This window comes from Oncorhynchus mykiss, chromosome 3 (genome assembly GCF_057628025.1).
Source record: "Oncorhynchus mykiss isolate SJ-2025 chromosome 3, ASM5762802v1, whole genome shotgun sequence".
Lineage (NCBI taxonomy): Eukaryota > Metazoa > Chordata > Actinopteri > Salmoniformes > Salmonidae > Oncorhynchus > Oncorhynchus mykiss.
The window spans coordinates 33,713,834-33,785,922 of record NC_143024.1 but is presented as its reverse complement, the minus strand read 5'-3'; the positions used below and the strand labels follow the sequence as shown (position 1 = coordinate 33,785,922).

Genomic DNA, 72,089 nt, shown 5'->3' with positions numbered 1-72,089 from the left:
CAACTACAAGATGTTTAATTGTTGGCTAACACCCTCGACAACTAATTTTAACCTCCCAACGACACTCAAAAAAGGTTGAATAAACAAACAAACTCAAATTCACATGCAATTTAAAAGAGGTTTACCCAAATTACAATTATCTCCTTATATTGATAAAGAGGAGCATGTAAAATGAATCGGAGCCAAATAACCCTGTTTTAGGATTCATGCGAACACAACAATACATCTACCTGAAAAGCCTTATATGCCAGAACATTTTTGAGAAAAGCTGTAGCCACTGGCAATACTAAAACGATATTATTACAGTCTAAATTAAACATTGATCGAAGCTAATACATTTTCATCAGTGTTTTACATGGGCTGGAGAACAATTTTAGCACTGTTTGTGTGATTGTGAACAAAGACCAACTCCAGTACCATTCAGCTGGTAAATTATAGGCCCAGAGTAGGGGAAGACATGGAACGTCTGCCTGTCTGCCTCGACAGTCTGAGCAAATAAGAGTTGAGTAGAAGCTGTCCCCATACACGGTAATGGAATCTATTTAAGGCTATCTTATGGTAGCACTTCACAAACATCCTGAACTTCAGTACGCAAAGGCCACCATTATTACCAATAAAGACTACCTCTAACAAGTAAACGTTTCCTTGTATGTGAGGCAGCTGAACTTCACTTGAAAGGACTAAGCCTTGGCTGTACCATAGCCTTGAATATAATTGATTACCCATATACCAAAAGTCATCAAGATCATTTCATTTGAAATAAAAAGCATTTCTCCCGGCCTTGAAGGCACCTCACAAACCTGAGGGCCAGGCAGGAAGTTATCGTGGAACCTTCCTCATCCACACAGACCGGGCCTATTCCAGTGAATCTAATTAGCACTATTGAAGCTGCCAGTACAGGCCTGGCTCTATGGTTGGAGCCTGGAGGCAGGTTTAGGGACGTCAATACACACTGCCTTTGGCCACTACAGCAGAGCTCCCAAGAGTCAGCCTAGTCAACCTCCCTATCTATTTAACTCTTTAGAGAAAGTGAATCATGCTTCACACACCTTGACCCTGTTTCACCCTGACACCCTTTATAATTGGGTTTCTATCCAGTTGGCTTCTCATTTCATTTGATTCATCATATAGTGCCAGAAGACCTTGGGTTTCTATCCAGTTGGCTTCTCATTTCATTTGATTCATCATATAGTGCCAGAAGACCTTGGGTTTCTATCCAGTTGGCTTCTCATTTCATTTGATTCATCATATAGTGCCAGAAGACCTTGGGTTTCTATCCAGTTGGCTTCTCATTTCATTTGATTCATCATATAGTGCCAGAAGACCTTGGGTTTCTATCCAGTTGGCTTCTCATTTCATTTGATTCATCATATAGTGCCAGAAGACCTTGGGTTTCTATCCAGTTGGCTTCTCATTTCATTTGATTCATCATATAGTGCCAGAAGACCTTGGGTTTCTATCCAGTTGGCTTCTCATTTCATTTGATTCATCATATAGTGCCAGAAGACCTTGGGTTTCTATCCAGTTGGCTTCTCATTTAATTTGATTCATCATATAGTGCCAGAAGACCTTGGGTTTCTATCCAGTTGGCTTCTCATTTCATTTGATTCATCATATAGTGCCAGAAGACCTTGGGTTTCTATCCAGTTGGCTTCTCATTTCATTTGATTCATCATATAGTGCCAGAAGACCTTGGGTTTCAATCCAGTTGGCTTCTCATTTCATTTGATTCATCATATAGTGCCAGAAGACCTTGGGTTTCTATCCAGTTGGCTTCTCATTTCATTTGATTCATCATATAGTGCCAGAAGACCTTGGGTTTCTATCCAGTTGGCTTCTCATTTCATTTGATTCATCATATAGTGCCAGAAGACCTTGGGTTTCTATCCAGTTGGCTTCTCATTTCATTTGATTCATCATATAGTGCCAGAAGACCTTGGGTTTCTATCCAGTTGGCTTCTCATTTCATTTGATTCATCATATAGTGCCAGAAGACCTTGGGTTTCTATCCAGTTGGCTTCTCATTTCATTTGATTCATCATATAGTGCCAGAAGACCTTGGGTTTCTATCCAGTTGGCTTCTCATTTCATTTGATTCATCATATAGTGCCAGAAGACCTTGGGGATCTATCCAGTTGGCTTCTCATTTCATTTGATTCATCATATAGTGCCAGAAGACCTTGGGTTTCTATCCAGTTGGCTTCTCATTTCATTTGATTCATCATATAGTGCCAGAAGACCTTGGGTTTCTATCCAGTTGGCTTCTCATTTCATTTGATTCATCATATAGTGCCAGAAGACCTTGGGTTTCTATCCAGTTGGCTTCTCATTTCATTTGATTCATCATATAGTGCCAGAAGACCTTGGGTTTCTATCCAGTTGGCTTCTCATTTCATTTGATTCATCATATAGTGCCAGAAGACCTTGGGTTTCTATCCAGTTGGCTTCTCATTTCATTTGATTCATCATATAGTGCCAGAAGACCTTGGGTTTCTATCCAGTTGGCTTCTCATTTCATTTGATTCATCATATAGTGCCAGAAGACCTTGGGTTTCTATCCAGTTGGCTTCTCATTTCATTTGATTCATCATATAGTGCCAGAAGACCTTGGGTTTCTTAATGCTCTCCATTGAGTCTGAAAGTTTGTTGGAAAACATACACTACTCAATGAGAGGTGACTTCACTTTCATTTCCTGGAGATTGACTTAATACAATAATGTCATACTGTATCAACCATAACATATACAGTCAACATACAGATGTAGGATCTTCATTTGATCACCCTGTTGCAGGAGAAATGTAAAACTAGTAATGTATTTGAGGTTTAAAAAGGCGGTGGTGAAGTTTTTAATTTCCACTTTGAAATTTGAGACTTGATTTTCCCCTAGGAAAAATGTATCAACCCCTATACATTTTTAAATTAATTATAATTCTAATTTCTTGTTGCTGCAGGACTATTTTCAATGATGACATTCACTTCTGTCATCTTCTTCCATCTCCTCTCTCACCCCCACATCTCGTTACTTTGTATCTTTTGGGGCAGTTTTTATTCAGCTTAATACATGACTGACAACATCTAAACCGCCGATGGCAAGGTAAATAAAGGATTGTCAGGATGTGACAGATGGATGACTTGCCCAGAGTTGCTCTGGGAGCGGAGTAGACTTTTTAAGTCATATGTCAATCACGTCTCTCCTAAATGACAGCTCTGCAGACATGCCTGTGACATGATAGGAAAATATATAATCAACTGAGTATCCTAGTGACTGATACAACAACCATATAGCCTTTTTTTTTTTCAGTTAGGTAAGCTGAGGACAATGAAAAACCTTAGTGTTTCATAATGTTAATTATTACTTGAGTTAAACCTATATCTTCAATTTGTATTACAGTACCTTTTATTGTTATCCCTGCAGAGTATCTCCAAATGATGCCATGAAGGTTAGTTCGTATGACTAAATGTCTCTTCCTTTTTATATGATAATACGATTCCTACCTACCTTTCCAGTCTGGCGACTTTATCGCCTCCCACTGCCCTCAGGGTCTTGCATAAATCAACGCAGACTCCGTCATTAGCATAATGTGGTCACAATCAGACAATTGGCAATGGAGATTACCTGTCACAGAGTGGGGCTTGAGCTGTTCTCATCTTATTAGAATGATCACTGTTCCTCCCAATGACATTGGTATTATGGTCTCTTGGTCTCTTTCATTACAATTATTATTACTGTTCCTGTCATTCCTATTGATTAATGAAGGAAACAGTGTTTCAGCTTCAGAGTGATAATTTAGACTTGAATTCATATTAATCCAAATGAACAAAACCCCAAAACAGGTTGAATATTGCATTCTGCATTCAAAATAGTACAGCATTCTGAAATCAAATGTTTTGACAAGTTAATAATTTACGTTACAATTAGCCTCTTTCACCCCCATTTAATCTTACTTTTGGTGTCCCTTTGTAAACTTAGGAACCCTATTCAATCACATATTGTATTAATAAAAACAACTTGCACTGACATAATTGTTTTGTTCCCAAAACTAAACAATGTTCTCAAGAAACTCAAATGCATAACGGTTAGAACTCTTTAGTTGTCTACACTGTTGTGCTACAGGACAGCTACCTGCTAGGAAATACATTCATAGTGTGTAGCTTTGATATCTACCTTCTCCAGTTTTTGATGGGAAAACAATTTCTGGGGCAATTTCTGGGAAATGTATGCTTCACAAGTTCAGTAGCCCAGCAGGCAGATACACATAGATTCTATTTATATAAATCATCGATTTAATCGATTTAAATTAAATTGATAATTTTGGACACTGACTGAATACCAAGCATGTTGGTTTGATAGTGCAGCTAATATGTTGCCAAGGAATACGAGAATGTGAACAAAGTAATTATCAACGAGATTCAGCTAAATTGAATACATGGAATAGAATCGAAAAAGAAATGAAAGGACTTGGTTACTGAGTTTCTCTGAAAGGAGAGTAAACATCTCTCTTCCATTCATTCATGTTTTGATTTGTTTTGTAAGAATATTTCAAAGAGAACTTGTGATTTTTTCCCAACTTGTCTTTGTCTCAATCTTTATTTTTTGAAGTTTTACATAGATCATGTGCTTTATTTAAATGTCTTTCACAACTCAATCATGAATTGTACAGATATATCTCACTTTTTGAACTAGCCCCAGCATTTGCAGTGGGGCTGTACTCATCAGAAAACAGAAGAGATTGGAGGCAATGTTATGCTTGAATAACCCCCAAACAGTTTGAGGCATTTCCAAGCTCTGTCTATGCTCTGAATAAGTCTAGATAATTTACCAGACTTTCAGACTGAGGTCAAAATGTATTTTCAGTTTTATCTTAGTTCTTCCCTTTTTCGGACATATGCATAAGTCTGTTTTGTGAGGACAGTTTTTTGCAAACTAGAAATCTGGGTTAAAGGATAGGAAGAAAGAGAACAAGGTAGATGGTCAAGATATTCTGGAGATGGTGTACAGCAGTTTGGAGAGCATCCTAATCATCAACATGACAGTCTGATACAGCAACTTCAATGTGAGGAATAAAAACAAGCTGGCCACAATTGTCAGCCAGCAAAATCATCGGTCAGCCAGAGGAACAGCTGGGCAATCTCTTCCATAAGGCAACTAAAAGGAAAGCGCTGACTGTTGTTAGCGACCAGTCCCACCCTCTACACACCCTCAGTTCAAGAGGCTTCCCTCTCACATTCTGATGGTATATTGTGCTATAGAGAGCAGATATAGTTGAAGCTGGAAGCATACATACACTTAGGTTGTAGTCATTAAAACTTGTTTTTCTTTATTTTTTCAATTTAAAGTTTTATTAAGTTCTTGTTTTTCAATCAACCAACAAAACACATTCCACATTCACAGATGTGACAGACTTTAAAAAAAAAAAGATTTTTTAAAATATTTTTTATAAAAATAAAAATAATAATGATTAAAAAAAAAATATATATATATATAAAACTTGCAGCAGCACTATCAAGGTTCTTATTAGCTTATTTCCAGCCTTAGCTGAGACGACGAGCAAATAATTAGTTTTTAGATTTTACATCACCTTACACAACATGTATCTTGCTCACTTCCCTAATCACCCCATTTACTCTGTCCAATTTGAAATATAGTTGAGTAGTGGAGACCAGAGTCTATCAAACCTGGGCTGTCTCTTGCGGAGGTCATAAGTGAGATTTTCAAGAGGGAGAAAGTCAACAATCTGGTCAATCCACATGTTAAATGTAGGGGGGGTATTAGAGGCCCACAATAGAATAATACATTTCTTAGCAAAGTATGTAATAGTCATTAGCAAATTTTCTCTGTCAGGATCAATAACAAGGTCCTGCTGGGCATGAAGAAGATAGATACAGGGGTCATATAAAACTGATTTGGGCAGACCAGTAGTACAATTGAAGGGTGGGAAGTGCAAGACCACCCTTAGATTCAGGTTTCGATAGAGTGGAGAACTTGATCCTAGGTTTTTTATTGCCCCATATAAATTTGGTGATGCTTTGGTTAGTTGTTTTGAAAAAGGAAACTGGGAGATAGCATGGGAGCATCTGAAATAAATAGTTCAGTCTAGGGAGGATGTTCATACGGATGACATTAATTTTGGGTTTGGCTGCTTTAAGTTGACTCCAGGAGGTGCTGTCTGGGGATTGTTTATGTACTCTTTCACAGCATTCTAGCTCCCTCTCAAGATCTAGCCTGTGTGCTTCCATTGCTTTTTTCTTAGAGGAAGCATATGCAATTAGATGACCTCTTAGTGTGGCTTTGGCAGCGTCCCACATTGTGGCCGGAGAAACAGGAGAATCTTTGTTGTCTTGTGTGTAGTTGTCTATCCATGTAGTTACCAATGTATGTAACGCTTCGTTTGATAACATGGAGGTGTTGAATTTCCAGGTCTTTGACCTCGGGATTTTTTTGCAGAGGTCAAAGCGGAGGTGGACAAAGGCGTGATCTGAAAGTGCTATGGGTCCGATTGTACACGTGGCTGAATTTATGAAACTCTTTGGGATAAAAATGTAATCTATACGGGAGTAGGTGTTATGGACATTAGAGTAGTATGTATAGTCCATAGATGAGCTATTAGTCTCTCTCCAGATATCTATCAGTCCCATCTCTTTGGTAAGATAGTTCAACATCTTTGCAGATCTAGGATTTGTGGTGGGGACATGAGATGATTTGTCTAGGGTTGGGTGAAGGGTACAATTAAAATCTCCGGCCACCACGCCAAAGGAAACAATGCTCATTGAACAGGGTTATACTTTTTTTTACATGAAAGCAGGAGTATCTGTGTTAGGGGCATATATGTTTAAGATAGTAATTGGTTGTCCATACAGTGACCAAGTGACCCCCCCCCCTCTCAATTCTGTGTTCCTGAAAAAAACAAAACAGGGAACAGTTAGCAACGCACAACGTCTCCCCCTCCCCACCAAAGAAATGCCTCATCCTCTCCTCTCCCCCCCGCATTGAGTAAGTGACAAAGTAGCCCCCGTCCAGACCACATTAAAAGAAAAAAAAGAAATCAATAGCCCAGCCTACATATACCTCCCCCAAGGGACATAGGGAGTAATAATAGCAACAAAAAGATGGAAATAAAAGTAGGCTGAAACGTTAGTAGGCCTAGGTTAGGCTATAGAATAGGCCTAGGTTAGGCTATAGAATAGGCCTAGGTTAGGCTATAGAATAGAGCCTATCCCTCTCAGCTAAAGGAAAATAAATATAGATTAGATGGCTATAATGACATTTAGAGGGGCGGGTGGGTCTTTGGATATCGGTTATATGTTGTCTTACCTCCTTTAGTAATACCATTAATCGCATTTAGTCATTGGTCCGTTTCTCATTGACCAGGATTGTCTTTCAAAAAACGTTTTGCCTCTTCGGGAGTTTTGAAGTGTCGCAGGGCTCCTTGGTGAAGAATCCTGAGCTCGTTTGGGTATTTGAATCCCCTAAAGATGCCTCGGTCAATGGAGTATTTCTTCACTTCATCAAACTCTCGCCGCATTCCAGCTGACAGGTCCTGGTGTAAAGTGAGTTTGGCGTTTCCCACTGTAATGGTGTTGATTTTCACCGCCTGTAGGACTCGTTCCTTGTCGGTGAATCTCAGGAAACGTATGGTGATTGGGTGCGGTGGTTGTCTGGCTGCTGGTGGAGCCACTCGGGAAGTTTGTCTTGTAGGTAGCGGATCAGTGGCATGTTTCCCTCTTCTTTTTCGCCCAGATTTAATAGAACACAATTATTCCTTCACCCCCTGTTTTCCAGGTCCTCTGTTTTCTCTTCCAGATGCTCTATTTTCTTTTTAGCATATGCTATTGTTTCCATGGCGTCTGTCAATACGTTTTCCATGGATAGGATTTGCCCCTCTGCCTCGTCCAGGTGCCCCGCGTTTATGGTTATCTTGTTGTTGATGTCAGGCAAAGCATTTTCCAGGATTGTCACCTTGCCCCCTATCGCACTGAGCTGAGAGTTAATGGCATCTAATTTAATGTTGAGTTCTGTAAGTTGGGATCTCAACTCAGAAGGGATGTCTTCGACAGAGTGTGGGGTCCAACCTCGGTCCTCTTGCTCCTGGCGCTAGCTTTTTCTGAAGCTAGCTGTTTCTTGGAGGCTTTTTCTGTCGCTAATGCTCAAGTCCGGGTAAAAATGTCACCTGTAATGTCGCCTTTTGTAGCCGCCATGACTTTTTGACTAAAGTTTAAGTTTAAACCTTGAAGTGGAGATAAGATTAGGAATTGGAAACTACTTGTGCAGAGCTCTTAGTTCATGTGGCCATCTCGTTCAAGGGTCACGTGATCCCCTTAAACTTGTTTTTCAACCACTCCACACATTTCTTGTTAACAAACTATAGTTTTGGCAAGTCGGTTAGGACATCTACTTTGTCCATGACACAAGTCATTTCCAACAATTGTTTACAGATAGATTATTTCACTGTATCACAATTCCAGTGGGTCAGAAGTTTACATACACTAAGTTGACTGTGCCTTTAAACAGCTTGGAAAATTCCAGAAAATGGTGTCATGGCTTTAGAAGCTTCTGATAGGCTAATTGACATTATTTGAGTCAATTGGAGGTGTACCTGTGGATGTGTTTCATGACCGACCTTCATAGTCAGTGCCTCTTTGCTTGACATCATGGGAAAACCACAGGTACACCTCCAATTGACTCAAATGATGTCAATGAGCCTATCAGAAGCTTCTAAAGCCATGACACCATTTTCTGGAATTTTCCAAGCTGTTTAAAGGCACAGTCAACTTAGTGTATGTAAACTTCTGACCCACTGGAATTGTGATACAGTGAAATAATCTGTGAACAATTGTTGGAAAAATGACTTGTGTCATGCACAAAGTAGATATCATAACCGACTTGCTAAAACTATAATTTGTTAACAAGAAATTTGTGGAGTGGTTGAAAAGAGTTTTAATGATTCCAACCTAAGTGTATGTAAACTTCCAACTTCAACTGTATATGGTCAATATACCACGGCTAAGGGCTGTATCCAGGCACTCCGTGATGTGTCGTGCCTAAGAACCGCCCTTTTATTTATTTTAATTCAACCTTTATTTAACTAGGCAAGTCAGTTAAGAACAAATTCTTATTTACAATGACGGCCTAGGAGCAGCGGGTTAACTGCCTTGTTCAGGGGCAGAATGGGACCATGATTTTTACCTTGACAGCTTGGGGATTCGATCTAGCAACCTTTCGGTTACTGGCCCAACGCTCTAACCACTAAGCTATCTGCCACCCCAGTCAGCCCTTAGTCATGGTATATTGGCAAACATCCCTTAGCTGTGGTATATTGGCCATATACAGTTGAAGTTGGAAGTTTACATTCACTTAAGTTGGAATCATTAAAGCTCATTTTAATATATATTATATATTGGCCATATATTGGCCATATACCACACCCCCTCGTGCCTTACTGCTTAATTTTACGTCAAATACACTGAATAAAAATATAAACACAACATGTAAAGTGTTGGTCCCATGTTCCATGAGCTGAAATAAAAGATCCCATACATTTTGATTACACACAAAAACCTTATTTCTCTCAAATGTTGTGCACCAATGTGTTTACATCCATGTTAGTGAGCAATTCTCCTTTTGCCAAGATAATCCATCCACCTGACAGGTGTGGCATATCAAGAATCTGATTAAACAGCATGATCATTACACAGGTGGTTCTTGTACTGGGGACAATAAAATGGCACTCTTAAATGCGCAGTTCTGACACAATGCCACAGATGTCAAAATTTGGAGGGAGTGCTCAATTGGATGCTGAGTGCAGGAATGTCCACCAGAGCTGTTGCCAGATAATTTAATGTTAATTTCTCTACGATAAGCCTTCAACGTCGTTTTAGAGAATTTGGCAGTATTTCCAAATGGCCACACAACCGCAGATCATGCCAGCCCAGGACCTCCACATCTGGCTTCTTCACCTGCGGTATCATGAGACCAGCCACCTGGACAACTGATGAGTATTTCTGTCTGTAATGAAGTCCTTATGGTGGGAAAAATCTAATTCTGATTGGCTGCGCCTGGCTCCCCAATGGGTGGGCCCATGCCCTCCCAGGCCCACTCATGGCTGCGCCCCTGCCCAGTCATGTGAAATACATAGATTAGGGCCTAACGAATGTACTTCAATTGACTGATTTCTTCATATGAACTGTAACTCATTGAAATTGTTGCATGTTGCATTTATATATTTGTTCAGTATAATTACAAGCTCGTTTAATGACTGGGTCATTCTTCCTGATTTGCAAGGGAGCAGATCAAGATCTTACTAAATGAAAAGAAAGTTGAGATTTTCTATTGGAAATAAAAGTTAGGTGAGGTTGTGTAACTACCTTAGGAAAGGAAAGGAAAGGAAAGGAAAGGGGCTAAATTTGCAGGATAGATGGAGCAATTATATTGACTGACAGCCCACAGAGAAATAAAAATGTACTGTAACAGGATGACCTAGGTGAGAATATTAGCTCAAATGTATTGTGGAGCTCCTGCACCTAAATGTAGTCAGTACCGGACTCAAAATGACTACCGGCACCTATTTCAATCCAAGTCAAGCAGTGCTTTTGAATGAAGCAACTGTAGCTCATTTAAGAAGCCAATGGTATTTAAAACAAAGAGGCTGCCCTCGATTCCATCTTACACCTAAACTCCCATAACTCTTGTCCAGTGTCATGGATCAAGCACACACTCACCTTCCCTGGTCCACCAGGGGGCAAGATTCAACTGAAGCAGTTGCAATGGTGAGAGAATGGAGACCAAATATTCCTCTGGAGTAGTGGATCACACTCTTTTGTACTGTGACATGGCCATCCAAAGTCAATGTGACCTGACACAGGAACGAACACAGGGCCCAGTGTTGAGCTATAACCCAAATGGGACTGAGCTGTGACTCAGCATTTGAGACTGCTCTGCGGTAATAAATGCCTTGGGCCATTGTATTGACAGGCCTATTCTATAAAAGGAACAGGAGTTTAAGCAGTAGAAAATGAGAGGAGCCGGTACTCAGCTCCGGTGAGCTCCTACCCAAGTCGAGCACTGTGCAAAACTAACACAAATCAATAGTCAACTGCCATAGAGAGCCGACAATCAAAAGTTATAGCATCGATGAGACAGAATGTCTCAAACTCTAAAAATATACGAATCTGTAAGGCTGTCTATGATGATTAGATCCCTTGTGTGTGTGAGTAGGGTGAGTCTGCGAGTGTGTAAGATTGAGGATGTAAGAGTATAAACATGTATAAGACTACCAGTCTGTTGCTGCTTTCAACAATATATCAGTTATTTGTTGCTCTGCTAAACAAGCAGGACAACAACAAGTTGGCTGAGGCAGAAACAGACTGGCTTAAGATTTTGTATGACACTAAAACAATATTAAGTGTCACACAGACAACATGTGTTTTCACAGGAAAGGGAAGAGTTGTAGGTTGTCTCACCGGCATGTGTCAAATTTGCGGGTCCCTGCATAGACGGAGCCTTAGCCCCCTTTCCCCAGCAACGGCCCCTTTACATACAGCTTTTCCAGCCAGGCTGAAATGAAACAAAGCTGTGAAAATGAATTCCCTCCTGATGGAACCAGAAATGATTTCTGAATCTGTTTGGTGGTCACTTTTACCTTTGCGGTGGCGTTTAGTGGCTTTAGGGCGGGAAGTTGAGGGGCAGTCACCCTTTGCCCCACCAAGCACAGTGGCCAGGGGCCTTGAGTCTGGTTCAGGGCTGGACCATGGCCTACAGGCTCCATCCAACCTCCCCTGCCTGGGCCCCAGGCCCTGGAGGTCACAGCGTTGCATCTCTGGCTAACGTTCCCTGGACGCCGCCACAGGACCATGGGTGCAGGGGGAGCCGGCACAGGACCATGGGTGCAGGGGGAGCTGCCACAGGACCATGGGTGCAGGGGGAGCCGGCACAGGACCATGGGTGCAGGGGGAGCCGGCACAGGACCATGGGTGCAGGGGGAGCTGCCACAGGACCATGGGTGCAGGGGGAGCCGGCACAGGACCATGGGTGCAGGGGGAGCCGGCACAGGACCATGGGTGCAGGGGGAGCTGCCACAGGACCATGGGTGCAGGGGGAGCCGGCACAGGACCATGGGTGCAGGGGGAGCTGCCACAGGACCATGGGTGCAGGGGGAGCCGGCACAGGACCATGGGTGCAGGGGGAGCCGGCACAGGACCATGGGTGCAGGGGGAGCCGCCACAGGACCATGGGTGCAGGGGGAGCCGGCACAGGACCATGGGTGCAGGGGGAGCTGCCACAGGACCATGGGTGCAGCGGGAGCCGACACAGGACCATGGGTGCAGGGGGAGCTGCCACAGGACCATGGGTGCAGGGGGAGCCGGCACAGGACCATGGGTGCAGGGGGAGCCGCCACAGCAAATAGCTCCTTGAAAGCCTTTGGCTCCTTGGACCTGCTACATTCTAAGTTGGGGGAAGCAGTTTTGGCGATGTGGAACCCAGACCTTTTCCTCTTCCGCCTCCATTCAGACCCCAACCCTGGTCAGAGCTGTTGGAGAACAGAGGGGGGCAATCAGTTAATGATAACCTCATTTTAAACAGATATTTAAATATTAGGTTCAGTTTTTTGATAATAACAAGGTCAATGTAGTTTGATTCTAAAATGTATTCTGTCATTTCCATCCCTTCTCCTTCCATATACCCATTTATAATGTAGCCTAAATGTATTTATCTAGCCTACTTTACAAGACTAGGTAGGCACCTAGGCTACTTTTATTTTTGCTACCTGGAGAGAGAATTTCCTGGGAGCTACGGGTAATCATGGTTGAATTCTATCCTCTTATATCAGTCATGATTTTAGGTAGGTTGAAACGGATATCAAACCAGATATTTGCATCTGACAGATTGTCACATGGCCTTAAAAAACACTCTTGCTCTGACGTAATGTACAGTGACAATTATAAGGTGCCATGATGTAAAACAAAGAGTTGCGTACGCCAGGTGTCCCACACCTGTTGCAAGCAATGACCGCCTGCTTTATGAGTTCAATTGTGCCTGTACTTGGAAAACCCAAAAGAGGGCGCTATTAGTTCTTTCAAAATCGCCTTAAATTGTTGCTTTTACCTGAGATTCCTGATATGACCCATTCCTCCATTTCATGGGTTAGACATTAAGAGAAAGGTTCAAAGCCAAGAGAAAAGCAGCCCTACTTTGCATTTTGTGACGTCATATGCTAACAATATGCTAACAACAAAATCTTCACACCCCTACAACTGTTTTTGAAATCTTGGTCCGTGGAGAGAGGAGACCCACAGAGAGTGCAGGCTTCTGTTTGAACCCGTACCAACTGATCAAACTATAGCTGATCAACAACAAACCCTTGACTCATTTAATCAGCTACAACAAGCCCAATATGACCTTACACTATTACAGTCAAACTTTTTATCATCACTAGGCCTACTTAGTTTGGTAAAAAATATATTTGTCAATTCAGCTATTGACCCCTGAGCTCTCTGAATCCACAACAAATAGGTTAGGTATGCATTTTCTGGTCAATAGCCATACCTTTAAAGCTCTGCATAAACACCCAATGAGAAAACATTTTAGAAAATTGCCCAAATATCAATTTGTGCTTTGTTGCCAATGACACTCAGACAAGGATGAAAGAAAGCAGTGGAGCGAGATTAAAAACAGCTGTGTGTGTTTGTGTGTGTGTTTGTGTGTGTTTGTTTGTGTGTGTGTTTATGGACAAAGGCACCTGTGATTTGCTCCCTCCAAACACAGTTCAAACAGTTTCCACCCTCCAAACGATCTAAATATAAAGTGAGGAGGAGGTAAAACAGCTATGTTGTTCTTAGTAATAAGTGGTTATCATACACTATATATACAAAGTATGTGGAAACCCTTCAAATGAGTAGATTTGTCTATTTCAGCCACACCCGCTGCTGACAGGTGTATAAAATCCAGCACACGGCCACGCAATCACCATAGACAAACATTGGCAGTAGAATGGCCTTTCTGAAGATCTCAGTGACATTCAACAGATGCCACCTTTTCAACAAGTCAGTTCATCAAATTTCTGCCCTGCTAGAGCTGCCCCGGTCAACTGTAAGTGCTGTTCTGAAGTGGAAACGTCTAGGAGCAACAACGGTTCAGCCGTGAAGTGGTAAGCCACACAAGCTCACAGAACGGGACTGCCAAGTGCTGAAGTGGGTAAAAAATCATCTGTCCTCGGTTGTAACACTCACTACAGAGTCCCAAACTGCCTCTGGAAGCAACGTTAGCACAAGAGCTGTTCTTTGGGAGCTTCATGAAATGGGTTTCCATGGCCAAGCAGCCACACCCAATGCATAGTGGAGGAATAATGTCTGGGGCTGTATTTCATGGTTTGGGCTAGGCCTCTTAGTTTCAGTGAAGGGAAATGTTAACGCTACAGCATACAATGACATTCTACACAATTCTGTGCTTCCAACTTTGTGGCAACAGTTTGGGGAAGACCCTTTCCTGTTTCAGCATGACAATGCCCCCGTGCACAAAGCGAGGTCCATACAGAAATGGTTTGGAGAGATCGGTGTGGAAGAACTCCGTAGTAATGCTTATGATTTTGGAATGAGATGTTCAACGAGCCATTGTCCACATACTTTTGGTCATGTAGTGTACCTTCACTAGAGTGGAAGTAATTTCTCTCTAACTTTGTGTTCTCTCTAACACACACACGCGCACGTCTGAAAAGTGTGATCGTTTAGCAACTTATAAGGAATGGATGGAAAATTGATTACCACAAAATCTGTAATGGGGGTGAGTACTGTAAAGAGATGCTCAATGTCCTACTCCTACACATTAAAACAGTCATTATCTATTGTACATAATGGTGTCTGTTCTGCCCAATAAATGTATATAAAGGCTCTTTAACAGGGTTCGTGTTAAACTGTACAATTTTTTTATTCATTTTAGGGAGCGTCAGGGTGCGTGAGAGTTATTTAAGGCAGGGCTCTCCAACCCTGTTCCTGGAGAGCTACCGTCCTGTAGGTTTTCACTCCAACCCTAATCTAGCACACCTAATAATTAGCTGGTTGATAAACTAAACCAGGTTAGTTACAACTGGGGTTGGAGTGAAAGCCTACAGGAGGGTAGGAACATGGTTGGAGAGCCCTGATTTAAGGTACTCTTCAAAGAGGTAGGGTTTCAGAAGTTTTCTAAAGATAGGCAGGGACTCCACTATCCTGACTTTAGGGGGTAGCTGGTTCCACCATTGGGGTGCCAGGACAGAGAAGAGCTTTGACTGGGCTGAGTGGGAGCTGGCCTCCCGCAGGGGTGGGAGGACCAAGAGACCAGAGGTGGCAGAACGGAGTGCTAGGGTTGGGATGTAGGGTTGACATAGCCAGAAGGTAAGGAGGGGCAGTTCCCCTTGCTGCTCCGTAGGCAAGCACCAGGGTCTTGAAGATGATGAGCTTCGAATGGAAGCCAGTTGTGTGTGCGGAAGAGCGGGGTGACATGGGAGAACTTAGGACTGTTGAACACCATGTGGGCGTCGGCTTTCTGGATAAGTTGCAGGGGCTTGATGGCACAAGCGGGGAGCCCAGCCAACAAGAGAGTTGCAGTAGTCTAGATGACAAGTGCCTGGATTAGAACCTGCGGAACTTCCTGCGTAAGGAAAGGTTATTGCTTTGATGTTTGCAGAGAACGACTAGCTGTTGTCCAGTGTCACGCCAAGGTTCTTTGCATTCTTGGAGGGGGACACCGTGGAGGTGTCAACCGTGATGGAAAGGTCTTGTAGCGAGCAGGCCTTTCCCAAGAGGAAGAGCAGCTTCGTTTTGTTGAGGTTGAGCTTGAGGTGGTGGGTGCTCAAACCCTGCTCATCTCTGCCAGGCACACAGAGATGAGTGTCGCAAGGATTATTATAGATGAAAGAGAGTCAGCTTTGGCAGAGCGGAGAGCCTTGGTGGCACAGAGGGGAGCAGTCTTAGTTGAGTGAGCCGACTGGTTAGGGTCAAGAAAATCGATCTGAGAGCGATAACGAGAGAGTTGGTCAGAAACGGCATGCTCGAGTGTTTTGGAAAGAAAAGAAGGGATACCTATCTGTCGTTTTTTGACATCAGAGGGGTCAAGTGTTTGTTGTTGAGAAGGGGAGTGACTCTGGCCATCTTTAAGTCCGAGGGCACGCAGCCAGTAATCAGGGATGAGTTGATGAGGGAAGTGAGAAGGTATGAAGAAAGGAGGAGGGGATGTGGTCAAGTGGGCAGGCCGGGAGGAAAGGGGACAGGTAGAGTCATAGGATGCAGAAAGGGAGGATAATAGAGTCGAAGAGGCAGTCAGAAAACAGGAGGGAGAAGGATTTAGAAGGAAGAAAGGATAGGATAGAAGAGGAGAGAGTAGCGGGAGAAAGAGTGAAGATTGCGGCTGTGTATGACATCTGACCACCAAGGGAAACAAAGTAGTGATCAGAAGCATTGATTGGGGTTAGTAGGCTAACAGCCTCTAGTGAAGATGAGGTCAAGTGTATTGCCTGACTTGTGAGTGGGAGGTGAATGGGAAAGGGTGAAGTCAAAAGAGGAAAAAAAGAGGAAAGGAGTGAAAAGAAAGAGGTGGAAAGAAATGAATTGAAGTCAGGCGTGAGGAGGTTAGTCACCCTGTACGATGAGTGGTGAGCCAGCGTCGGTATGTTAGCTTATCAAGGTGTCAAGCTTATTGAGGAATTCTCCAAGGGTGACTGGTGGGCGATTAGATAACAACAATGTTAAGTTGAGTGGACAAGTGACACTGACAACATGGAATTCAAATGAGGAGATACAGGAGAGAGGTAGAAAGAGAGAATCTCCACTTAGGAGAAATTAGTAGCCCTGTGCCACCACTGCGACGACCTGATGCTCTCGGACTATGTGAGAACACAGATGACGAGAGAGCAGCTGAAGTAGCAGTGTTTTCTGGGGAAATCCATGTCTCCGTCAGGGACAAAATTTGAAGGGACCGCAGATTGGCAGTTCCAAACTTTGCCAGAGGCTAGGAATTCAACATGGGTTGTGCACGCAGGGTACACTAAATTAGAAAGGTTGCAGCCACGGGGTTGGGAGCATCTGTAAAACCTCTGAACTGGGAAACACAAAGCTACAAAAAAGCTAAATGAGATGAGAAAATAACTAGTTAAGATACTCAAATGAGAGTGGCAGGAGCCTTCCTCACTTTCCTTCCTCAAATAACTCTGCAGAACGACTCAGCAAAATGTCTTTGCTTCGCCAACATCTCCGCTTACAGCTACAGCTGAAATAGTCCCCTAACACTGTACTGTGACTCACCTCTACCCATAGAGGCAGACCAGTCACTCGCTCTGAATCTCACTTCATCCACAATTGTTTCCGAATGGACGCCAAATATCTTCCTTCGTTCAAGTCCACCTCATTCTGTCAACCAAAATAAGGATTGGATGACAGACTAGTTCTGTCATCCAATTTCATGACACTCAGTCATTTTCAGAAGACCTTTCTAAACCATGCTTTCAGTCAGTAATTACAGTATGCAATTGAAAATAAACAACTGTATTTGAAAAATGTGTGAACTATGGTGAAGTCATGTCAACATGTGTAGTGTGTATATATATATACATTGGGGCAAAAAAGTATTTAGTCAGCCACCAATTGTGCAAGTTCTGCCACTTAAAAATATGAGAGAGGCCTGTAATTTTCATCATAGGTACACTTCAACTATGACAGACAAAATGAGAAGAAAAAATCCAGAAAATCACATTGTAGGATTTATAATGAATTTATTTGCAAATTATGGTGGAAAATAAGTATTTGGTCACCTACAAACAAGCAAGATTTCTGGCTCTCACAGACCTGTAACTTCTTCTTTAAGAGGCTCCTCTGTCCTCCACTCGTTACCTGTATTAATGGCACCTGTCTGAACTTGTTATCAGTATAAAAGACACCTGTCCACAACCTCAAACAGTCACACTCCAAACTCCACTATGGCCAAGACCAAAGAGCTGTCAAAGGACACCAGAAACAAAATTGTAGACCTGCACCAGGCTGGGAAGACTGAATCTGCAATAGGTAAGCAGCTTGGTTTGAAGAAATCAACTGTGGGAGCAATTATTAGGAAATGGAAGACATACAAGACCACTGATAATCTCCCTCGATCTGGGGCTCCACGCAAGATCTCACCCCGTGGGGTCAAAATGATCACAAGAACGGTGAGCAAAAATCCCAGAACCACATGGGGGGACCTAGTGAATGACCTGCAGAGAGCTGGGACCAAAGTAACAAAGCCTACCATCAGTAACACACTACGCCGCCAGGGACTCAAATCCTGCAGTGCCAGACGTGTCCCCCTGCTTAAGCCAGTACATGTCCAGGCCCGTCTGAAGTTTTCTAGAGAGCATTTGGATGATCCAGAAGAAGATTGGGAGAATGTCATATGGTCAGATGAAACCAAAATATAACTTTTTGGTAAAAACTCAACTCGTCGTGTTTGGAGGACAAAGAATGCTGAGTTGCATCCAAAGAACACCATACCTACTGTGAAGCATGGGGGTGGAAACATCATGCTTTGGGGCTGTTTTTCTGCAAAGGGACCAGGACGACTGATCCGTGTAAAGGAAAGAATGAATGGGGCCATGTATCGTGAGATTTTGAGTGAAAACCTCCTTCCATCAGCAAGGGCATTGAAGATGAAACGTGGCTGGGTCTTTCAGCATGACAATGATCCCAAACACACCGCCCGGGCAATGAAGGAGTGGCTTCGTAAGAAGCATTTCAAGGTCCTGGAGTAGCCTAGCCAGTCTCCAGATCTAAACCCCATAGAAAATCTTTGGAGGGAGTTGAAAGTCCTTGTTGCCCCAGCAACAGCCCCAAAACATCACTGCTCTAGAGGAGATATGCATGGAGGAATGGGCCAAAATACCAGCAACAGTGTGTGAAAACCTTGTGAAGACTTAGAGAAAACGTTTGATCTGTCATGGCCAACAAAGGGTATATAACAAAGTATTGAGATAAACTTTTGTTATTGACCAAATACTTATTTTCCACCATAATTTGCAAATAAATTCATAAAAAATCCTACAATGTGATTTTCTGGATTTTTTTATTCTCATTTTGTCTGTCATAGTTGAAGTGTACCTATGATAAATTACAGGCCTCTCATCTTTTTAAGTGGGAGAACTTGCATAATTGGTGGCTGACTAAATACTTTTTTGCCCCACTGTGTGTGTGTGTGTGTGTATGTGCATATATATATATATATATATACTGTATGTATATATATATATATATATATATATATATATATATATATATATGGCAAAAGAATACCCCACTTCTAAAGGAAGAATATTGAACAATTCTTTATTCCAACATTCAACAGGGTATTAAATACTGTAATTTGCATCCTCTCATGTTCAATCAAATAAGAAGACTATTTCCGCCCCTCCAACCATCACAGTCAGTCCTATCTGCATGTTTATCACTGGGCTGGTTTTCCAGATTGATCCAGACTAGGTGTCTGATTCACTCTCCCACAGAGAAATGACAAATGTAACATGTACCGAAACTACCATAGAATGGTTAATAGCAACGTAGCCAGGAAGGTAGGGTAACAAATATGCTGTGGTGCGGTATTATTGTGTTTCTCATGCTGAGTTATTGGACATAGCTGATGGTCAGTGTGTCATCTCTTCACACCAAAGACTTTCAAACCATGTCGATAGCTATGGGGGTGGTAAGTATGTGTGTACATGATGTACTGCTCATACATTGGCGTTTTCTTGCCGAGTGCAGTGCATCATAAATGTTTCCAGCAACATGGAATGAGTCATCCCCTGGACAAAGATTACTGAAGATGCACGATAAATCAAATATATATATTTTTAAACCTTTGTCAAAAACGACCTAATTGCATTTGGTAACTACTGCCAAGTTTGACACTAGAAGAGAAACTAACCAAATAGCTTTCATTTACCCAAGCCAACCTTGTACTATTTTCACCTGTTTGCTACAGGAACCTTTGCTGAGGTGTTGTGTGGCTCTAGTCTTGGACTGCATTCCATTCCAAAAACCTTACATCTTTCCTCTGCCCTTGACGACTAAACCTTGCAGAATGGAAGGTACTGGATAGGCGAAAGCAGCAGCTCTACCTTCCAATGTGAAAGAGGTTGGTTAAGGCCAGATGGACAAGGTCACAGTTTTTGGAATGGTACTCAGCCCTGGCTTGATATCAGACTCAGGGTTTCCCCCTAACTAAAGGTATTTTCTACTGGTTTGAACAGGAAAGCCACTTGAACCACTCGAGGGCTGGGTGGATGTCAACAGACTGATTTGCATGAGGCACAAGGTCGTAACTTGCTATAATTGGAGGAAGTTATAGAAGGCATGCCTATATAATCTAATGAGACATTTCATTAATGAGTCAATTATTGGTTTGAATAGTTTTGCATATTTACAGATAGCCTTTTCAATGGTAACACTACCTACTTATACTACCTACTACATTAACAAGCAATTTACAAAAGCACTTTTACCACAACAAATCATTATCTCCCTCTAAAACAGCTGGACTGTGGACAGGAATGGACATGACTGCTAAGTCTGGCTGTTTACTTAAGTAAAATTATTCTGTGACGCATTTCTCACCACAACCAAAACCACTTTGAGACCTCAGGTATAGTGTTCAATATTGCCTCAGACAGAATGCCCAAGGGAGGAGTAGGTGTGATTTCATAACCAACTAATATCCTGTCCTATGGGTGTCATTGAGTACACATGATTAAACCTCCAGTACGCCCACAACTGGGGCATATTCATTACACCAATTCTGTTGCAAAACCTTTCTTAAACAGAATGAAACTGGGAGGGAGCTACCTGAATTTGTCCAATAGAAACTCTTGTTTTCATTGCAAAACAACTGTTTGGACTAATTATTACACCCCTGATGTTCTCCTCCATTGATCATGAATCGTTTGACAATGAGATGTGTGGTTACACCATACACAAACACAGACTCCTTCAGTCTGAAGAGCCTGCAGAAGGCCTGGGCCCAGAACTTGGCCCAAACTCATTTGAAATGTTGTAGCAGATCCAGGAAGACAATAATGTATGTCCATTTCTCTTGTGCTTTTGTAAAAAACGTGTCCTTTATACACACTGTACAAGGCCAATATACTGTATAGTCATTATACATGAGGCCAAAGCTTTGTTACGTTGGTGGCAGAAGTGGAATCGTGACCATGACAACCATCACTCCTGAAGTCCTATGAAGGACTAGTTAGTCAGTGTTGACATGCTTTTCAATAGGGGAGGGTTGTGTAACAACTCTTCAACCCACCACCCAATGGATCCTGCTCCAGAACAGGTTCACAACCCTTTTGAGTCCTTACAGTACTATACAGTAGGTCAGGTCTCCATTATACTGATTGGTGTATCAAAGCACACACCACTACCTCACAACTCTCCATATACCATTATCCCTGTACTACAGATCATATACCTCAGTAAGCACCCACAATGACTCACATGGATTACGTGGCAAGTTGGCGATTAACACTCCGATGACGTAGGGTTTCTACGGAACTTCTGAAGGGACTTTGGCTCAACAACAATTCTCACTTTCACCAACTGTTGATGTGATGTTATTCTGACCACTCGACACAGAACAAGACCAGAATAAACGATCACTTAGCCAAAGAGAACATTCTACTGTCTCTCTTCTGCGCAATAGCTAAGTCAAGACTCTCTCTCTTTAGTTGTCTTGTTACTGTTGCTCACTAGAGCTAATTGACAAGGACGGGCGAAGGGTGATTGTTGGTGGTGTGCTTCACACATCTTTGCCCTCGTCAACAAGACATCCATTTAATCAAATGTAATCTGTTTGACGGAGACAGAGCAACTCCTTGAAAGAGGAAGTTTAACTTTGAATTTGATTTACTGTATTTCTATAGAAATGATGGTACCCCAATTATCTGCAACAGCTTCACTCTTGCTGATCCTGGCATTATTTGACAGTCACCTGCTATGCAAGATGTTTGAAAACAGCAGAGGCATCATTTAAAACGTGTGGGGATGGTTGTACTGTAAAGTACAACATACTCTTGCCGTTGTACCTCCTGTGTTCAGTTAGCTATGATTCATCATTGGGAAGCACTGCTGATTACACAATCATAATCACGGTTACTATTATTATTCGGTTTATTAATGGTCAATGCATTATTTTACAAGTTCGTTCCATTGTATTTCTGTCAGTGAAGAACATCATTAAGGTCATAATTGCATAGCTGAAGCTTTTCTGGCAGCTATGTGCCGTCTTTTTGCGTTGTTTTGCAGTTTCTAAGGGGGTGCCACAGGGTTCAATTCTCGGGCTGACTCTCTTTTCTGTATACATCAATGATGTCACTCTTGCTGCTGGTGATTCTCCTTTCCACCTCCTACATAGACGACACCATTCTGTATACATCTGGCCCTTCTTTGGAGACTGCGTTAACTAACCTCCAGACGATCTTAAAGGCCATACAACTCTCCAACTGCTTTTAAATGCTAGTAAAACTAAGTGCATGCTCTTCAACCGATTGCTGCCCGTACCTGCCCGCCCATCTAGCATCACTACTCTGGACTTAGAATATGTGGACAACTACAAATACCTAGGTATCTGGCTAGACTGTAAACTCTCCTTCCAGACTCACATTAAGCATCTCCAATCCAAAATGACATCTAGAAATCGGCTTCCTATTTCACAACAAAGCATCCTTCACTCATGCTGCCAAACATACCCTCAAAACTGACCATCCTACCGATCCTAGACTTCGGAGAAGTCATTTACAAAATAGCCTCCAACACTCTACTCAACAAATTGGATGCAATCTATCACAGTGCCATCCGTTTTGTCACCAAAGCACCATATACTACCCACCACTGCGACCTGTACGCTCTCGTTGGCTGGCCCTCGCTTCATACGTCGCCGCCAAACCCACTGGCTCCAGGTCATCTATAAGTCTTTGCTAGTTAAAGCCCCGCCATATCTCAGCTCACTGGTCACCATAGCAGCACCCACCCGTAGCACGCGCTCTAGCAGGTATATCTCACTGATCAGTCCCAAAGCCAATACCTCCTTTGGCCGTCTTTTCTTCCAGTTCTCTGCTGCTAATGACTGGAACGAACTGCAAAAATCACTGGAGCTGGAGACTCATATCTCCCTCACTAGCTTTAAGCACCAGCTGTTAGAGCAGCTCACAATCACTGCACCTGTACATAGCCCATCTGTAAATAGCCCATTCAACTACCTCATTCCCCATACTGCATTTATTTATTTATCTTGTCCTTTGCACCCCAGTATCTCTATGTGCACATTCATCTTCTGCACATCTATCACTCCAGTGTTTAATTGCTATATTGTAATTACTTCACCACCATGGCCTATGTATTGCCTTACTTCCCTTAACCAACCTCATTTGAACACACTGTATATATACTTTTTCTACTGTGTTTGTTTATTCCATGTGTAACTCTGTTGTATGTGTCTAACTGCTATGCTTTATCTTGGCCAGGTCGCAGTTGTAAATGAGAACTTGTTCTCAACTAGCCTACCTGGTTAAATAAAGGTGAAATAAATGACTTTTTTTTGTTTTATTGTTCCCTAGGCCTATTTCTTTTGAAATGTATTTGACATATATTATTGAACTGACTTTTGTGGGAACCCAACGGGCATCTTCCTCAAGTATGTTCATGCATTTCCTATAACAGCCATCCCTATTGAAACAATGCACCTCTGTTTCCGATGCAGGGTAGTTCATCAGACTCCACCTTGGAGAGACAAGGCAGGCTAATTGACACAACAGTAAGGTTATTAATACTTGTGGAGCGAAACAATGTGACTTTGTAGAATGAAACATGGAACACGTACAGCTGCTTTTCAAAACAGCTTTTCTACCTCTGTTCATTTGAATCAGTTTTTCATACACAAGCAGTGTGAATAAGGTACTCTCAGATAGAAAATGAAAATGAGTTAATATAGCATTTTATTGCACCTCTCAGTCAAAAAGAAAGTAGAAAAGGAGAACGCCAGGAGAAGGAATCCCAACTGTACAGAGTTCAAAACCGCTGCAAGAGGATGTAAAGCATGTGTGGAGTAACCTGCCTAATACCCACCAGCCTCATGTGACAATGTCAGTTTCTGTTCTCAGTATGAACACTGACTTGTAGAAGACTGCTACAGTCACCTACATGCAACCAGTTTAAGTGTCTGCCAGTAGGAAGCGCCCTGCAGCTTTTGAAGTTACAACATCAGGACCAGCCATCGCTCCCATCTGTAAGAGAGCAGTCACACACAAGCAGTTCTCACTTCTACACCAAACACTCCACTTAATGGTTGTCTGTGCATTTATTGCATGTTGTTCACAGACAACGTGGTCTAGCTTCCCCGCTGATCACACCCCCAACCTGACCTGAGCATGTACATCTTGCTTTCTTAGTGGCGTTAACCTGCCACATCCCACTGGCATCTAGCTTAATCGATACCCCTTTCTTCTTCCTCCACTCCATGAGTCTTTGGTTGCCGACCTGCCAGTGATAGAAGCCGGATGGACATCAGTCCTGATGACAGACAATCAGACTGGGAGCCATTTCCTCAGCTTAATGTCGTAAGTTTTAAGCAATCAATACTCATTTTTCTGAAGATGTTGTACAATTTTTTTGCCATGTAGGGGCTGAATCCCCCCCAGCTTGGACCATTAGGGTTGGTTGACCCCAGTCAATAGCCTTGACATAATTTTAGTAAGAAAATTCTTAAGATGTATAACTACCACAAGTTTATAATGGTCTGATAAATGAGTCAATGTTGCAGATGGTAATAGTTTATCACAAAAATCACAAGTATCAACGTACAAACGCTAAACCTTCCAAGTTTCTCAATGGGATTAAAAATATATATTTTCTGTGAAGTCTCAGTAAAAACTCAATAGCACTGAAACTTCTCCCAGACAGAGGTCAAAGTTCAACAGCAGGTCATAATCACAGCAAGGGCCAGGCTGCAGCCCTCTGCAGTTACCATGGGAACTGTACAGTGGAGATTAGCCAGGGGCTGTAGTGAGCGGGATTTGGGCTGGATGGTGTATCGGAGGATTTGGGGCTAGATGGTGTATCGGAGGATTTGGGGCTAGATGGTGTATCGTAGGGATTTAGGGGCATTTAACTAACTGTTTTAATATACCTGTGGGGAGAGGGACAGTAATACTCCATAATAAAAAATAAAAAAATTGCACTTGTTAGACAAGTTAAGCTTCATACATGTATTGCTTCAGGGAATGGGATTGGAAAATGTGACAAACCATCCCTAGAATCTTTATTTTATTTGACTTTATGTCAAGACACCACAGGCTTAGTTGAGGGCATCTTGATACTTCATCAGAAACGTATGAATGTAAGATGTTGAATAAATAAATGAAAGGACAACTATGAACATGGCATCTTCAGAATGATTCAAATAGCTTTACGAAATGCTTGGTGCATTTCTTTCTGAATGCTTTTTAAAAACAATTTGACCCCCTTTTCGTAGTATCCAATTATTAGTAGTTACTATCTTGTCTCATCGCTACAACTCCCGTACGGGCTCGAGAGATACGAAGGTCATGCGTCCTCCGAAACACAACCCAACCGCACTGCTTCTTAACACAGCACGCATCCAACCTGGAAGCCAGCCGCACCAATATGTCGGAGGAAACACCGTGCACCTGGCGACCTTGGTTAGCGTGAACTGCGCCCGGCCCGCCACAGGAGTCACTGGTGCGCGATGAGACAAGGACATCCCTACCGGCCAAACCCTCCCTAACCCGGACGACGCTGACTTAATCACTAATGTTAAGATCTGCACAAGGAAAACAAAATACCTTCTCAGAATTTTCTGGGATTCTCATTGAATCACTCGACAAACAGAGCTTAAACTGCACTGAGAGCAGTTTGGTTGCTGGATTATGGCATGATTGTTACAAGCACTACATGCCATTTGACTATCAGGCAGCCTATGAGGTCATGGAGCAGTCAGTTCTCAGCTCCCCGAGAAGACTGTCGCCACCACCTAACAAGCTCCCTCTAAACGCCATGGTAAATAGTCATTCCCCTCTGAAGCCATGAGGACTTTTTTTCCAACAAGCCAAAGAAGACAAGACAGATTTTAGGCAATATGTTATTTATATTTTATACATATATATTTAAATTGAGAAAATTAGTATCTAACGATGATATGCTGTATTACATTCAGGTTTAAGCCCTTTATTAAAGACGTTTTAAACGAGAATTTTAATGAAAAGAAAAATCTAAATGAGAGAAGACAAAACATCACCCGATAGCAATCGAGAGAACTTCAATTCCATGAGACTTGAGTGGTTAACAAACCACACCAGATAAACAGGCAAAGAAAACAAACTCAAAACAGTATGGTATGCTCTCTTTCAGAAATCTCACATTGTTCCCTCAGTTCTGTGTTCAGACATAATTGTTTGCTTAATGGGTGTACAATGTTAAATCTCAGGTTGTGTAGGTCCCCCTAGCTCACTCTCCTGAGGTGATATCATACAGGAAATCCAGTCCTGTCAGTCTACGGTCACAGGGGCACGGTAGCTCTTGTTTACGACCTCTCTCCAGAGAAAGAGAGTAAAGTGCTGGTGTTTAATCCGGTCCATACATGAAGACGAGACGAGCACAAGAGACCTGAAACAGCGGCATTTGTATAACTACATAGTATACTGTACAAAACAAATCCCAAATACTATACAAATATACAACATCAACAGGATTAAAACAGTCATTTCAAAATATTCATTAAGTGAGGTGAAAGAAGAAAAACAAAACGTGTTGATTAAGGAAACTACAGATTATGGTAGGATTTACATTAATATAGATGTGCCCAATATCTATAAGTAGGATCAACAGCAAAACTTGCTTAAGTGAGTATAATGATAAACCTTCAATAGAGTGAGTGATGTAGTATTTTGAGCATCTGCTTCTTCAACAATACAACCTGATAATCAGAGACAACGGGGTAGGAGATTTACATCGAAGTACTGTATGACGTCTTATTGCTTGCCAAAGAGATTGACTTTTATAGGGTTCTACAGTTACTTCTTAGAGAAGCTAAAAAATGAAAGGAAAGAAATTATCCCTTTAACCAGTTCTGTCACTCTGAAACACACACACTTCTCAGGATAAACGTTCCATTTTACTCTGAAAGACTGCAAATTAGTTCCAAGTCTATGCCACCTGAGAGCCTGACTGCTTAAGTGTAAAAACAAGTTGCTTTAAAAGGAGAGAAAGGATTCCCATGGAAACACAGGAAGATAAACTATGCCTAGACAAAGTGAATTAGAACGTTCTGGCCCAGAGTGTAAAAACTGAAATGGTTAGTGCATTTTACGTTCACTTCACAGCGTGAAAAAGTGATGGTGGTTGCGGGTAGGTCATTGTTGGTCCTCCAACAAGCCTTTCACATGTCAGCGTCAGCTGACACAGACTGGCCATACCTTATAGGGAAGCTCAGTTGGAAGAGAGACATGAGGGGGCAGGGATGGTCTCGGTTCCTCTGAGAGAAGTCGATGGTAGACACTTCCTGTACGTTATGCAATGATATCCCGTTCTCTGTGGTCAGGCAAGTTCAGTTCAGCTTTATTTTCTGACAGTTCAGGATACCCTGGAACTTTGAGGGCAGGTTAGGAAGCAGTCACATACTGAGGAGACCACAGTAAGACAATGGGCTGATTTCCTGATCACAGGTCAAGTTTCTGCTCTCACAGCACTCTAAAGGCACTCAGTGGAAACTCCAGCCAGAAACTACTCTAGATGAACCAAAACCCATCTCTAACACTGGACAGTACCTTATAAAGCATGACTGTATTTTTAGGTGCATGTTTTCTTCTCTGATTTAGTAAAAAATATCAGAAGTAAAGCTTTCTAGCGCATCTACACACACAATGATCACACACACTTCTCCCTACAGCCATTATTCAGCTTAGGGTTATACCGACAGAACACAGCCTCAAACCAGAAGTTACAGTACTAGGGTCTGATGCAATATCTCATTAAAACAGTCCTGCCCAGACAACTCACTTTCTCAAAAGGCACTGTGTGAAAATTAAGGTCTGTGTGAGGTACATTTTTGGGATGATTGACTATGTGCATTTCAAATACATGCTTTTACAAGTTAAGCTGTGGAGAAAAACTCTTCAACTTCAAAACTGAAAGTTGGCCACCACTCTATGCTAAGACACACACACCTAGAGGAGCTTCACCATACAATTATAAAGCTTTAGCCGATTTGTCATAAGCAACTAACTACAAAAAACAAATCAACAGATCAGACTGTTCACGTTTCTGGCTTTGATACTGTAATCATTTGAGAGGTTAGTTAAGGAGGGGTTAGCAGTTTAAAAACCTAGAAAAAAAAAGCACCTACAGGTATTTTACCTGAAATATTTAAAGGGGTAGGTAAGACTATGTAAAGTGTGACTGAATGCTAATCACTTCTCCCCGCAGAAATATCAGCATTGAGGCATGTAAACACACCTCTTAAGGTTCATTGGTAAAACAATTAAAAATAAAAACATTTTTATAAGGGGAAATTAAATCAAGAATGTAATAGAAGCGAGGATGACATTAGCAGAGAGGACAATGAGAGGTGCTACATTACTCCTAGCATCATTCGCTCCTGTAGTGAGGTCCACTGTTTAATGGAGAACAAAGAGGATGGACTATAGAGCATGCCATACAGGAAGCAGCCATACTACTAATAGTGTGAGGGATATTTTTACCGAACTTACTACAATTCCCATCAGGCATTTCACAATATTATCGTTAAAAAACATTTATTTCAGCAAGAAGAAAAAAAGAGAATGTTTCTTCAAAACACTGCTGTCCAATTAATTAATCTTCCTATGCTATTTTTAAGCTGTGGAGGGATAAAAAAAAAAAGTAGTAATTATTAGTGGAATATTGCTAATTGATTACTAAAAGGGGAAAGATGGAAGGCTGTCAGGAAGGCCTTCCTCAGTCACTGCTGTCCTCCTCATCTTCGTCGTCCGACACGTTGTTGAACTTTGACCCTGACCGGCTGTAGGAGTCTGAGCGTGGGCCTAAGCCCATCCCCCCTCCTGCGGAGGCCAGCTGCAGGTAACAGAACTCACACACACGCACCGGCTTGGAAGACTGGCTGGGCAGCAGGAACTTCTTGTCAGAGCACGGGCCACAAACCACATAACCGCACTTGCGGCAGTGGTGGCGGCGGCTGAGGGGCGTGAACTTGATCTTCTGGCAGCGCATGCAGAGGGTGGCCTCTGAGTCTGGTATCCAGACGGCGGCGTGCTCGCCAGTCGGTGCCTTGCCGCTCTTCTCCAACAGGTCACCCACGCACTTGCCGATGTGGCTCATCCACTCTGACTTCTCAGTAGCAGTGGCGGCGTAGACAGCGAAGGACTTGGTGGGTGTCTTGATGAGCCAGCCGTTCCGCAGGTCGCCCTCATCAGCCACCGTGTCGATGGTGACGCTCTCCAGCGGGATGATGTGCTGCTTGTTGTACTTCTTCTTCTGGATGACAATGTTGCCGTACACCAGGATGTCGTTGAACAGGAAGAACTGGCGCGCCTTGGGCTTCTTGCGACACAGCTTGGTGAGCACACCTTCACCAATGAGTACGCGGCCCGGTATGACCAGTGGCTGGCCCGCCGCGCCGAAGCAGCCCTCGACTACCTGGATCCGCTTGGAGTTGGCCTCGCTGTTCGCCAGCCGGTCCACCATCTTAGCCTCGCCTGGAGCAGACAGAGGAGGGAGAGAGAAAACGATTGTGTTTTAATTTTTAGCAAATACCCCTTCAAAGCGGCGATACAAAGATTGAAAGTGGAAAAAAAGTGTAATCCAGTTCATTGCATTATAAGAATATGAAAAGCGATATAGGAAATATTTGGCAGGCAACAGATGCGTTTCAATAGAGAACTTCTAGCAAAATGTCCATGGACTAGGCCTCTCATTTAGTCAGCTGCTTTATTAACTTAAGACTCACTCAAAATGAGCATTTTTGTTGTTGAACATCCTACTCCAAAATACATGTTATCTTCCTTTAAAATTCATCTGAAAATCAAGGACAGTTTAATTTTCTCTCTTAATCTCAATGACATCACCAGACCATTCTATATTAACCCAAAAGGTAATTTAACTAGCGTAACGTAACTCTTAGCTAACAATTATTACATACATCTATAACCCTTGGGCACTAGAATCCTCTCCCTCTCTATGGGTTGGCTACACTTCCAGGATTACAAATTACCTTGGAGGTTCTCGGACGAGCTGATGAAAATCTGAGGAAGATATGCAACTTGTTGTGACTTGCCACTCTGATCTTAAAAGCATATCTTGGAAGAAATATGTATTTTTTCAGTGGCGGCACCGCTGCTAAATGATTATAGGGGAAACACTGCTTCAAAGAACGATGAACACACAGAGACGCAAACACTTAGTATTAACTCCCATCGTCCCCAAAAACAGATCTGGACAAACATTTTAATGAAGGTTGATAGCTGCAGAATAACGGTGTCCACAGAAGATGGGTGTCAAAATCAAAAAGAGTTTAATATGGGTCTTAAAGGGATAGTTCACCGAAATTACTAAATTATGCCCTGTAAGCAGTCGATGGAGAAGGTATAACAATCCACGCTTTGGTTTACTTTGCCTGGCACGGTTTCCACATGCTAACATTGTGGCATTTGAGGCACAAATCCCACTCAAGTCATGGGACCGATAGCTTTTTTTCCACGCGTCATATCCAAATTATCTGAAAGTACCTAACATTGATTGTAAAGCTCAAGTCACTTGTTGATGCTTTAAACATGAAGCACGAAAAACGCTAATATCAGTCCCATGACTTGGAAAATGTTGAAACAGAAACTAAATCAAAGCATGGACTGCTGTCATACCTTGTCTATAGACCGCTTACAGAGTAAGGAAACCAATATGTAATTTGGGTGAACTATCCCTTTAATGTACCAGTAGTGAATTGCACTGTGACATTATATTCTAACAGGTTCTGACATTCCAGTAAAAAAAATCAAGCTGCTCCTATCTAACTTTCCTAATGATGACATTCTCCGTTACTCGCTCGCCTCCTTAACCTCACTCTCTGCCCAGAAGACACCATCGGTCTCCCCCAATCTGATTCCCTCGCGCTCTCTATCCTGAGGACACCTCCATCTGCAGCTTCACAGAACCATGGCATGAAACCAGAAAGCCCCATTTGCCAAAGAACACTAAGGTAACCTGCCTAAATGACTACTGACCCTGGTCATGGCTCACATCAACACCATTATCCCAGAAACCCTAGACCCACTCCAATTTGCATACCGCCTCAACAGATCCACAGATGATGCAATCGCTATTGTACTCCACGCTGCCCTTTCCCACCAGGACAAAAGGAACACCAACGTGAGAATGCTACTCAATGTAGTGGAGCAGGTTGAGAGCTTCAAGTTCCTTAATGTCCACATTACCAACAAACTATCATGTTCCAAGCACACCAAGACAGTCGTGACAAGGGCACAACAAAGACTTTTCCCCCCTCAGGAGACTGAAAATATTTGGCATGGGTCCTCAGATCCTCAAAAACTTCTACAGCTGCACCATCGAGAGCATCCTGACTGGTTGCATCACTGCCTGGTATGGCAACTGCTCGGCCTCCAACCGCAAGGCACTACAGAGGGTAGTGCGTACGGCCCAGTATATCACTGGGGTCAAGCTTCCAGCCATCCAGGACCTCTACACCAGGAGGTCTCCAGTCACCCTAGTCATAGAATGTTCTCTCTGCTACCGCACGGCAAGCAGTACCAGAGCGCCAAGTCTAAACCCAAAAGGCTTTGTAACAGCTTCTACCCCCAAGCCATAAGACTCATGAACATATAGACAAATGGCTATCCATAGTCACTTTAAGACTACAGTGCCTTGCGAAAGTATTCGGCCCCCTTGAACTTTGCGACCTTTTGCCACATTTCAGGCTTCAAACATAAAGATATAAAACTGTATTTTTTTGTGAAGAATCAACAACAAGTGGGACACAATCATGAAGTGGAACGACATTTATTGGATATTTCAAACTTTTTTAACAAATCAAAACTGAAAAATTGGGCGTGCAAAATTATTCAGCCCCCTTAAGTTAATACTTTGTAGCGCCACCTTTTGCTGCGATTACAGCTGTAAGTCGCTTGGGGTATGTCTCTATCAGTTTTGCACATCGAGAGACTGAATTTTTTTCCCATTCCTCCTTGCAAAACAGCTCGAGCTCAGTGAGGTTGGATGGAGAGCATTTGTGAACAGCAGTTTTCAGTTCTTTCCACAGATTCTCGATTGGATTCAGGTCTGGACTTTGACTTTGCCATTCTAACACCTGGATATGTTTATTTTTGAACCATTCCATTGTAGATTTTGCTTTATGTTTTGTATCATTGTCTTGTTGGAAGACAAATCTCCGTCCCAGTCTCAGGTCTTTTGCAGACTCCATCAGGTTTTCTTCCAGAATGGTCCTGTATGTCTCCATCCATCTTCCCATCAATTTTAACCATCTTCCCTGTCCCTGCTGAAGAAAAGCAGGCCCAAACCATGATGCTGCCACCACCATGTTTGACAGTGGGGATGGTGTGTTCAGCTGTGTTGCTTTTACGCCAAACATAACGTTTTGCATTGTTGCCAAAAAGTTCAATTTTGGTTTCATCTGACCAGAGCACCTTCTTCCACGTTTGGTGTGTCTCCCAGGTGGCTTGTGGCAAACTTTAAACGACACTTTTTATGGATATCTTTAAGAAATTGCTTTCTTCTTGCCACTCTTCCATAAAGGCCAGATTTGTGCAATATACGACTGATTGTTGTCCTATGGACAGAGTCTCCCACCTCAGCTGTAGATCTCTGCAGTTCATCCAGAGTGATCATGGGCCTCTTGGCTGCATCTCTGATCAGTCTTCTCCTTGTATGAGCTGAAAGTTTAGAGGGACGGCCATGTCTTGGTAGATTTGCAGTGGTCTGATACTCCTTCCATTTCAATATTATCGCTTGCACAGTGCTCCTTGGGATGTTTAATTGTTTGTTGGTTAAGGGCTTGTAAGTAAGCATTTCACTCTAAGGTCTGTCTACCTGTTGTATTTGGTGCATGTGACAAATACAATTTGATTTGATCCTGCAGCTCATCCTCCTGATTCATCTCTATCCCAAAAGGTAGATGCTCCCCTCATCGCTCCCACTCTTTGGAGTGAATCCAAAACAAGCAAAGCAAACAGAAGTTTCTCTGCTTTGACCCAACTTCGAGCAAAGGCACTGAGTGGGAGCTTGTAATTGTACATTCATATACACTACCGTTCAAAAAGTTTGGGGTCACTTAGAAATGTCCTTGTTTTTGAAAGAAACACATTTTTTGTCCATTAAATAACTTCAACTTGATCAGAAACAGTGTAGACATTGTTAATGTTGTAAATGACTATTGTAGCTGGAAACGGCTGATTTTTTATGGAATATCTACATAGGCGTACAGAGGCCCATTATCAGCAACCATTACTTCTATGTTCCAATGGCACGTTGTGTTAGATAATCCAAGTTAATCATTTTAAAAGGCTAATTGATTATTAGAAAACAATTTTGCAATTATGTTAGCACAGCTGAAACTGTTGTGTTGTTTAAAGAAGCAATAAAATTGGCCTTCTTTAGACTAGTTGAGTATCTGAAGCATCAGCATTTGTGGGTTCGATTACAGGCTCAAAATGGCCAGAAACAAAGTATTTTCTTCTGAAACTCAGTCTATTCTAGTTTTTAGAAATGAAGGCTACTCCATGCGAGAAATTGCCAAGAAACTGAAGATCTCATACAACACTATGTACTACTCCCTTCAAAGAACAGCACAAATGGACTCTAACCAGAATAGAAAGTGGGAGGCCCCGGTGCACAACTGACCAAGAAGACAAGTACATTAGTGTCTAGTTTGAGAAACAGACACCTCACAAGTCCTCAACTGGCAGCTTCATTAAATTGTACCCGCAAAACACCAGTCTCAACGTCAACAGTGAAGAGGCTACTCTGGGATGCTTTTCTTTCAAAAACAAGGACATTTCTAAGTGTCCCCAAACTTTTGAATGGTAGTGGTAAGTCAAAGGTAATTGATGAGAAAGGCTGCGTTTGCCCTGTGGGCCTGGGGATGGTACCTTGCAAGAGGGACAGACTTCAGTTGTTTGAACTGGTGATGCACACATGCGTCTCATGCATACGATACTAAAGGCACATTATTTTTGATCTCCACAATCTCAAATCAAGCATACAGATCCGGATACACATAGTTGAGTAGGCTATGCCATCTCTTGATGTTGATACCAAGACAAATTCAAAACATAGGTAAACACACCTGCTGGCAGATCTCTAATATGGAGTGGTTCATAGCAACGCAATTTCACTCCAGGCCTGGCCCCACTGTTGCTGCTCTGGGATTGTGCTAATTAGCAGCAGGAGCTAAGACTAACATAAGCACTGGGGGGAGGCTACAGGCAGGGAGGGAACACGGGCTCACAGTGATCTGTGCATTAGCCACCTAGCCCAGAGAGCTAACACTATTGACAACAGGTGATATGGAGCCATGGAGTATAGGGCCTTATGTGCCCCTGCCTGGGGGGGGGTGGGGGGGACATTATTTTGAGACATATTAGCCCTGTTAGTGAGGCCTCACTGCCTACTGCCATGACGACAAGCTTCAGCTGCAGTCAAGAGGAAGATGAGACCTAGAGCCATGCCTGAGAAAGAAAGAAAAGAAAGAAGAAAAAGAGATGAAGGATTGTGTCAGGGAAATAAATCATAGGGAGTTAGGTTAAGAGAAAGATACAAGGCTGCTTGGTCTCTTCATTGGTACTTAATGCCCAATAGAAAGAGAGAAGGCCTAAACCTTTCAACACGTCTGATTACAACAGATGATCTTGATCTCGTTACACTGAAAAAAAAAGAAAAAATGCAATACTTTGCGGTGGTGAGGCTGCATGGAGGCATCGATTCAAACACCTACATGGAAATGGCAAAGGCATACGAGGACGCTTTGACATTCAGCATTAAAGTGTGATGCTCTGCGCCCACCGGGTTAGGCGTGGTCGTTTTCATCTGAAGGGCCCAACATGTTGGGACAAAACCAACTGCCAATCCTGGTTGTGACTGAACTACTGTGACTCACCTCTGCTTTGCAAAGTTAAACACAGAGTGGAAAGGGAGGCCTATGCCATTTCAGAGAAAAGTGCTTCAAGAGTGAGGCTAAAGATTTTGCATTAACTTTATACAATAACATGCCTAACGTGTCTAAGGCCTATAGTACATGTACTGCTTCAGTGGATTGAATAGATTTAGCTCTGAAGATGCAGATTCCAGCTCTCATCCAAAATAACAGCATAATGACCTACAAGACATCAGTCTCACTTTCACGCCGCCTCCTCTTTAGTGTGACACGCAGTAAACAGATGGGGAAGACAGAAAAACATCTCATGTCCTTTCAGCTAAGCTCGGGTCATACACCACCTTCAGCACAACGAGTCAAACAGTGCACTGCCTGAAAGAGTAAGCACATACGGACTGAATTAACTTCAACCTTTTAATGCTATAGATGTTCTGCTGCTGTTAAATAGATTAGGGTATACAGGGTCCACTACCTAGGAAATCCATAACTAAAATCCCAAGAAATTGCATGATGCATGATTGCAGATGCTCGATTAAGTTCCTAGGGCAGACTAACTAGAAAAGACACCAGAACGAGGAGGGGAAGCAGAGCTGTAGCTCCAACCACCTCTCCTTCCAGGTTGCAGGCTAGTTTATGGGCCAAATGTCCCCTCCCCTCTCTGAAATGTTAACGATGAGCACACCTGTGAAAGTGTGATTTGTCCAAATGATCAGTGACGAAAGAAAATACGCACTGGAACAGGGCAATTACTCGTCAGTCAGTCATCGCATCAAACACGTGTGTATGTCCCCGAAAGATTTAGTACTGCTATTAATAATGACAGATGAAAGACTTGATTTCAAGAGTTCTATTAAAACTCAAACAAAAATAACATAGCAAAGAACTACCTAGCCAAAACACATACAGGATAACCACCCCCTCACACAAACCTGGACTCTGGTCAGACACCACGCAACAGGTAGCAACAACACTTGGGAGTGTTTAAGTTTGTCATTTGCTGATTGGTTGCTCTTGTGCCTCGTCTCGGAGTGGACGTACAGATTGGCAAATGGCAGAGGGTCACCAGGTTGGCAGGTGGAAGAATGTTACCAGGTAGCAGAGTGTAGCAAGGTGGTGAATAGACCTTTATCCCAGCACCAGGTTGACTATGGGCTTCCCCATCACCAGCTGGTCCTTTCAAAACCTCATAAGCTTTCCATCCGCCATCAGCGACACCAGATCGTGGATAGGTTGGGAAAAAGGACAACCTTTTACAGCGTACTCCTCATAGTTTTGGATGCTGGAGTAACAGGACTAAAGACTTCATTTGAATGACGGGGTTAGCTGACGCCAACACTTGTTGCTATAGCCTACCTAAGGTTACGGGAGAAGCAGTAGCTAAAGATACACCAATGATTAATAGACTACGAGTAATGATGCACCGATATGACGTTTTTGGCTGATACCGATATTTTCCTTACCAAAGAAAACGATACCGATATTTATAATTACTATGGCCTTTTAAGAATTCTAGTACAGTTAAAAAGTTAACATACACAAGCATCGGTCTAAGGCACTGCATCTCAGTGCAAGAGGTGTCACTACAGTCCCTGGTTCGAATCCAGGCTGTATCACATCCAGCAGTGATTGGAAGTTCCATAGGGCGGTGCACAATTGGCTCAGCGTCGTCCGGGTTTGGCCGGGGTAGGCCGTCATTGTAAATTAGAATTTGTTCTCGACTGACTTGCCTAGTTAAATAAAGGTTATACACACACCAAAAAGTTATTTTGTTGGCATTTACGCATGTCCCCAATTCCAGTAAAACATAATCAAAACCTAATTCTTTCACTTACTTGCTGTGCTGTTTCGTTGTTCAGTCTTTTCATTCTCAACCAGGATTTCTATGGAACGCCATTTGGGTCTTTGCGTGTCAAAAAATATACTATTTAACACTATTTGACTGCACTATGACTGCACATCACAATCATTTAACGTGTTCATTCATTTTTTTACATAGTTATTACACATTGATTACACTATCACTCGTATTTCATGTCACAACAATTCATTGATACATATGCTATGATGCTGGTAAAGTTGTCTCGCGCACCTACAGTGCTGGTAATAAAAAAAGCTAGCTAGCTCATGGATGCAAACAATTTTCTTCCCCAAAAATGACACTTTCAGTAGCTATAGTTAGCTAGCTAACTATATAGCTCGGTGTCATCTAAAATATCCATAATTTATAAAACAGTTCTTATTTGATTAAATGGTGGTCGGACCCATCTATGTGAAGCTAGCCACAATAGCGGACTTCGCGGTTAGCCTTCAAACAGTACAATTCTACTATTTGTATTGATTAGCATCACTGTCAATGACTACTTTTATTTGTAAGGCAAACTACAAATCCCAATATTGTGCTTATTAATCCTTATTGTGGCTAGCTTCACAACACATAACCCGGTCCGGTCGAGCCTCACTAGCCAGATGAAGCTAGCTGGCTGCTTATAACGTTAACCCTGTCCTCCAAAGCTAAGTAGCTGGCTAGCTATTTATTTTCATGATCTGAAGTTCAATTTCAATAGGCGAACAACAATACTTACTCACACGGATTCCTAAATCATTGCTAATAATAATAATAATAATAATAATAATCATTTCTACTGGTCGTTGTTTTCAGGCTGCATTGTATTGGTACTAGCTAGGTAACAAGTTAAAGTTAGCTACCCCAGAAGTTGCGGTCAAACAAATAATGCTTTATTACCAAGCCGGTGTTTTGCTTGTTTGCTGAATTTTTGTACAGCTTTGACAGTGCTACTGTATATTTTTTGACACGCAAAGACCCAAACGGCATTCCATAGTATGCTATTAGCTTCTTGACATACATTGACGCTATTACATTGTACCTCCGGTAGGGCAACATCTGAAAAATAGAGCACTTGGTAGTGTTAACCGGTGCTCGACCAGTCAGCGAACAGTTGATTGTCAAGGGCTACGAATGCCATTATCGTAGCTTTAATAGATTTTGCCTTTGAGCTGTCTCGCTGAAATGTTGTTACTCTTTCAAATGACTGTTTGACTTGTTGACAGCTCGATCCACACAGCAGACATTGTGGGGTAGTTTAGGAATGCTGTGTTGTATGTATAGTGCAAAATTTTGCATCATTATGTCATGTACCTTCATTATATAGGTATGCACTAGAGGTCGACCAATTCATCGGAATGGCCGATTAATTAGGGACGATTTCAAGCTTTCATAACAATCGGTAATCGGCATTTTTGGACACTGATCATGGCCGATTACATTGCACTCCACGAGGAGACTGCGTGGCAGGTTGACTACCTGTTATGCAAATGCAGCAAGGAGCCAAGGTAAAGTGCTAGCTAGCATTAAACGTATCTTACAAAAAAACTAATCAACCTTAACATAATCACTAGTTAACTAGTAATATCATCAACCCTAGTAGTTATCTAGCTTGTCCTGCGCTGCATAAAATCTATGCGGTGCCTGTTAATTTATCATTGAATCATAGCTTACTTCACCAAACAGGTGATTTAACAAGTGCATTTGTGAAAAAAGCACTGTCGTTGCACCAATGTGTACCTAACCATAAACATCAACGCCTTTCTTAAAATCAATACACAAGTATATATTTTTAAACCTGCATATTTAGTTCATATTGCCTGCTAACATGAATTTCTTTTAACTAGGGAAATTGTGTCACATCTTGCGTTCTGTGCAACAGAGTCAGGGTATATGCAGCAGTTTGGGCCGCCTGGCTCGTTGCCAACTGTGTGAAGACCATTTCTTCCTAACAAAGACCGTCAACTTCGCCAAACGGGATGATTTAACAAAAGCGCATTTGCGAGAGAAAAAAAAAATAATCAATCGTTGCACGAATGTACCTAACGATAAACATCAATGCCTTTCTTAAAATCAATACACAGAAGTATATATTTTTAAACGTGCATACATATTTAGTTAAAAGAAATTCATGTTAGCAGGCAATATTAAACTAGGGAAATTGTCACTTCTCTTGCGTTCATTGCATGCAACAATTTGGGCCACCTGGCTTGTTGCAAACTAATTTGCCAGAATTGTACGTAATCATGACATAACATTGAAGGTTGTGCAATGTAACAGCAATATCTAGACTTATGGATGCCACTCGTTAGATAAAATACAGAATGGTTCCATATTTCACTGAAAGAATAAACTTTTTTTTCCCTTCTAAATGATAGTTTACGGATTTGACCATATTAAATGACTTAAGGCTTGTATTTCTGTGTGTCTATTATATTATAATTAAGTCTATAATTTGATAGAACAGTCCGAGTGGTGGTAGGCAGCAGCAGGCTCGTAAGCATTCATTCAAACAGCACTTTACTGCGTTTGCCAGCAGCTCTTCGCAATGCTTATTGCGCTGTTTATGACTTCAAGCCTATCAACTCCCGAGATTAGGCTGGCAATACTAAAGTACCTATTAGGACATCCTATCGTCAAAGATATATGAAATACAAAAAGGTATAGAGAGAAATAGTCCTATAATAACTACAACCTAAAACTTCTTACCTAGGAATATTGAAGACTCATGTCAAAAGGATCCACCAGCTTTCATATGTTCTCATGTTCTGAACAAGGAACTAAAACATTAGCTTTTTTACATGGCACATATTGCACTTTTACTTTCTTCTCCAACACTTTGCTTTTGCATTATTTAAACCAAATTGAACATGTTTCATTTATTTGAGATTAAATTGATGTATTATATCACGTTAAAATAAAAGTGTTCATTCAGTATTGTTGTAATTGTCATTCTTACACATATATATAAGCCGATTAATCGGTATCAGCTTTTTTTGGTATCGGCGTAGAAAAATCGTAATCGGTAGACCTCTAGTATGCACTACAGCTTTCACATGGGTTATGCACATCTGGCATTAAACTAGACATCGGCCGATACCGATGTTGGCATTTTCAGCTAAGATTGTCCGATTCCGATATGTTCACTGATATATCGTGCATCCCTAATTACGAGCTCTGTCCTCTCACTCTTTCCTCTCACTCTTTCAAGTTTATTTTTCTAGACATTTCGCCAAGAAGCAGATTAAGGTTGTGAAAATATAACCAACATTGGGCAGACATGAAAATAGGACAACTTAGGGAAAGTCAACACTCATGTTAGTTCTTCTTTTCCCCACAATGCTTTCTATGTTAGGTTTATATGAGTGTGTGGGGAGGGCCTAATGAACACAGTTGCCACCCAACATCTTCCTGAGGCAACATCAAGGCCAATAATGCTAACATTTTCCATAGGCAGGAGGGCATCCAATTACATGGTGTAATGGTCATATTAAACTAATGGTATAGGAGACACTGCCTATAAACAACAGCTTTAAAAAGGCCTAGCTCTCATAATGAATGGTTCCTTGCCCTTACCTTCCTGTAACGTTGAACAGAAGAGGCACCCAATGCAAAACAGTCTTCTTTCAGTCTCAAATTGGGAGACAGTACATCTAAAAATAACCCAAGGTTTCCCCAGATGGGTCACCGTTGCAAAACCCTTGTCTTCATGAAGCAGACAGAGGGAAGCAGCAGGGGACATTCAACCTTTCTTCTCAATGCTGGGCTACAATATTACTTAGCCTAACTGTCAGACACTAGAATACTTGTTGAGGATCACTGTTTGAGTCAAAGTGCAATGCAGTTCTATACCGGCCCATGTCTCATGAACCCTGGCAAGACAGAGAACTGACTCCGATACCAAGACATTGAAAGTGCCGGAAGAAAGAGAGGTGTTTGTATGCTCTAACACAAACAGAAATCTCCAAAACAAGCAAAACCAATTAAGAGAGTTATGTTGTTGACAAGGATGCTGCTGCTTTTGCATATGAGAGGTAGACAGGCAGAAACTGCTTCGCCAATAGAAATCCCCGATCACGCTTGTAGGCGATGTCATGGCGACGTTGGCTAGCTAAGCTCATGTGTAGAAACACGTCAGCAGGTCTAACGGTCGTCTGGCGCCAAACTTCGCATGTGCAGGCCGTCAAAGCAAAGGCACTCAATATAAAGTTGTTTTTGACAAAAATCAAAACGTGTTAGTTTGTCAATTTCACGAGGTTGGAGTAAAAACATGTTCAACTACTTATTAAGACATTGACTTGAATCTAGGTTGTGCCTTTAGACTGAGAAAATTAACTACTAAGAAAGAATTTCACTTCTCTCATTGACTGCTCAAACCCCAAACTGTCTGCTTAGTCTATTTCACAGACGTTTCTGGAAGTCTCGCAATGTTGCGCCTCTGGGTTTATAAACTCTTGTGGTGTGGTAGCTTATCAACCTCACTGTTGGGAGGGGCTCATGTTTTTGGTGTATGCACAGTTTGCCACAGCCTCCTCCTACAGAGGAAGTAATTACCCTGCACACATTAATCTGAAGAGATGAGCATCAAGTGATTTTTACACCGCGCAGTAAAAAGTTAAAGGATGGGGCTTGAGAAATCTAACCACTCAAATTCATAGACAGAGCTATGGATGCAAGGATTCACCATCCATTATATATCAAAATTATAGTTAACCATGTTTTAAGGCTATATGGCATTTGTATTTACTTTGTTGACAAACAGTGGGAGTAAAACATGTTTATAGTTTGGGTTTTGATGGGGTACGACAGTTGAACTTAGGTCATGAGACATTTATAAGTTAAATTCTTCAAGAATCAATGGGCATATATAATTCACACTGTGTGTACAAAACATTAAGAAAACCTGCTCTTTTCATGACAAACTGACCAGGTGCATCCAGTTGAAACATATGATCCCTTATTGATCAGTGTAGATGAAGGGGAAGAGGATTTTTATGCCTTGAGACAATTGAGACTAATTGTGTGTGCCATTATAAGGGTGATTAGGCAAGACAAAAGATTTAAGTGCCTTTGAACAGGGTATGGTAGTAGGTGCCAGGCTCACCGGTTTGTGTCAAGAACTGCAACACTGCTGGGTTTTTCAATAGTTTCCTGTGTGTATCAAGAATGGTTCACCACCAAAAGGACATCCAGCCAACTTGACAACTGTGGAAAACATTGGCATGAACACGGGACAGTATCCCGGTGGAATGCTTTCGACACCTTGGAGATTTCATGTTCTGAGGGCAAAAAAAAGGTGGGTGGGTGCAAGTCAATATTAGGAAGGTGTTTGTAATGTTTTGTACACTCAGTGTATAAGTCTAAAATGTATGTAGAAACTGCTGATTGCCCCTTTAACTGAAGGAAGCATTGCGTGAAAGACGGAGGATAGCATAATTCAACCAGACAGGAAGAGAAGATCTGCCTCAAGCATTTCAGCTATTAAAGTGAAAGTGTGACTGCCAAGCTCATGATTCACTACACCTTGGACCATGTAGCACAGGTTGTATGAGAGGATAAGCACACCCTCACTGTATATGAGACATTTGACTTCACCACCACCCCCACTAGCAGGTGTTTATGTAAGTTGAAGTACAGTACAGCTACAGGCCTATGCCTCCTCACAGAGACACCTAAAGAATTCAGGCTACTACTTCACTACACCCAAGTCTCTGCTCTCCATTCTCCGAGCTAATGCCCACTCTGCAGCCAGCCACAATCACCAAGGGTCAGACAGCCAGAAAAAAATATGTTGAGTCCTTGGAACTGACAGGTACCATTTCATTGTAGTGTAGCACGGTATACCGAGCTTTCAGTCGTTTTTCAATACTAGAAAATGAAAGTTTGTTACTAGAATTTGTTACTTTCAGTACTTCTGTCAGTGTCAAATGTGCCTAACGTCATCTACTGATTGAGAGAGGATCAAGTATGTCTATCAGGGCAGCCGATGTCCCCTAACAGCGATAGAGCAACCGCCCTGCTCCACTTACTCTTTGCTAGCTCTAGCCTGGCCTGAGGAACCACTGCACTCAATAGCATTACAGGCTAAAACACTTGCAAGAAGATACCGGTAGCTTCCGAGAAGCGCAGCGGTCTCAGTGCTAGAGGCGTCACTACAGACCCTGGTTCGATTCCAGTCTGTATCACAACCGGACGTGATTGGGAGTCCCGTAAGGCAGCGCACAAATGGCCCAGCGTCGTCCGGGTTAGGGTTTGGCTGGGGTAGGTCTTCATTGTAAATAAGAATTTGTTCTTAACTAACTTGCCAAGTTAAATGACAAAATTAGTTGGTGATGGGATTTCAGATCGAAAGTTGAGGGACAAAAATCAAACTTTATCCCCATTATCTGATAGGTGGGGTAGTAGATGCAGAGTCTCGCTTATGGCTCAGCTCAGGCGCTGACATATACACATCATTTACACACACAGTGAGAGAGGTCAGCTCAGACAGATTCAGCTTAGAGGCGCCCAGCTCATAAGCTCCATTAGCTGCAGATTAGAATGGAAAACGAATGTGTTTATACAACAAAATGTCAGTGCATCGAATCGTATCGTTCCTCTAATCAAACAGAGTCGTTTAAAACCAAAACATATTGTTCCTGTATGGTATTGGAGCCCATGTATGTACTGAATGGTCAAGAAAAGAAGAGTTGCACATCCCTAAGATTTACCACTCAAATAAATTATTAGCGTTATGTAGTTATTAAAAAAACATTTGAACCAAAACTCACTGTAATGCAATGATATTGAACTCAAAAGATCTGCCTGGATCAAGTGACATTACTTGACTTTGGCTGATACGCCTTCTTTATTTGTTGTGGTATCGAGTATCGAAGACAAAATTCTGGTATCGTGACAACACTACTGCACTGTGTTATTGTCAGCTTACAACAAACAACTTCATCCTCGCTTACCTCTGCAGAGGAAATACAGCCTTACAGCAGAGGACACACTCATGGCTTACCATGAGCACAGCATGTCTACAGAGGATTACATGATCACAATATGAGATAAGGGAGTTGGAAATATGTTGTGTGAAGTGGCTGTTTATGTGACATCTAAAACAGGTGTGCAGTGCAGGCACATTGACCTGTTGAATAGGACAGGGCTAAGTTGAGGTCAAACCCCTCACTGCAAATATGGGGGGGGGGGGGGGGGGGGGGGGGGGTTGGTAACCTTTCAAAACAAGCCATTTGACCTAATGGCCTCTGATGATATAGTGGCATGATGGCATTTTCACTTCACATTTAGGCTACTACAGTCGATATGGTACCCTTCCCCAGATCTGTGCCTTGACACAATCCTGTCTCAGCACTCTACTGACAATTTCTTCGGCCTTGGATTTGCTCTGACAGGCACTGTCAACTGTGGGACCTTGTATAGACTGGTGTGTGTGCACCTTTCCAAATCATGTCCAATCAATTGAATTCACCACAGGTAGACTTAAGTTGTATAAACATCTCAATGATAATCAATGGAAACAGGATTCATCCATGTCAGAATAAGGCTGTAACGTAACAAACATTGGAAAAGGGGAAGGGGTCTGAATAGTTTCCGAATGCACTGTATGTAAAATCCCAATAGAGAATACCAACTAAATGCTAAAGAGCGCATTGTAAACATGTTGTACAGTTTCTGAACTAAACAAGTAACTCAAAAATACTACTCACTAATTTTGCTGCACACACAAAACAAATATTTGCCAGCAAGGCTCTTGGTCCAGGATGGGATTCTCTGCTGCTACCAAGCTAATGCTTGATTTTGGAATAAGCTAACCACTTAGCTAGATAGCTAGCTAGCTACTAAATTTGCACACCAAATGCACAACTGCAGACATTTCGCACATTTTAGACTTAACATACGTTATAAGATATCTAGCTGGCAAACATTTAGTTCTGAATTCCATACTGTAATCAGATCCCCTGGCGCATGCTGCACAACAGTGAGTGACTCACAAGGCTCCGATCTCTCGTCGTAGTTTGCTTGTAAACAAACACCATGTGACACGTGACTGGGGAAATACCGTAAACTTCATAAAAATGTGACAGGTTAACTATATTACGCAATGTTCTTTATCTCCTATAGTATTGCACAAGTTGACTGCAGGTATTTACTTCAAAAGTATCTACAAATATTAAAATGTATTTAAAAAAAACGAATAAATAGTTTCAACAGTATTGAAAAACCATCCCGTGGCTTTTTCCAAATACCCTGACATATGGTATACTGCCCAAGCCTAATTCGTGACATGGCTTGGGACTGTTGTGGATGTGTTCTCTAAACCAGAGCAAAAGGACAGTGCATTTACAGAATACAGAATACAGGGAGGGAGGGCCCTTACCAATCCAACAGCAACCAGGTTTGATTTGAATTTCAGTCTAACCTTTGTTAGGGGACATCTAACTTCAAGTGAAGGTGTGGGACATTCCACTGTGTAAATTATTACAGTGAAGGCACCTGTAAATAGGCTAAAGTATAACCTTGTGCAGGTGAGAGCTTAAATTTAAAAAAATAAACACTGGTTTGAGGGACAAAAAAAAAAAAAAAAAAAAAACTCTTAAAATGGCAAATAATTATTCAGCTACTATTCTCTACCGAGAACCTTGGAGGGAAAGATTTAGTCCTTGCCATAACTTTGCTGACTAAGAAGCTAGTAAAAAAAAGCATTAGGGAGAAAGGATGGTAACTTTGACTAGAGGGGAAGCCACCCCCCAGTGTTGTGGGGCTAGGCTACATAAAACCTCTGAATCGATTTAATGGAACAGGCGATGGATCATGGGATTCGATTTGAATTGACAAAAATCATTGAATGATTGTCAAGGACAAAGTGCCTGACCCAAATTAACTTGGCTTAAACCTGAGGTCACCACCCTTTAACTTCAGCTGCCTCTCAGGCCAAAAGTTGACACGCTATTTATGATCAAAGTACCTTTTTGTCTTAACATTATTTCTTAGGCTAGGCCTATAGGTTGACAACATAATTTCAACCTCTACAATTTCAAGTATAGGCAGCGTGGGAGCTTTAGTAAGTCTATGCATTAGCTCAGACCGCTCACAGGGTTGTAAAATCACCATGGAGATCAAGAGTCCGACTGACACGCCTCTTTCCAACCGAGTTGTAGTAGAGGTCAAAGGGCACTGTGTCATGTGGTTGATCCTTAAGCTCTCTGCTTCTATGTGGAGAAGTTGTTGTTACTCATACCACTCACTCAGAAAGCTATGATCGCTCCCTCAGCAGCAGCATTCACTACAGATTGATGTTTAAAGTGAAGAAAAAAAAGGGTAGCTGAGCTCCATATGGGGTTTGAGTATGAACACATGATATTTTCTGATGACATGTGAAATGGCTGCTCTTCCAAACGCTTTCCAGGTTTTTGGTAGCGCTCGTTAAACTCAACCATGGTGTCTGTAGGAGCAGAAACTGCGCGGATTTATCTACACAGGAATGCACCATAACAACATCTGTTACACTCATTCAGATGTGCTTATGCGTTCATAATATTCACTTCTGGGACATTTTAATACAAACGGTAGCAAAGAACGGTAAAAAGGTTTGAGTGGTAAGGCTTGCAGTTAGCCAAGTTAAAATAAAACTGTCTGTTAATAGCAAGAAAAAAAACTAGGCTACTCACAGCCCATCTTGCTAACTGTTTGTTTACCTTCATGTGGATAAAAGTGAAGTTGTCACAAGTGAAATCCTCTCAATGAGACAAAAGAGAATAAATCAGAAGTAAAAAGGCCCTGCAAAAGTGAGTCTGAATTGTGCCTTTTCAAAAACGCCAGGTTGGAGGCAGGCACAACAAACGCAGAAGTGAAATGCTTACATAATATGAAAAACCCTCCTGTTGCGACAGGAAACTATTTACTATTACATTATAGGCCTTTCTGTGACAGAACTACTTCCTGGTGAGAAAGATAAGCACAATTGACATACACTACACCGATAACTTTAGCAAGCTAAGCAATACCTGTGAGCTACTAAAGCGAAGGCAACCTATTTGTTTCAGAGTGGGAAGTATTCTAGTGTATTTAATCTGCATCCATTTATAAACAGAGCCATATTGGATTACAGGAACCAGAGCAACATCCTGTACCGGTGCGGCAGAGCAGCAAGTTGCCTGAGGCTGGGAGGAGTCCTCCTGGGCAAGTCGAATGCATTTAGCCTCACCTAGGCCTAGCTGGTAGAAAACTGTTTTTACACCATTAAGCTAAAAAAACAAAAACAAGGGATAAAACCACTGTCAAGCAACTTATTGTAGGTGCTTCTTTTCAGATGCACATTTTATGCTTTGCCTCTGACCACATGAAACTACACAAGGGGGGAAAAAATGACAGCACCTTCATTCAATAGGCAATGGCCTATTGACACACTTGCACAATGTTGTCCTTTTGCCCTAAGCCATCTAGGCTACTCTACAGTTATGAGTGAGCAGCATCAGGCACTGGGTAGTCGTGTGTGTGTTTCGTACCAGAGCAAAAGCAACTGCTAGATTGCTCAATAGCTCTAATTTTGACATAATTGTACAAGGCTTATGCTCTGACCAGGTGAAAAACTAGCTAACTGATGTCGTAATCGCAATTTCTTAATCTTGGTCCTGGCAACTGAAAGAGTTGCATATTTTAGCTTTAGCACTACACAACGGATTCAAATCCTCAAAGCTTGATGAGTTAATCATTTGAATCAGTTGTGTAGTGCGAAGGCAAAAATATGCCATAAGCAGATGCATTTAGCCAAAGCGACTTGCAGTACGCATGCATATATTTACGTAAGGTTGGTCCCGGGAATCGAAACCCACTATTCTGCTCTACAAACCGAGCAAGGAATTTTTTTAATTTTTAAAGTACACACCTTTGCCTCCCCGGGACGAGGATAAAGTACATTTAATGATAGCTGAGCTGTCATTGTGGTGGTGTTCTGCATTCAAGTTTCTACAAGTTTAAATGGTGATTGATATTTGTCATGATTACTAGTTGGGTAGCTAGCTAAGTGAGTTGAACCTATTTATGGCCATTGTAAGCTCTCCAGCTACTTAAGTACTGGATGTGGTGATAAACAAAACGGCTAGCTATCTAAATTCTGTCTAATTAACTAGCCCAATAATGGACTAAAGGAGCCTAGCGTTAATCTCTATTGCATTCCACAGTGCCCTCTGCCACCTGGACAAGAGGAACACCTATGTGAGAATGCTGTTTATTGACTACATCTCAGCATTCCAACACCATAGTGCCCTCCAAGCTCATCAATAAGCTCAGGACCCTGGGACTGAACACATCCCTCTGCAACTGGATCCTGGACTTCCTGGCGGGCCGCTCCCAGGTGGTGAGGGTAGGCAATAACACATCCAGCACGCTGACCTTCAACATGGAGGCCCCTCCAACACCATCTTTAAGTTTGCTGATGACACAAAGGTGGTAGGCCTGATCACCAACGATGATGAGACAGCCTAAAGGGAGGTGGTCAGTGACCTGGCAGTGTGGTGCCAGGACAACAACCTCTCCCTCAACGTCAGCAAGACAAAGTAGCTGATTGTGGACTACAGGAAACAGAGGGTCAAGTGGGTTGAGAGCTTCAAGTTCCTCGGTGTCCACATTACTAAGGAACTATCATGGCCCAAACAGTCAAGAAGAAGGTGCAACAATGCCTCTTAGAATGCACGACAACGCCTCTTCCCCCTCAGGAGGCTGAAAAGATTTGGCAATAGGTTCATGATGATACCAGTATCGCAAAAGGCGTTGGCAAGGAAACAAAACACAAAGCAGATTCAACTTCTTTAGGAAAACATACATAATGTTGGAAACAAACATCAGTCATCCAGAGACACATTGATTTATACTGAACTAAAATACTACATGTAAAGTGTTGTTCCCATGTTTCATGAACTGAAATAAAAAGATCCCTGGACCTCCACATCCGGCTTCTTCCACTGCGGGATTGACCTGGACAGCTGATGAAACTGAGGAGTATTTCTGACTGTAATAAAGCCCTTTGTGGAGAAAACACATTCCCAGGCCCAGCCATGGCTGCCCAGTCATATGAAATCCATAGATTAGGGCCTAATGAATTTATTTCAATTAACTGATTTCCTTATATGAACTGTAAATCAGTAAAATTATTGAAATTGTTGCATATTGCATTTATATTTTTGTTCAGTATATTTTCCAACATATAGCACACAATATTTTACATACATCAGGTTTTTAAAGGAACAAAGAGTTGTTTACTTCGCATTTTTATTTTTGACATTGAAAAAAATGTTCTGATCACAACAGCCCTATTTGGCATGGGCCCTCAGATCCTCAAAAGGATAATTATACAGCTGCACTATTGAAAGGATCTTGAATGGTTGCACCACTTGGTATGGCAACTGCTTGGCATCCAACCACAAGGTGTTAAAGGTAGTGCGTACAGCCCAGTACATCACTGGGGACAAGCTCCCTGCCATCAGGACCTCTATACTAGTCATTGTCCTTAAATTTAAAAAAATCCCTAAAATCCAGCTACCCAGGTCATAGACTGTTCGCTCTGCTACTGCACACCAAGCAGTACAGATGCACCAAGTCTGGAACCAAAATGACCCTGAACTGCTTCTACCCCCAAGCCATAAGACTAGTAAATAGTTAACCAAATAGCTACCCTGACTATCTGCATTGGCCCTTTTTGCACTAACTATTTTGACTCGTCACAAACGCTGCTGCTACTGTTAATTATCTATCCTGTTGCATAGTCACTTTACCCATACCTATATGTACACATCTACCTCAATTACCCCGTACCCCTGCACATTGACTCGGTACTGGTACCCCATGTATATAGCCAAGTTATCATTACGTATTTATTCCTTGTTTTCTATTATTTATACATTTCTCTCTGCATTGTTAGGAAGGGCCCTTAAGAAAGCATTGATTCTCAATTGCAATACGGTTCTAGAAACAGAAATCACTCTACTTTCATCTCACAACAAAATAATTTCACAGATTAAAAACACACACCTACTATACAATGTTCAACCGGTTTTAACACAGTTGCACCCGACAGTATTTTTCAGCGACAAGATGTTTGTTGCGTCTGTCTTTTGTTTACACACGTGTCAGTGATGCAGATAGCTAATTAGCTAGTCCACTGTCTTCCATAAACTAGTGATGTTACGTTTAATACCAGTGCTCCGAGGCAATCACTAAGCAGTTTATTTTTAAGCAGTGTGCCAATGCTTTGTATCGCTTTATCAAAGGCACGTGATCAATGACATCCGAAGCTTCGTATCGTCTAACAAAATCGTATTTATTTAAGAACAAATTCTTACTTACAAAGATGGCCAACCGGGGAACAGTGGGCAGAACGACAGATTTTTACCTTGTCAGCTCGGGGATTCGACCCAGCAACCTTTCGGTTACTGGCCCAAAGCTCTAACCACTAGGCTACCTGGCGCCAAACACCTGATTGGCTAGGTATCAGCTTCGGAAGAAGACAAAAAGGCTACACTGTGCATGTGGGATGTCATCTATAATAATTTGGCTGTGCTAAATTGTTTTGACTACCAGGTGCCACTAGTGTACACAGTGTTGATCAAAGCCTCGAGTAATGAACCTATTTGACACAATTGGCTGGAAATATGCAATGCTTCAAGAAGCTTTGTTTCCCCATCACTGCTGAAAACAAGGGCTGTAGTAACATAGAAATATGTCTCTGTGGGTACCCTAACCCTATAAAAAGGTCATAACCTTTTTATTTTTTTTGCAGTGGTGTAAAGTACTTACAGTTGAATTTGGAAGTTTACATAAACTAATGACTCCAACCTAAGTGTTTCAACCACTCCACAAATTTCTTGTTAACAAACTATAGTTTTGGCAAGGAGGTTAAGACATCTACTTTGTGCATGACACAAGTAATTTTCCCAACAATTGTTTACAGAGATGATTTCACTTATAATTCACTGTATCACAATTCCAGTGGGTCAGAAGTTTACATGCACTAAGTTGACTGTGCTTTTAAACAGCTTGGAAAATACCAGAAAATGTCATGGCTTTAGAAACTTCTGATTGACTCAAATGATGTCAATTAGCCTATTGGAGGTGTACCTGTGGATGTATTTCAAGTCCTACCTTCAAACTCAGTGCCTCTTCTCTTGACATCATGGGAAAATCAAAAGAAATCAGCCAAGGCCTCAGAAAAAAAGTTGTAGACCTCCACAAGTCTGGTTCGTCCTTGGGAGCAATTTCCAAACGCCTGAAAGAACCACGTTCATCTGTACAAACAATAGTATGCAAGTATAAACACCACGGGACCACGCAGCCGTCATACCGCTCAGGAAGGAGACGCATTCTGTCTCCTAGAGATGAACATACTTGTGTGAAAAGTGCAAATCAATCCCAGAACAACAGCAAAGGATCTTGTGAAGATGCTGGAGGAAACAGGTGCAAAAGTATCTATACCCACAGTAAAACGAGTCCTATATCGAAATAACCTGGAAGGCCGCTCAGCAAGGAAGAAGCCACTGCTCCAAATCCCCAATAAAAAAAGCCAGACTACGGTTTGCAACTGCACATGGGGACAAAGATCGTACTTTTTGGATAAATGTCCTCTGGTCTGATGAAACAAAAATAGAACTGTTTGGCCATAATGTCCATCATTATGTTTGGAGGGAAAGGGGAGGCTTGCAAGCCGAAGAACACTATCCCAACCGTTAAGCAGAGGGGGTGGCAGCATCATGTTGTGGGGGTGCTTTGCTGCAGGAGGGACTGGTACACTTCACAAAATAGATGGCATCATGAGGTAGGAAAAGTATGTGGATATATTGAAGCATCATCTCAAGACATCAGTCAGTAAGTTAAAGCTTGGTAGCAAATGGGTGTTCCAAATGGACAATGACCCCAAACATACTTCCAAAGTTGTGGCAAAATGGCTTAAGGATTCACAAAGCCCTGATCTCAATCCTATAGAAAATCTGTGGGCAGAACTGAAAATGCATGTGCAAGCAAGGAGGCCGACAAACCTGACCCAGTTACACTAGCTGTCAGGAGGAACGGACCAAAATTCACCAAACTTATTGTGGGAAGCTTGTGGAAGGCTACCCACAATTATTGACCCAAGTTAAACAATTTAAAGACAATGCTACCAAATACTAATTGAGTGTATGTAAACTTCTGACCACTGGGAATGTGATGAAAGAAATAAAAGCTGAAATAAATCCGCTCTACTATTATTCTGACATTTTACAATCTTAAAATAAAGTGGTGATCCTAACTGACCTAAAACAGGGAATTTTTACTTGGATTAAATGTCAGGAATTGTGAAAAACTGAGGTTAAATGTATTTGGCTAAGGTGTATGTAAACTTCCATCTTCTACTGTAAGTAAAAATACTTTAACCCTCCTGTTGTGTTTGTTTCATGTTAATTAATTCTGTGTTCTCGGTACAAAATGACCACCCCATGATAGCTGATTATAAATCCATAATACATATTGTCACCTAATGTTGTGTTAGATATTTTTATCAACTTAAGTTCATGTGAACATTACAAGTTTGAACTTCTATTTGCTATTTATAGCCTTTAGGCTTATACAACTTGTTGAGTTTTTAAAAAAGCATAATGTATGGATTATTTTGACTATAACAAATACTCAGATGAAACATAGTGCCATTTATCACAGACTACTTTTGTGTCAGTTTATCAAGGACTCTCTCCTCCTCACCAGTGTCATGATCAAGAGCCTCACATACAGTATATTGTTTGGTCATTGTGCTGCCACAGAATGAATTGTGAGCAAGACCTCAAAAAAGCTTTTACAAACCAGAGCTGCAAGAAAAGTTCTTTATATTATTGAAACAATGTTGCGATTGTTTGTGAGAATGCCAACAGGTGATTCTATTGGGGAAAGGTTCCATGGGGGTTGCCATGGAAGCCAAGAAGGGGAGTGAGGTGTGTGTGTGCTCAAACACACATGCATGTGGGGGTCTGGGAGAGGAAGTGTCCATCTGATGAATGGGCATGTGCCTGAACTCAATTTTATACACTAATTGTCATCTCACCCATTCATTTCTAATGACTGGGGGGGTGGGGGGGGTGGGGGTGGGGGGGGGGGGATCTGTACTTTTCTGTTTATATGTTTTTAAAATATTTTTGTTACTTCACTACGTTCCTAAAGAAAATATTGTACCTTTTACTCCATACATTTCCATTTTTTTCTAACCAAAAGTACTTGTTACATTTTGCCAAGAAAATGAAAGAAAGAGAACATCCCTGTTCATCCCTACCGTCTTTGATCTGGTATATTTTGGCAATTCCAATTACTTTTGATAGCTCCTTAAGTATATTTAAAACCAAATACTTTTACTCAAGTAGTATTTGACTGTGTGACTTATATTTTACTTGAGTCATTTTCTATTAAGGTATCTTTATGTTTATTCAAGAATGAAAATTGAGTGCTTTTTCCCACCTACTGATATGAAAGATGCGTTCCTTATGTTTTCAAAACCCAAAACCCTACCGTTAACGTTTAGAACAAGCGTCGGGGCTCTTAAACAAAACACCCCCAGTCGATATAATATCGTCAATGGGCGCTAAAGAAGGTAGTTTGCTAACGACGTCTATGGTGTACTGGTTAACTAGCTAACATTAGCTACTAAAGATTACTCGCGTGGTTAACTTGGCCAACGTTATCTCAAATTAATTCATAATTGGTGTAGCGCTAGCTAGATCAACTTATTTAGTTAGTTGCTAGCTACGCTCATTAGCCACAATGTTAATGCAAAGGCTAGCTAAATCCTCCATTCGGTCCCGTTTCCAATTTACTAGCTAACTTAGCTGCTGTAGTGTTAGCGCAGTGCAGTGGACAAGTGGTGAGTTAACGTTAGCTAGCTACAGTAGCTGTGACTGACTAAGAATATAACACAAATAGTGAGATATCATTCCAACAAAACACATACCCGACTTTAACTTCGACCAGCAATTTACACGTAACTTGTAGCTTCGTTTAATGAAATTCCACACTTGTCAGTCGCCCTCTACCTTGCTGTCCGCGGGTAGCGGCTCACTCGTTGCCTTGAAAGTAATAACAATATGGCTACAGGGAGTAGTGGCGTCACTTCACTTGTTCAAAAAATATGGGAGTGAGTGCTGGGTTGGGCTGGACTGGGACGTGCAGTCATAAACAGGACGGGTCAGGGATAAGTGGCTCACTGATTTACCATGTGTTTTGGTCTTTTTTTTCTTCATAATTTGTTTCAGGATTGGTCAACAGGCCCTGTTATGAAGAAGGCAGGCTACTCCCCTAGTAAACTGGGACCCAACAATAGTAGAGAAGATAACTGCCTGGACTCCCTACTGAGTGAATACTCAGGTCATGTTCCACTGCTTCGATATTTCTGACCATCATACAATGCCTGATAGGTATTTATCAGCTAACCACATATAGGTTGCGTTCCCCTGCTCAGACGTTGCAATCAATGGTTGCGTATCACGTCATTGACTGACAGATTGCTATAACATATAATGTGGTTAGCCAGTACTAAAAATACACTCTATACAGAAAAGTATGTGGACACCCCTTCAAATTAGTGGATTCGGCTATTTCAGAAACATGTATAACATCGAGCACACAGCATGCAATCTACATTCACAAACATTGGCAGTAGAAAGGCCTTACTAAATAACTCAGTGACTTTCAATGTGTCACCACCATAGAATTCCACCTTTCCAACAAGTCAGTTCATCAAATTTCTGCCCTGCTAGAGCTGCCCCGATCAACTGAAAGTGCTGTTATTGCTAGAAGGAAATGTCTAGGAAGTGAAGTGGTAGACCACACAAGCTCACAGAACGGGACCACCTAGAGCTGAAGTGCGTAGCGTGCAAAAATCATCTGTCCTCGGTTGCAACACTCACTACCGAGTTCCAAACTGCCTCTGGAAGCAACATCAGCACAAGAACTGTTCATCAGGTGCTTGATGAAATGGGTTTCCATGGCTGAGCAGCCGCACACAAGCCTAAGATCACCATGCGCAATGCCAAGCGTCACCTGGAGTTGTGTAAAGCTCGCCGTCATTGGACTCTGGAGCAGTGCAAACTCGTTCTCTGAAGTGATATATCACACTTCACCATCTAGCAGTCCAAATCTGGGTTTGGCGGATACCAGGAGAACGCTACCTCCCCAAATGGATTGTGGAGGAGGAATAATGGTCTGGGGCTGTTTTTCATGGCTTGGGCTAGGCCCCTTAGTTCCAGTGAAGGGAAATCTTAACGCTACAGCATACAATTACATTCTTGACGATTCTGTGCTTCCAACTTTGTGACAACAGTTTGGGGAAGGCCCTTTTCTTTTTCAGCATCACAATTCCCCCATGCACAAAGCGAGGTCCATACAGATTAAGCTAGTTTTTTTTCCAAAGTTGGAAGTCTTGTGATTTCCGAGTTCCCAGTTGTTTTGAACGCAGTATTAACTCAGGAATGGACTAACATACATCACTTTCCCATCAAGTCCATCTGCTTTCTCTTCTATACTGAACAAAAATATAAATGCAACATGCAAGAATTTCAAATATTTTACAGTTACAGTTCATTTAAGGAAAAATGTAAATTTAAATAAATGCATTAGGCCCTAATTTATGGAATTCACATGACTGGGCAGGGGTGCAGATATGGGTTGGCCTGGGAGAGCATCGGCTCACCCACTTGGCAGCTAGGCCCACACACTGGGGAGCCAGGCCCAGCCAATCAGAATGAGTTTACCCCACAAAAGGGCTTTATTACAGACAGAAATACTCCTCAGCACCCCAACAACCCCTCTCAGACGATCCAACAGGTGAAGAAGTCGGATGTGGAGGTTCTGGGCTGGCGCGGTTACACGTGGTCTGCGATTGTGAGGTTGGTTGGACATACTGCCAAATTCTCTAAAACAACATTGAAAGTGGCTTATGGTAGAGAAATTAACATTAAATTATCTGGCTACAGCTCTGGTGGACATTCCTGCAGTTAGCATGCCAATTGAGTGCTCCTTGTGCCTCTTAATTAAGAGGATCAGGAGAATGTCACATCCTTGCTCCTCTCTAATCCTTATCCTCCAATGCCTAGATCGTTAAATAAGGACACACACTCTTAATAGAGGTGAATATAGCCTGGAGGATCATGTAAGCATGGACAACCATCTAGTACACACAGACATAGCACTAGTAGGTCAGGGATATCCAAGAACACTCAAAACATGTTCCAGTACAATTAATTGTACATCTAATTCAGTGCACCTGAATGTTTCACACTTTTATAAGGAGCATATTCCTTTGTCTCTAGCAGCTGATTTTGACCCAGGCTAGGAGTTAAGCACAATGATAATTCACTGATTATCATCTGAACTACTTTGACTGATCATGAACACACACAACAGGTTAAATTGTAGTCCAAAAAACATAGTGTGTAGAGTCTAGAGTCTGTTCAAATGGAGTGTGTACTCTGGTGACTACAAGGAAAAGACTCCTCTGGGCAAGTTCAAAAAATCTAATTGAGAGTAAAGGGAGAAATAAACATTCTTCTCAGCTAGAGTGTCCTCAAGGAGATTTAGTTCAATCCCAGCTTTATCCTCTGGACCTTGAAGCCAGTTCCACTGCATTTATTCATTGTTCCCCTCTAATCAGGGACTGATTTAGACCTGAGACACCAGGTGTCTGCAATTAATTATCAGGTAGAAAACCAGCAGGAAGTGAATACCTTTGCTCTAGACTCTTTGTCTCTCCAGGTAGCAACTAATGTACATTTAGGGAATTTTCACAAAGTACCTTTGTTTTTTTACCAAAGCCATGTTTTTGTATTTTCTAAAACCCTTGTATTTTTTAAATCTCATCTCCATGATAAGTGATAAGACTTCTCAAGTTCTCTTTTTGACGTTCCACATGTGTTTTGGGCCCTGTTGTTGTTCATGGTTGTCATGCTCTGACCCTAGAGAGCCCTTGTTTCTCTATGGTGTAGTAGGTCAGGGTGTGACTGGGGGTATTCTAGTTTATTATTTCTATGTGGTGTTCTAGTTTATTTTACTATGTTGATGATTTGAGGCAGTTAGAGGCAGCTGGTAATCGTTGTCTCTAATTGGGGATCATATTTAGGTAGCATTTTCCCCACCTGTGTTTGTGGGATATTATTTAGTGTTTTGTGCATCATGTAGTCACGGTTCGTTGTTAGTTTATTGATGTATTTGTTTTGTTCTTGCTAAGTTTCACTTTATAATAAATATGTGGAACTCAACATCCGCTGCGCCTTGGTCCGTCTATCCTATCACTGTTAATTGCTTTCTTACTTGGTTCAGATTCCCATTAGAAAATGTCAGGTGTCCAAGGCAATTTATTAACATTGCTCTAGCTTAATTTCCCCCCTGTGCTCGCCTGGACGTGGGTCACTCAGCACTGTCCAGTCTCTCTGCTAATGGGAATCTCAGCAGGGATAACTCCTGTGCATCGCCACCCCCACCAGGGTTCATATCACAGAGCTGTCGTCACCTCCGCCAGGTGGCTCATGCCCCTATCCTGTCGTGCACCCCATTACACTTCTGTCCCTGTCTGAAACAGGTGAGCCTGTCTGCGTTGGTGTGTCTCCCTGTGTCATCTCCAGACTGTCTCCCTGGCTCATTGTCGAGGAAGTGCTCCTCTCAGTGACTGAGGCTGTGATGGAATGGCTGACGCAGCCTAATTGACCTGAAAAGTGTCAGTGCTACTGCCCTGATTGAAAGGTAGCTGTGTTTGCCAACTGGAGCAAATAGGACAAGGGAGGGCGATGCTCAAGGAACACATAGTGTGAATTAAATGTTTTTTCTATGAATTGTATGGAATTTGAGACCCTTTTCCAGGATTTTCATAGTTTATATTGTTCAATGGAAACACTCCCATGAAATAACTCAGTTCAACTTTCTGATGACGAGGTACGCCCTGCTGAAAAAAAAAAAAAAAAAAAAAGCCTACATTTCAAGCTGGTTCATGCTGGTTTAAGCTGGTATATCTGGTCTGACCAGCATGGTCTAGCACAGGGATGGGCAACTGGCCCCCCTTTTGTAGGCCCGCGGATCTATTTCCACACAATGCTAATTATTTTTCAACTTAGTTAGAATAGTAGAATAGACAGGGTGCAATTTCTAAATTTGAATGTGCATCAGCAGTTTTTCTCTTGTCAGTCACTGACAGTCACTCAATTAGCCCATGTCAGCTAACATGTTTTAGTTGGCTAGACTAACTTACTCATCTATCTAAACCTGTAGTAATCAGGGTTGAATTATTGATCGGGGGGCGGATATTGATTTTGTTAGAGAAACAAAATTTCACATAGGTCCCCCAAAAGGCTGCATGTGTGAGTATGGATGTGGGTACGCAGACCCGCGAGCCACTGCAGCCTCTCATGAGTTCAGATTTTTGGTGGCCCCCACCCCCATCAAAGTTGCCCACCCCTTGTCTGGTTAGGCTGGCCGACTAGCTGATGATGCTGGTGACCAGTTTATTCTGGTGACCAAGCTGGTGTATGCTGGTCCAGCATGGTCTAGCTAGCTGGTCAAGCTAGTCAGGTAAAACCACGGCCATCATTATCATATTTCCCAGCAAGCTCTATTGAAGTTTGATTTTTGTTATTGCATGTACATTGATCGATTCATTAATCTTATGCTGCACAAAGATAAAACAATTCTAATCCAATCTGTTAGTTGGATTTATTGCACCTGTTACTGAAATGGTTGTTCCAGTTTAGATTGTTTAGGTAGTATCATTTATTAATCTTTTTACCCTGGCAGTCATTCTGATTGCAGATTGTGGGTGAATAAAAGTTACAATTGTTGGATATCCCCACTCTGGCTGGATTCCAATATGAAGTAAACATCGCTTTGCAAACCAGCATAACATGACTGGCAGATCTGAGGTAGCCACTGTATTATATACACTTGAGTGTCCAAAACATTAAGAACTACTGCTCTTTCCATGACATAAACTGACCAGGTGAATCCAGGTGAAAGCTATGATCCCTTATTAATGTCACCTGTGTCCAAAACACAGCAAAGGCAACAGCAAAAACACAGTGAAGGCTGATGACCAACCTATGCTATTTTCTTTCAGCAGGGCATAAACACAGCCAGCACTGAGAAATACACAAGGATGACAACATAGTGAAAACAAACTTGCCTCAGAGCTACACAATACAGCCAATTACCACTGTACTAAAAACCATGCTTAGCGATTGTTCTCAATCTGTCACTCAAAACCAAACCCACATCTTCAATCCACCTTCCCAAAGCCCCACTCCTACACACCCTCAAGAGCTTGACCGAGCAGAGCTAGACTTAGCTGGGGGATAGGGGAAGCTATAGCGGCAGCGCTGGTCTTTCCGGAGAGAAACGGGTGCATGTCATGGTCAAAGCCAATTAATCTGACTCGACTCGCTTGGTGCTGTCTGTTGTAGGCCCAGCAATGGAAAATAAGTGCCCTTGCTTTGTTTGTCTCTGTGTCACGCCCTTAACAACCTATTCCTACGTCTCTCTCCCTCTCTCTCTTATTACACTCAATATCGCTTGTTTGATCTCCCATCTCCATCTGTTTCTCTGTCCTCCCATTGCTCCTTTTCAGACTGAAAAGGCAATATTGACTGTTGCATCTGGTGAGATGGGCATGGTGCCAGCTGCATGTCTTCCTCTGTTTATGGAGCTTTGCAGAGCTGGTACCTGAGTCACACGTGGTGACCCTGGATTATGGGTTATTACCACTAAACTACACACACTATGGCATGAGATTATTGTTTTGTTTTTCTGTGTATACTTCTGCCCGAACAGAGCGAAAGCCGAACGTCCATGTTATAGACTGCTTAGACAATCACGTTTAATCAGTGTGCAGTATTGTATGATTTTAGTCAGCAAAACCACACCAACCTCTGTCCTTCTGCTGCTAAAAAGGGGCCATCAATCTGACGACCACAACAACAAAGGGCAGTGATAGTGGAGTTTTATGACAAATAGGGGTTTTAATAGTAAAGACAATTTAAGCATCAATCATTTTATCATCAAGAACATCAGCCAATGGGGTTGAATCTGCCTGTGTAAACATGTCATTTCTAGTTCTCCCTATAATATTCGACCATGCAGTGCACATACAGTCACACTGACTTCAAGCCCTGTCTGGTCATATCGGACTGACTGGGTCTGGTCCTCGTCTCCAAGAGTCATCCAAAAAAGTGGGTTTGAGAATAGCAGTCTGTCATATTTCATTATTTTATGAGAGGAATTATATATGGTATATTTAACCTGGAGTAAAAGATGCAGCCACTGTGTAGGCCTATGTGCTCCCAATAAAGCATAGTGAATTTTATATCTAATCATTTGAAAATCAATTTAAGGTAAGTGAGTTGTTTCTACCATCTGCAATAATGACTCTTCTATTTTGCGGGGTGCCAGGTAGCCTAGTGGTTAGAGCATTGGACTAGTAACTGGAAGATTGCAAGATCAAGTCCCTGAGCTGACAAGGTTAAAATCTGTTGTTCTGCCCCTGAACAAGGCAATTAACCCACCGTTCCTAGGCCGTCATTGAAAATAAGAAATTGTTCTTAATTAGGGCTAGGCACCTTTTTTCTCCTCTGAATGACATGTTCAAAGTAAACTGCCTGTAGTAGCTCAGGCCCTGAAGCCAGGATATGCATATAATTGGTACCATTGGAAAGAAAACACTTAAGTTTGTAGAAATGTTAAAAGAATGTAGGAGAATATAACACAACAGATATGGTAGGAGAAAATCCAAAGAAAAACCAAACAGATTTTTTTGGGGAGAGAGGGACCATCCTCTTAGAAATGCAAGAATAAGAGACAGTACTGTGCAGCCGTCTTCATCAACCTGGCCAAGGCTTTCGACTCTGTCAATCACCATATTCTTATCGGCAGACTCGACAGCCTTGGTTTCTCAAATGACTGCCTCGCCTGGTTCACCAACTACTTCTCAGATAGAGTTCAGTGTGTCAAATCGGAGGGACTCTTGTCCGGACCTCTGGCAGTCTCTATGGGGCTACCACAGGGTTCAATTGTCGGGCCGACCCTTTTCTCTGTATATACAGTGCCTTGCGAAAGTATTCGGCCCCCTTGAACTTTGCGACCTTTTGCCACATTTCAGGCTTCAAACATAAAGATATAAAACTGCATTTTTTTGTGAAGAATCAACAACAAGTGGGACACAATCATGAAGTGGAACGACATTTATTGGATATTTCAAACTTTTTTAACAAATCAAAAGCTGAAAAATTGGGCGTGCAAAATTATTCAGCCCCCTTAAGTTAATACTTTGTAGCGCCACCTTTTGCTGCGATTACAGCTGTAAGTCGCTTGGGGTATGTCTCTATCAGTTTTGCACATCGAGAGACTGACATTTTTTCCCATTCCTCCTTGCAAAACAGCTCGAGCTCAGTGAGGTTGGATGGAGAGCATTTGTGAACAGCAGTTTTCAGTTCTTTCCACAGATTCTCGATTGGATTCAGGTCTGGACTTTGACTTGGCCATTCTAACACCTGGATATGTTTATTTTTGAACCATTCCATTGTAGATTTTGCTTTATGTTTTGGATCATTGTCTTGTTGGAAGACAAATCTCCGTCCCAGTCTCAGGTCTTTTGCAGACTCCATCAGGTTTTCTTCCAGAATGGTCCTGTATTTGGCTCCATCCATCTTCCCATCAATTTTAACCATCTTCCCTGTCCCTGCTGAAGAAAAGCAGGCCCAAACCATGATGCTGCCACCACCATGTTTGACAGTGGGGATGGTGTGTTCAGCTGTGTTGCTTTTACGCCAAACATAACGTTTTGCATTGTTGCCAAAAAGTTCAAGTTTAGAGGGACGGCCAGGTCTTGGTAGATTTGCAGTGGTCTGATACTCCTTCCATTTCAATATTATCGCTTGCACAGTGCTCATTGGGATGTTTAAAGCTTGGGAAATCTTTTTGTATCCAAATCCGGCTTTAAACTTCTTCACAACAGTATCTCGGACCTGCCTGGTGTGTTCCTTGTTCTTCATGATGCTCTCTGCGCTTTTAACGGACCTCTGAGACTATCACAGTGCAGGTGCATTTATACGGAGACTTGATTACACACAGGTGGATTGTATTCATCATCATTAGTCATTTAGGTCAACATTGGATAATTCAGAGATCCTCACTGAACTTCTGGAGAGTGTTTGCTGCACTGAAAGTAAAGGGGCTGTAAAGGGGCACGCCCAATTTTTCAGTTTTTGATTTGTTAAAAAAGTTTGAAATATCCAATAAATGTCGTTCCACTTCATGATTGTGTCCCACTTGTTGTTGATTCTTCACAAAAAAATACAGTTTTATATCTTTATGTTTAAAGCCTGAAATGTGGCAAAAGGTCGCAAAGTTCAAGGGGGCCGAATACTTTCGCAAGGCACTGTATCAATGATGTCGCTCTTGCTGTGAGTGATTCCTTGATCCACCTCTATGCAGACGACACCATTCTGTATACATTTGGCCCTTCTTTGGACACTGTGTTAACAAACCTCCAAACGTGCTTCAATGTCATACAACACTCCTTCCGTGGCCTCCAACTGCTCTTAAACGCTATTAAAACTAAATGCATGCTCTTCAACCGATCGCTGCCCTCACCCGACCGCCCGACTAGCATCACTACTCTGGACAGTTCTGACTTAGAATATGTGGACAACTACAAATACCTAGGTATCTGGCTAGACTGTAAACTCTTTTTCCAGACTCATATTAAGCATCTCTAATCCAAAATTAAATCTAGAATTGGATTCCTATTTCGCAACAAAGCCTCCTTCACTGACGCTGCCAAACATACCCTCGTAAAACTGACTATCCTACCGATTCTCGATTTTCCTGATATAATTTACAAAATAGCCTCCAACACTCTACTCAGCAAACTGAATGCAGTCCATCACAGTGCCATCCGTTTTGTCACCAAAGCCCTATATACCACCCACCACTGCGACCTGTATGCTCTCGTCGGCTGGCGCTCGCTACATATTCGTCGCCAGACCCACTTGCTCCAGGTCATCTATAAGTCTTTGCTAGGTAAAGCTCTGCCTTATCTCAGCTCACTGGTCACCATAACACCCACCAGTAGCACGCGCTCCAGCAGGTATATCTCACTGGTTGTAGTTCTCCTTGCAGTTCTCTGCTGCTAATGACTGGAACGAATTGCAAAAATCGCTGAAGTTGGAGACTTATATCTCCCTCACTAACTTTAAGCATCAGCTATCTGAGCAGCTCACCGATCGCTGCAGCCTCCTTACTCCATTTCCTTACTCCATTTGCACACACTGTATACAGATTGTTCTATTGTTATTGACTGTACTTTTGTTTATCCCATGTGTAACTCTGTGTTGTTGTTGCACTGCTTTGCTTTATCTTGGCCAGGTCGCAGTTGTAAATCTGAGGAGTAGATAGAAATGTATTTTGACAAGTTGAAACAAAGTTAGGGGTAGATTTTCAGATTCCTTTCTCTGCAAGTTGAACGAGTGGATTACTCAAATTGATGGCACCAAATAAACAGACTTTTTGAGATATAAAGAAGGATTTTATCTAACAAAACGACACTACATGTTATAACTGGTACCCTTTGGATGACAAATTAGAGGAAGATTTTCAAAAAGTAAGTTAATATTTAAACGTTATATGTGAATTTATTAAACCTGTGCCGGTGGAAAAACATTTTGATGTGGGGCGCCATCCTCAAACAATCGCATGGCATGTTTTCGTTGTAATAGCTACTGTAAATCGGACAGTGCAGTTAGATTAACAAGAATTTAATCTTTCAGCCGATATACTTATATGTACATAAATGTTTAAAATCCATAATATTTATGATTATTTATTTGAATTGCACGCCCTCCAGTTTCACCAGAAGTTGTCCCGCTAGCAGGACTACTATCCCTAAGAAGTTTTTAACTGACTTGCCTAGTTAAATAAAGGTTAAAAAAAAGAGATAGCCTAGAATATTATTTGTTTTTACTACATTATTATTTTGTCATATTATCAAATATTAGGGTTGCAAGACTTAATTTATGAAATCCACTTTACAAATAATAGCATCTGTATTTACTATTCCAGCTGCTGTCAATACGAAATATGACGTCATCACTTTACTCTTCGTGGCAGCTCGACGCGAGACATTACAACGCGTGTCCTGTCCTGGGCTCGTTTACCACAGATGTTCTTGCTGTAACATACAGTTGAAGATGAGGATAGTCATCATTATTAAAGTAACTTCAGCTCACGGTCTGTTTCTCATATAGACCAATCATGCTGCCGGAGGGAACTGAGCCGACAAACTGTACTCTGTGTTACTGTGCTCTGACCAACAAGATCTTGATGGTCGTTTTTATGGTTATCTTGATTTTTGCTATCTTGTTCGGCAATTCGGTGACTTTAGCCGTACTGTGCGGGACTAAGCACTTTCATACGCCCCAGGGATATCTGAAAACGTCGCTAGCGGTGGCTGACTTGGCGGTAGGGATATTTGTGGTGCCAGTCTCCGTTTACGCAGAGGTGTCGCTTATGTTGAACAACTCCGCGCCAGAATGGATCGTGAACAATTCACAAGCAACGGCTTTTCACCCGTGCAATTTAATTGGCCCCATTTTCGCTGGCTGCACCTTTGTATCCATTACGACTATATTTTTCCTTACTATCGAACGAGGCATCGCAGTTTTGAGACCGTTGCACAAAGAATCAGTCATTACCCGCAAACGGACCACTATCCTCATACTCTTCTCATGGGTGGGAAGTTTCTTTCTGGCAGTGTCTCCGATGATTTTCAGCAATGAAATTGCCCTCGAATATAACCTTTGTAGTAGAATGTGCAATTACGCACTAGGCACCATCGACACGTTTCCTTCCCAGGCATGGAACATTCTCCTGCTCTTTCCCGCGTTTGATTTCACACTCCTTGGTGGAACCGTGGTGATAAATATAATTTCATTGTCTAGCATACGCCAGAACTCAAAGCAGAGAAAACATCTGGCTGAAAGCGAATGCCAAAGCGGCTCCAGACCCACTTTCTCAGATATCAAGGCTGCCAAAACAATAGGGACCTTAACGCTGGCTTTTACGGCATCCTTCACCCCCATTGCTGTCTTTGTCGTGGGAAATGTTCTTGGAAACGAATGGTGCAACTTTTCGCTTTTTGCTTTTTGGATACTGACTACGAATAGCTGTTGGAATGTTATAATATACAGCGTGAGAGACCAGAAGTTTAGGCTGCGCGCGCACAAGCTTTTGATTCCTTCCCAAATCAATAATGTCACCAAGACCTCAAAAACTGTGGACATTTTGTCTTAATTTTATTTCGACATATGTGTACATGTCGAAATGACGGACTTATTACATTGTCTTTGGTACCTTTTATCATAACGAAAGAAAAGCATCCTACAGAGAAATGCTAGGTTATGGTATCTCCGTGATCGTTGCTTTACGCACACACATGTTCGGGCAGTGATCATCAACTAGGTTCAGCCGCAGGCAGATTTTTTCTTGAACGTTTGGTTAGTTGAACATAATAAAACAAACCGGTGCGCCTGGCAACAACTACCATAACCCGTTCAAAGGCACTTACATTTGTTGTCTTGTCCTTTCACCCTCTGGATTGTGTATGTGTGCCATTCATGTCTCAATTGTCTCAAGGCTTAAAAATCCTTATTTAACTAGTCCCTTCCCCTTCATATACACTGATTGAAGTGGATTTAATATAGTGACATCAATAAACTATCATATCTTTCACCTGGTCGGTCTATGTCATGGAATGGGGTGTTCTTAATGTTTTTCCTACTCATTGTATATCTCTCAGATTTGTTTTTGAATACTTTGGAACAGATTCCAAAAATGAAAATCACTTGGAGCTGCTTTGCTGGTGTTTTTACAGTCTTTTATGTCCAACAATAAAAAAAAAATCAAATGACATCATAAAAGCATAACACGTTTCCAATATGATGGTATAGCAGCTGTGTCTTAGGTTATGTCATCTTCAGCGCACACTTAGCCATTTTGTGAAATGATTGTTTTGTCAGCAACACTTGTCTGCGTGTAAACTGTGTGTACTACACTTGCTCAAATATGTGGTATTATCGACACAATGTGTTCTCTATTAAAAATACATGTATTTTTTGTTACAAATACAATTTAGGGAGCCTGTTCAGATGGGTGGAAGTTGCACTTTCAATTAACACCATAATCACAAGCGGGAGCTACACCTCACCTCATTCTGATAGGCTACTTTGGGGTAGAGCGGCGTGTGAGGGCGCAGAGGGTCAATCTCACCATTAGCAAGAACATGGCAGCATATGAATTTGTTTTGTGCAGCCATTATAGTAGTTGGATATTAAAATGGTAGCCTAAAATGAATAAATACGATGATGATGATGAAGATGTGTAATGCGTCTGTCCTGTTGTAGGTGACCTATAGGCAAGCCGTGTCATCATTGTCACTCTGATTACGCACTCGTACAACTCGTGCGCACGTGCACGCACATACACACAGGGAGCAAATATTCAAACGTTGTCAGTGGTAATCTTGAGCAGATTTGGGATTTTTGTAAACCTGTCTTTAATTTCGTTTTGAGGATTATGGCTCCGCGGAGCTGCAGTCATGAGTTTCTTCTCTGATATCCAGGCTCTTTGTCGCGGCGGCTGACCATTCACATGAGCGCTATCGCGCAATTTAAAATGCTCGTCGCCCCCCACTAGTGCGCCAGCTGTGCGTTTAAAGGTCTCTCCTCATTTCACTTCATAGATCTAGGAGCGTGTGTGCGCGGAAACCTTTTTGGGGGGAGAAACGCGCGCCTTTTGTACCTTTTGTAACAAGCGAACCAGGGACCCTCTGCACACATCAACAACATCGTTACCCATTGCTCCACAAAAGCCGCGGCCCCTGCAGAGCAAGGCGAACCACTACTTCAAGGTCTCAGAGCAAGTGACGTCACCGATTGAAACGCTATTTAGCGCGCACCACCGCTGACTAGCTAGCTATTTCACATCCGTTACAATTCAACGGAGGGATGCATTTTTGGGGGGGATCAATTGTTTGTTAAAATCAATTTGCGGGCATCACAAGTAGTGCAGCGGTCTAAGGCATCACTACAGACCCGAGTGCGATCCGAGGCTGTGCCACAGCTGGCCGTGACTGTGATACCCATGAGGCGGCACACAGTTGGTCCAGCGTCATCCAGGCTAGGAGAGGGTTTGGAAGGTTAAGATTTCCTTGTCCCATGCCGCTCTTGCGACTCCTGTGGCGGGCGGGGCGCATGCACACTGACATGGTCGCCAGGTGTACGGTGTTTCCTCCAACACATTGCTGCGGCTGGCATTCGGGTTAAGCAGGCATTGTCAAGAAGCAGTGTGGCTTGGCATGGTCGTGTTTCAGAGCACGCACGGCTCTCAACCTTCGAGGTGCAGCAATGGGACAAGACTGTAAAAAAAGGATCAAAAAAAATTATATATATATTTTAATGTCTCGTGGGCCGGATTGAAGTGCCCGGCGGGCCCCTCTGTACTTTCCCTCCATATATGTTTCTAGACCCCCGAATAGCAACATAAACATTATAGAGATTTTGTTGTCCGTCTTCCCATTTGTGGCAAAAACTAAGAATCATCATCTTGAAAACATCATCACCACTGTTAGCTATTTTAAAAGAAAACCAACTGCAAATGTGAATAATAGCTATTGTAAGGAACGTTGAGGTTATTTGGAGTTTGTGTCAGCTTCCCCTCTCTTTAGACCCATTGTAAACAAAGACAGGTTATTTATTAATTGTTTGTACTACACCTGGAGTAAGGAAGAAAGTCACACTAAAAGACCACTCTAAAATGTGCAGTTTTGTCACACAACACAATGCCGCGGGTGTCTGAAGTTTTGAGGGAGCGTGCTATTGGCATGCTGACTGCAGGAATGTCCACCAGAGCTGTTGCTAGATCATTTAATGTTCATTTCTCTATGTCTAGGATCTTTTATTTCACCTCATGAAACATGGGAACAACACTTTACAACTTTACATGTTGCCTTTATATTTTTGGTTACAACGTTATTTTAGAGAATATGGCAGTACGTCCAGTCGGCCTCACATCCGCTGATCACATATAACCACACCAGCTCAGAACCTCCACATCTGGCTTCTTCACCTGCGGGATCGTCTGAGACCAGCCACCCGGACAGCTGATGAAACTGAGGAGTATTTCTGTCTGTAATAAAGCCCTTTTGTGGGGAAAAACTCATTCTGATTGGCTGGGCTTGGCTCCCCAGTGGGTGGGCCTATGCCCTCCCAGGCCAAGCCATGGCTGCGCCCCTGCCCAGTCATTTGAAATCTATAGATTAGGGCCACATTTTTTATTTCAATTTGACAGATTTCCTAATTTGAACTTCAACTAGGTAAAATCCTTGAAATCGTTGCATGTTGCGTATATATATTTTTTCAGTATACTGTATATCCATGGCGCTGACATACCTCAGACTTCAGGCATTATTGCTTTTGTTGTTTACATGAAAATGCTCATGTTTACTTCACTTCAATAAAAGCTTTTAAAATGTAAAGTGCAAAACAAATGATGGGAAGAATTGTCCTTTCTTCAGCTGAGTGAATAAGATTGACCTTAATCTAAGAGAGTCCAAAGGCATTTGTCTTCCCTCTCTCATGTCATTATTTTGTTTTCCACTCTTCCTTCATTATCCATGGCTATAACTAGCCTAGCTAACTAGCCTAACCACGATGAGCTTCATGTTGATACTGGAAAAATAAGAACAAATTGGTTATCAAGAAGTAGCCTCTAAAGTGATTAAAGCAGGCCATAAAGTGATTATAGCAGGCCATTGCAGGGTTCTACATTATTCACACGAGCTAAAAAGGGTAACAGTTCAAAAAGAAAATTTGAGCTTTCTGTCAAGCACTTTCACAGCCTATCACATACAGTGTTACAATGGGGTGAAGTCCACTTGGACAACAATTATGTGAAAAGTAGGCATACTGGGTGACAAAAATAAATAATCAGAACGCAGATCCATTTTCATTACACTCATAACCTCAGAGCAAATGAAAGGAGCACATCCAGTCATAGGGTATTTCCATTTCTTCATTTGACACTCCTAAATGACAAAAGACTGTTAGCATTTCAAGGGACTTGGTGTATGTGTCCAGTGCTTATAAAAAACAATGTACTATATTTCCCCATGTTTCTCTCTATTTACTAATGTAATTGCCTCTAGATATGAACATCTGAGAAGCAAGATGCCATGACTAAGGGGTGTAAAGTTGATATTTCTGTCTTTCTCAGCAAGTTGTTATGACATTTTAATGATACTGATTCGGTTGCCGCTTTTTTGACGCGTTTGATTTAGCATGCAGTCTCCTTCAGCGTTATTTACAGTATATTCAGCAGACGGTTGTTGTGATTGTCATTTCTATCTTGTAGGCTACATCAAGTCCATAATGTTAACCAAGTGTTTCCAACCAGTAAACCACGCAACAGTAGAACTTCATGAAATTCCCAAGTTCTCTGAATAAACCCATACAACCCTGAGGTTCTTATGTAACATCACAGTAATGACATAGAATAACATCTACAGTAGGTTGCCATGGAAAATAATAGAAGAGGAGAAATTGCTTTAAGAAGTACCTCAAATCTATGGCTAAAAGGATTGTAGTGTTTTTTTTTCTGTGCATGTGGGAGGGCTTTTCAGGTGGATTAAGAGTTAGTTCTTTACAGCTCCTCAGTAAACATCTATTGTGGGGGAACCAGGGAGTATTAAGTATTTCCGAGAGATACATTTTGTAATCTCCATAAAAACCGAAGGGCTTATTGAATCGAAACCCGGAACAGTGTGTCCAGCAGGATAAGTCAGAAATATAATTCTTATGCTACATAACATAGGATTCATGTATTCATCAAAATACTATTTACAGAAGGAGACCAGATGTTTTAAACTGCGTTCATGTAAACATGTCTAGGGCCTGAGTATGCAGTTTATTTGGACCTGCTTGAAGCAACAGAACTCCTGTGACTGGTATGGGTGATATGTTCATTATCTCTACCTGCCAGCAATTTCAAAGGCTAAAATGTGAATAGTGGACTTGACGAGAGAAAATATAAACTCAGTTCATTCCATTATCTATTCCCAGCATACTCTTCTCTGATGATTTCCCCTCTCTTGTCTCATTATGCAACCCTGCTGAGGGAATGTGGCAGTAAAAAGGTCTTCAATCTGAAGTTGGCATGAATGTATCTGGCATGACTCTGGATCCGTCGTGAAAATTCCAATTAGTTATTAACCAGTCTGCCCCCACGCGCACACACACAGGGCAGAAGCCATCGTGCATCTTTTCAAGTTGGTAAGCATCAGGAGCCTCCCTACTCACCCACCACTTCCTTTGAAGAAGTTGAACAGAACAGCAGGAGTTGTTTACTAGTTACTCCTAACTCCTTGTTCTTCACACTTTATATGATAATGTTTCCTATCAGACACTTTCTCAATGTTGGTTTCAGCAGTCCCAATAGATCCCACAGAATTAGATAACTGTCTATGTTTCTGGGTGTGACTGGGCATAATGTTCATATACAGAGGTGTCATGCCCATAAAGGGCACAGGGGTACCTCAGATTTGTCCTGTTTTAATATTTGATTTTTTTTTTAAGTGTTGTTTTTCTGTAATACTACTAGCTACCTAGCATTTTATGAAGTTGGCTTTAGCTAGCCCAAAATGGAAACCTATCTGCCAACCTCATAACTAGCTACCAAGAAGCCATTTCAGGCTATCAATCAAGTTACAGTAGCTAGCTTGTCCAACTACAGATAACTGACAAAATAAAGGAAACACTAACAAAGTGTCTTAATAGGGTGTTGGGCCACCAGAACAGGTTCAGTGCACTTTGGCATAGATTCTAGAAGTGTCTGGAACTTTATTGGAGGAATGCGACACCATTCTTCCACGAGAAATTCCATAATTTGGTGTTTTGTTGATTGTGGTGGAAAACGCTGTCTCAGGCACCACTCCAGAATCTCCCTTAAGTGTTCAACTGGGTTGAGATCTGGTGACTGAGACCACAATGGCATATGGTTTACATTGTTTTCATGCTCATCAAACCATTCAGTGACCATTTGTGCCCTGTGGATCGAGGCATTGTCATCCTATGAGAATGGTAGCCATGGTAGCCAAAATAATAGCAAAAATAATTGCCTGCCCAGCATTTTTATGCATGACCCTAAGCATGATGGGATGTTAATTGCTTAATTAACTCAGGAACCACACATGTGGAAGCACCTGCTTTCAATATATATTGTAACCCTCATTTACTCAAGTGTTTCCATTATTTTGGCAGTTACCTGTATCTTGGCTGGCATGCCTGCTGGCAAGGTTGGTAGACTTTTGAAAAGCAAGCAATTACTAAACAAGTACTAGATAAGACTCACATTCCTTTCAATCTTTTACACAGATTTTTTTATCAGAGATGCAGAGAAGCATATTAAGTGTCTTAAATAAAAGAAACACCAGTCAGTAGGATACAGACAGCTCAAGAGATAAATGACAAATGGTAGTCACAACAGATACCTTTTTCTTTTACGGTATCTGTGACCAACCGATGCATATCTGTATTCCCAGTCATCTAAAATCCATAGATTAGAGACTAATGAATTTATATGAACTGTAACTCAGTAAAACAATTTTAATTGTTGAATGTTGCATTTATATTTTTGTTTATTACGGAATGGATCGAGAGCTTGGATGGACCTATATTTCCTGCAATATGGAATTAGTAGGCTTTTGACTAGACAGGGAACCTTGTCAAGTCCCGTAGGGTTCAGCACACAATTTTAATTTAATCGAAATATGTTATGCATCACAGCAATTAATTTAGCTTGACAATCCCGTCAAATGCAATTCTGCATTTAGATACTAAATGGTTATATAAAGGTAAAATTGGCATCATGTTGATGCATTTAAGTTGTACCTCTAGACCACAGGTCAACATCTCCTGGATTAGTGTGCCTATTTTAATTAGAATAACAATTAACATCGTTAACACAAGTCTTTGTGTTAATCGTTG

General features: G+C 41.9%; 3 protein-coding genes across 5 annotated transcripts in view; 1 reads left to right on the top strand and 2 right to left on the bottom strand.

Moving 5' to 3' along the window:
- LOC110513964 (uncharacterized) overlaps nucleotide 1 on the bottom strand; it is an 11,173-nt gene extending 11,172 nt beyond the window's left edge. The window contains exon 1 of the mRNA XM_021593581.3: nucleotide 1. This exon is cut by the window's left edge and continues 354 nt beyond it. The gene's annotated coding sequence lies outside the window, so the exon portion shown is untranslated.
- A 26,120-nt stretch (nucleotides 2-26,121) lies between these two features.
- Nucleotides 26,122-54,160, bottom strand: LOC110513938 (pleckstrin homology domain-containing family F member 2). Of its 3 annotated transcripts, XR_002472055.3 has the most exons (3): nucleotides 53,975-54,160; nucleotides 27,469-29,745; nucleotides 26,122-26,659 (listed from the first exon to the last, which is right to left on the bottom strand). XR_002472055.3 is itself a non-coding variant. In XM_021593569.3 (2 exons), exon 2 carries the CDS (start codon nucleotides 29,732-29,734, stop codon nucleotides 28,988-28,990), a length of 747 nt encoding a protein of 248 aa, XP_021449244.1. In that variant the 5' UTR covers nucleotides 29,735-29,745; nucleotides 53,975-54,160; the 3' UTR covers nucleotides 26,122-28,987. The 3 variants fall into 3 exon arrangements, 2 of the variants coding, with proteins under 2 accessions (XP_021449244.1, XP_021449248.1); XM_021593569.3 differs by having other exon boundaries at nucleotides 26,122-29,745; XM_021593573.3 differs by lacking the exon at nucleotides 53,975-54,160 and adding an exon at nucleotides 44,721-45,071 and having other exon boundaries at nucleotides 26,122-29,745.
- Nucleotides 54,161-64,197: 10,037 nt separating this feature from the next.
- On the top strand, nucleotides 64,198-65,972 carry LOC149984510 (beta-2 adrenergic receptor-like). The gene has a single exon (XM_090228997.1). The coding sequence runs from the start codon at nucleotides 64,306-64,308 to the stop codon at nucleotides 65,341-65,343; it is 1,038 nt and encodes a 345-aa protein (XP_090085123.1). The 5' UTR covers nucleotides 64,198-64,305; the 3' UTR covers nucleotides 65,344-65,972.
- Nucleotides 65,973-72,089: the final 6,117 nt, after the last annotated feature.

Coding starts and splice junctions, on each gene's coding strand:
- LOC110513938 (XM_021593569.3), bottom strand. CDS start 29,734: ATGGTGGACCGGCTGGCGAACAGCGAGGCCAACTCCAAGCGGATCCAG.
- LOC149984510 (XM_090228997.1), top strand. CDS start 64,306: ATGCTGCCGGAGGGAACTGAGCCGACAAACTGTACTCTGTGTTACTGT.